A 72,089-nucleotide genomic window follows, 5' to 3' on the forward strand; every position below is an offset into this window, starting at 1 on the left:
AGCTTACAGCCAACTTGTGATCCCTGAAGACTCCCAGCTGCTTCTCCAGAGAGCTGCTCTCCAGTAGGTCAGCCCCCAGCCTGTGCTGGTACTTGGGGTTATTCCTCCCCAGGTACAGGGCCCTACATTTGCCTTTACTGAACCTTTACTGAACAGTTTCATCCACTCAACTCTGCAGCCTACCAAGCCTGCTGAATAGCAGCACAGCCTTCAGCCATGACTAGGTCAGTCAACAAACAAACGCAGCACCTTTAGTAGTACCTGTTGTGAACAGACATGAAATTAAAAAGGAAAAAAAAAAAAGTGGTGCTCATGAAAGTTGCCTGTGTTGTGTGTGTTCCCAAGAAGCCACCTCTTAACTTTGTTATTTAGCAGAGAAAAACTATACCATTTCGGAGAGGTGTAGATGATTTTTCGCAACTCTAAAATAAGCAGCTGTTTTGACAGCTTAAAGTGTAATAGAGGCAGAAACAGAAGGTGTAATACCAAGTGCATTTAGAAGGTCATGCTGGTGGTACATGCTTTGACTTCACGAAAATTTGCTAACTCCGAACTTCAAACCATTTGGAAGCACTGCAAAATGTCAACAAACTGCCACTGTATTAGGTGGTCGTATCTTAAAACTCACCTTGTTAGTCTAGAGTCACAGGCACTACTTGAAACAACCTCATACTTACTGATCTTTCAGAGTAGCTACCATGATAAATCCATGACCATAGAGGGTTTGATCTTCATAAATAGATTCAAGTATGACAACATGCCTCAAAAATGGGCAGAAAACAAATTTACCTGATGTCTGTGGTTTATGCTATCAGCTTTTTGAAATTTCTTTTGAAAACTAACTTGTTTCCTTCTAGATTAATAGCACTGGGGAGGAGAACATTACAAGCTCCTTTTCCCTCCATTTCTCTTTATTTTACTGAAAGGTAAATTTAATATTTTGCTCTAAGCAAAGAACTGTGACCTTGAAGGCTGCAATACAAAGTAGACATCATTTGACTTAAACCAAGACAACTTAAGCAAACTACCACTATTTTACTTTGCTAAAACAAAAGCAAAGTAACAAACCAAAATTTTTTAAAAATTACCTGAAATCAAAGCCAGATGTTCCTTAAGCATCTGTTTCTGCAAAACACTGTTACTAGGTCGGTGTTCTCAACTGCTGACAATGGCGCAGGACAGTCGCAGCACAGCTCTGTGGTAGTAGCGACAAGAGCAGTGTTTCCAGCCCCCATGTGCTCTCCACCGTGCCCTTTGAGTGAAAGGTTTGTACAAAATCCCATTCCCCCACAAAGCATAATATCTTTATCTCTGATCAAGATAATAATCCCAAAGAAATAATAGCCATATATTAAGTCGTATCACTCTAGTAAGTGTGGGCATACTAGGCAAAAAGTACCATGTTACCACTGCTGTTTCTGGTTAAGAATCCAGTCCTGAGGCGTTGCGTTCTCCTCCCAATAAAAAACAGAGGGATAACTCTTAGGACACCACTTGTGCCATAATGCATTTATGCTGAGAAGTCAGTAGAAGAATTTCAAAGGAGTACTTTTTGTGGCTGTTTGCAACCTAATAAGCAGTAATTTTGAAAAGCTACTTTTCTCTTTAATATCATGTAACTTATTAACAAAGGAAAGTTTTAGACATTAATTTGGTTTCAAATTCAATAGAAAATAATGGAACTTTTGACTGTGCATCAGCCAAGAGGAACAAGGAAGATTACATGGTGAGCTGATTTCAAATACATCAATATGTTTTGGAATGTTAAATACTTAATTTACACAATATATCATCATTAGTTGGCAGATCTTTAAAGTTACATCTGAAGAAAAGAAAGGATTTCTCCCCCTGGCTGGCTGGTCAAGGATTGTCTTTCTGTCTAATACACTGAGGATCAAAAATTTAAGAAACATTAGTTCACAGAATGCTATCAAAATGTGTTCGAAACCACCCAGGTCTTTGAAAGCTAACTGCATACAATGCTTCCCACAAAAAACAAAGCAAGGTGAATATACTTCAAATGTAGCTTGACTTGAACAGGCAAAACGTATATTAAAATTATGTTAGTAATCCTAAAGCAAAACTGTAAAATGGTTGAAGTCTACTGGTAACAGTGACATAGACTCTTCAAATTCATCTGTTGAGCAGACTCTCAAAAGTACCCTAGGAAGCACTGCTCTTCAGTGCTGGGTGTTGTTGCAGGTATCAATATCTTGGGTCATATTCTAAAATTACCTTGATCCAGAATGTGAAATTAATCAATAATATACTCCTTCCAGCTGTAACTGTTCCCTGTCATCAGATTCTGTCTAACCTTCCATGATTAACAGAAACTAGGAATCATCAATCTGCCCCTTGGCTGGCCACTTTTATGTTTCTTTTTTTCCAAAATAACCACTGTGCAATTCTCATACAGGGAGGGGGAATTCAGCATTTGTCATGTTAGAATGATTCACAAGAGAGAAAAAGGAACAACTAGAGGCAAATCCGAAAGATCACTTTTCACTAATTCTCATGATTCAAGGACTTTCTGAATGGCTAGTTTCCAGAATAGAGGGCAAAGAAACCCACAAAAATTCTAATCTATGTGATAAATAAAATACACATCAAAACAAGAGACCAGATCAAAAAATGACAGGCCTTAATCAGATCACAATCTGTTCATCAATTTTTCAACTGCTACAAAACTCCTTTTAAGTCAACTCAGAAAATTTAATCACAGATACACAGTTTATCTCTAGTCTTTTCTTGCCCTTCCATTTCTATTGCTTATTTCTTTAACTTTAGTTTGCATGTGAATATCCTGCTAGGAAGGTCTGCCTAGGCTGTTTTGTGTACTCTTCTTTCTTAATGACAGAAAAAAGGTTTTGATTATTTTATACCCCTTTCCTTTGTTAATAATTTCCTCATTGATCTGGAGTGGGGGATGGGAAGGGAAGAATGACTTCACCAGTAAAGTCTAAGAAAGATTACTAGCAAGTCACTACCATTGCAATTACTACCATTGATTCAACTATGGAAGACAATTTTTTTTTATAAAAGGAAGAATTGTCTTAGCAGGTAACAAGTAACATTCTGAACAACCTGAAAATTCAGCTTGTAACTTGTTAAAATATTGCCCTTTTTTCTCATGCTTATAATGGACTCATATTTTGCCACAAATTAATATTATTACATAGCCTGTTCTACTCTAAATTGGAAGGAGAGAAAAAATATAACCCCAAAGGCTTTTTTTTTCCTATCTGTTTTTCTTTAAGACAATAATTTCTCTGTACACATCATTTTAGTGGATGTTGGCTGTTCACTGAAATGTACAGGATCTACCAGCCAGCAACTCATCTCCACAATTTGAAAGAAACTGACATATTCGGGGCATGAACTCCACAGATACTGAAACAAACTCCCATATGAGGCTTTCAGAGGGAAATAACTCACGAGAGGTAGAAGAAAGAATAATTGATAGGGAAGCAGAATATTCCATTTTAAAAGGGACGTAAAGAAAGAATTACAGGCTTAATGTACACTGAACATTAGTTTAAGAAAGAAATAACATTTTCAATTTGAGCCATTTTATGTTGTATATGTTTAGAAAGGAACATAGACATGATAAATAGAAGAATTTGTTGCAAATATTTGCATCCTATTTTAACCTAAAAGGTAAATTAGAATTCAGTAGCACCTTCTCCTTCATACAGTATTCCAAATGCAGTTCCTCATTTTGCAAACATTTACTTAGTGCTCATGCTAGTAATTCTTCAGTGGTGCACTGGCTTTTAGTTTTAATGAAATATACACTTAAATTTAGTATAATATCTACTACTGAGGTCCACAGAGGAAAGCATTTAGTAATACCTCCATTCACTTAGGCTGAGAAACTGCTAATATAGATGCTATTTGCACGAAGAGAGACAGTAACCAAACCTCCAATCTTCACAATGCAGGGGAATATTAGGAAAATAAATTTCCAGATGACAGGGTACTCTGAGTCGAAAGAGACCCACAAAGATGATCAAGTCCAACTCTTAAATGAATCACCCATGTGAAACTTGAACCCAGAGCCTTGGCATTATCAGCCAACTGAGTCTGTTTCAGGATCATTAACAGCTTCTTGAAAGAACCTGAGTTTTATGCTAGCCAAATGCGACAGCTGATATGGATCTTCTGTTCAAGCTAACCTTGTGATGAAAAGAAAACCCTAAGGTCTTTTGTATTAGCAGCCAAACCTGTGTGACAGTGAACTCCAGAAATGCCATTATACTTTTGCTCCCCAAAAGGCTCCTGATTTTAAGAAAAAACTTGAACAACTCATTCTTGTTTTCAGTTGACTGGTATAGATAGCCACACTAATCCTTGCTAGCAGACTTTCTCATTCTCTTGTCACAAAGAAAAGAGAACTGATCCATCATTCAAATGAATTCTAACCCTGATAGAAGCAAAAAGAGATCAAGAGCTAAGAAAGCTGGATGAACCATTTACAGAAAAAAGACTGTGAAAGGATATGTTCACCCATTTTGACCTCTGCTTATCCAAACTGAGTCTTTTAGTTCTGGAAATATCATCTTCGGTGTGAGCAGTATATATCTGAAGTCTAATACTGAGCTGTTGGTCCCTGTTCATTAGCAGCAAGCAAGCCAACATTATGTACATTCTAACACTTAACAGAGTGTTACGGTTAGATCATAACATTCTTCATCATAAACCTCCTGCATACCTGAGCTCCTCAAAAGGCAGTTTTAAGATCAATTACTGAATAAACATTGATGCATAAGGTATTACTAGCTTATGGTTTTAGCATTTAACCATTTAAAAATAAGCTTGATTTATACTTGATAAATTTTGGTGGTTTTTTTTCTGTTCTACTTTCCTTGAAAACTCCTGGAAATACTGGATCAAAAGAGGTATGTAGAGAAACAATAGCAAACACTAATCTGTAAAGTTTACACTAACTTTGTTGTGAAAATAGAGTATGACCTTCCAGTTGAATGTTAAATGGAGGTTTTTATTTTGTTCAGAAATGGTATTATGTACTTTTCTATATCTGACCCCAAACAATATAAATTCATGGCTTTATCCTGCAGCCTCACGATTAGCTGAAAGCAACAGCTTCTCTTGGTTTTTTATGTGATTAATATTTGCCTAAAATTTGTTAATATTAGTACCTTCCATTAATACTAATACATCAACAAGCTCAGGATGTCTTAAAATGACAGGACAGCACATCTTACATTAATATTGTGTATTTCAGAAAAATGTTTACCTGCTCTGATTTCTTGCAAAAGGTATAACCAGTCCCTTCAAATGTATTTTCTATTCAAGAAAATCCAAACAAAATGCTGGCTCTTACAACTAACAGGCACTCAGCTGAATTACCCACTTCTCTTCCTCAACCATTACTGGAATTACTGCAAGTTTTTTTTTTTTGGTTTTGTATCCTGAGACCACTGAATACAATTGATGCAACATATCAGTCCAGTAGGATGCCAATATTTGACCATGCAGGTGATTTTAACTCTGCAGAAGCTTTGTAAACACTTGAAGGAGATTTCAGTTTAGGTCTGTCTGTTGCTTAAGCATCAGTCTTTTGACCCTATGAGTACTAACACAGTAGACTTTGCCAAGGCAGTGATAACTTCAAGTGAAAAGAGCACCTGTAATGAAGAGATTCAGAATTAAAAAACAGAACAGTTTACAAAAGATAATTGTTTTGGATCTTTAGTACCTTCTCCAGCACTCTTTGCTAAATATTCGGTTTGCCCTGGATCCATCTTAGTTTTTTACAACAGTACTCCTAAGAACACCAGTAAGTATCTACAGACACAAGCACAGAGTGTTTAATGTTTCACAAGGTACATCCCTTTATTATTGTAATCACAAAAACATGATTTTGTACAGGAATGTTTAAGTGAACATTAATCAATGCAATTAAATTTGTTTCATAAAGATCAGGTAAACATACTACAGAACAATGTGTTGTAGAGAACAAAAATATCAGCTTTCTGGCCTTGCAGTGCACATTTTAGTGCAAGTATTAAGACACAATAGTGTTCAATTCAGCAATGTCTTGCAGAACATCATGCCACAGTCCACTTCAAAGAGGGTCAGGACATGCAGCTTGTTACTAAAATGCTGTGGTATATAAAAAAAGCCACATGTTAATTCATAAAATATATAGTGGTTTATTTGGATGATTTAAAGTGATTTCACTGTGGAATTTAGTTTTATCCAGGACAAACATCCAGAGTGTCTTGTCATTTGGAATATTCTTCTTTTAGGCAATGGCTTTGGCTTCAGGTAGGAATGCCTCCCAGTATTTTATTAGCTTGAAGAGAAGAGAAAATCATTCATTAAGTACTGAATGTTGGAAAACACAATGCATACCTACCTCCTCTTGCAATAAACTTTCTTCCACAAGGCAAATAAGAACATAGGTACTTATTTCATTAGTAGCTTTATATAGTGCAAGAAAAAACACAAGAAATAAATATACAAACCTGCTCACAGCTATAGATATGTTGCCACATGTTGAATACAGTGTTATAGAATACAATTATACAGATTGTTTTTAAAGATCAGTCACTTATTCTTACTGCTAAAGATACTGGGGTTTTTTTTGTTGTTTTGTTTTGGTTGTTTTTTTTTTTTTTTTTTTTTTTTTTTTTTTTTTTTTTTTAATAATTAAACAAAGCTGGAGTGTTATATTCCTGCCATAGACAGAAGAAAGAGCCCAGACTTTTTCTAGTAACAAGGCCTACTTCTCAGATACTGAAAACTGCTTTAATACTTTCCAATATTTAATAATATATTTGTACATAATAATATATATTGTATATAATATGTATATAATAATAATATTTGTACTTTTTAAAAAGAGAAATAAACATTTAAGAATTCAAGCCTCTTCAGTAAGTGTAAGTACACATTGATTACAATTTACTCTGATCTCCAACTGAAAGTACTAATTCAGTTGGAGAAGATGACAAGACCCTCTGCTTGCCCATATCCCTAAGGGAGCTTCTGCATTGCTTCCCTGAATTACAGTTCTGCAAGGGCTGGGAAACTGCAATCATGTCATTTGCCAATACAGTACAGACTAGTAGCTCTTAATGTTTTAGAAACTGCTGTGCTTAAAGCCCATCTTTTTCTAACTAACCTAATATGGAATGTATTATTTATTAACTTGTACAAAGCTTAAAATTTATCTTACCTGCTGTTGTGTTTGCACTAACGATTCTAAGTACTCGATAATAACAGTTTTAAAGTCTTTCACTCGTTCCTTCTGTTAATAAATAAATTATGGCATATTAACTTCTTAAAAACTTTACTTGTAATGTTAATATTATCTACAGTAGAACTGTAATTTACTTGGACAAAGTTATACATGCCTCAAATCTTCCCACTTCCTTGCGAATGGTTTTGGAGATCTGTTCAAAATCTTTTTCCCCTTGCTGAACTTTTGTCTCCCACTGGCAAAGGAAAGACACACAGAAGTAAGATTTTGTGCTGTCCATTCAGTCTACACATATCTGAACTTTTTTAGCACAGTGAAAGTCACTTAAGAGCTAAAAGGACCTATTTGATTGTTTTGGCCTATTTAAAAGAAAATCTTACAATAACCATTTCAATTTTATGTTATAGGATGTCATCAGATCAATTACAACAAAGGTATCTTTAAGGCAATGGTGTCTGTAGATAAAATGCAAAAATATCTTAAGAAAATTTAACACCATGTAAAATACACTCTTCAGAAAACAAAGTGGATCTCAAAGGCTTTATTTATTATTCCCTTTACAAACTTCAAACAAAGGAAGCCAAACATGTCCAACCAAGCTTGGAAGAGCCTCAAGTTAGTTCCCCATATTTTCCTAATTCCGGAAGAGATGATTAAATCTTCATCTCTGCCTCTGGTCAAGTATTTGATTATTGCTATCATATTTCTGTTGCAAATGACTAGCTACTGAGGATGTGTTTATCTGCTTTCCAAATCACAAGCCTTCTTTTTCAGTGGCAACTGTTTTCATAGAAAGTTGGAGTAGAAACATTACTGCAGGTAAGAAGACCACTAGAGGAAAATTCAGAGGGAGAGATGTTTCTTATGGGATTTTGCCATATTGGGAGCATTGCATGCAGGTAACAATATATGACACTAGGATGTTTCTCCTTAGTTTCTGTGAAAAGATATCCAGCTAGACAAGAAGGGATGATCACCACCTACATTGCCCTGTAAACTGCTTTTACAACCCTGTTACATTGTTAAATTTAAGCTAGTTGTGTAGATAAACTGAGAGACCCAAAGAGGGCTAGCAGTTCTTCAAAATGCAACTGTATCTGTTCATCAAACATATTAACTGAGAACAAATACATTCAGTTACATTTATCTTCATCAGAAAAAAACAGCAGGGATGCAACATGCTTCAATGTAGCATCTTTCTGTTAGCAATCCAGTGGCACTACTTATTCTCAGAAGAATATTGTAATACAGTGTCAAGTTTCTACTGTGTTATGAGACAAACCATCTATGTTCCAATAAACATCTCCATATTTATATTTTTAGTATATATTTATTCACAGTCCCCTGACTGCCCTTTTAGATATACATTATGAAGCTATTTAGTAAGTCTTAATACTATCTTCTTCGTGGAAGATCAGCCTCTTTGAAGAGTTAGCTAATAACTGAAATAGTATAAAACATGGCTAAGGAAAAGTAGATTAAGATAGCCTATTACTTCCTGCCACATCGAGAGGTGCCTGAGAATTCTGTGAAAACTTCTACAGGCCTAATGAATTCAACATTTCAGTTTCATCATGCCCAAATCCCAGGTTCTATGTGAATTATCATTGGGCAACAGTTTGCCACTTCATAGTATCTGACAAGGAGAAATTTCTCATTCAATAATGTATCTCTAAGACTGTCCTCTATCTCTTTATCCACAAAAAACAATCAAGTCATGGATGATGCCCAAGCTGCTTAGGCTTCCACTTGGCAATTGCCAGAGAGTTCACCACTACAGAATTCAGCAACTCTGAACACATTTCAGTGGCAGTGAGAACTTTTGACTGGCACATTTAAACTGTGGGTTTACTAAAAACATTCTCCAATTATCCAGTAACACAGGAAAAATAATTTCTTCAGAAAAAAGCAATTACTTTTATATTTGGACTGGGAAAGGATCACTATTTCCCCACTACTACCAGTAATCAGGAAATTCATTGTGCATGGATGGGTGACATCAGAAGAGACAATCAACAGGAATGTGGTCACACACGAGTAACTGTAGGTTTTCTCAGAAAACAAAGGACATTTTTAAGGAAAAGAAAATCAAGTTAATGAGTTATTTCAATACTGTATGTGAAATATACCAAAGGGCAAAAAGAACAAAGGAGCATGTGGTTAGTGACCAATGAGGAAGCCAAACAAAGCAACTGTGTGAAAGAGCTTGAAATCTGCAATAACGTTCTTCCATTATTTAATGGGAGAGCACTAGGGCATACTTAGAATGCATTAGTGTTAAATAATTAAGTTGTCCTACCTCTTCAATTTCCTTAGTGAAGCATGATAGAAAAAGTGTATAAATTATGACACTTCAACATGTTAGATTTTTACTGAAATTACGCCATATATACATGCACATATATATGGGTAGAAAAGCTGCATATTTAAGCAAAACATGGGAATAGCTCTCTATTAGATGCCTTTGCTGGATTTACCCGAGTAATCTTAGCTTTAGAAACCAAGAGATGCCTATCCAAGTGAGCTGTTAACAGTTAAAAGCATTAACTTGTCCATGTTCCCTCCCTCCAATCTCCCAGACTCTGTAGAGACAGTGTTAACTGTCTTACAGATCTTACAATGAGTAAAATTTGCAGTTAGTGTTTTAAGTAAATTCCTTTTTAAAATTTCATTAAATATGTGAAACAGCAAGTAAGTGATTCGTAAACAAAAATGGTATAAAGCAGCATTAATGCAGAATGAATGAACCAATGCAGAAAGGCTGACCTCCAAAATAATGTCTGATAACATTACCTCTTTTATCTCATCTTTAGCTTGCTGTAATTTATCAGGTTTGTTGGCAAGTTGGAGTTTTGCTTCAGCTTCACGTTTTTTTTGTAAAGTGACCTGAGCATCTTGCCATTTCTGCCAGCATTTCATTCGATGATCAAACACACCCTGTGAGAATAGACAAACTTATTAAACAACTGGAATTTTCAGAGCTATCTAAATTCCCAGTAGGAGAAAATAATTCCAAGATAAAGCTGGAACAAGTAGTATTCTCAAAGAAACCTTAGTGTGTCTACCACGTATTGCATTTCACTTGACATCATGCTTGCACAGTTCAATACAAATAACAGGATATTCAAGAACCCTTTCCAGAGCAGACACTTCAACGGCTCAAATCATTTTATGCCCCTCATTTTATCAAAGCACCAGAAAAATAACCACTATGAAGTGCTCTATTACGCAGACAATTCTCTAAATGCAGATACTAGCAAACTGTTCATGCATATAGATTACATGCATTTTCAGGAACATGTTTATGCTAGTAGTGGACTAAGGCAGCAAAATTAAAGTATGCATATCCAAAAAAGGGGGGAAAAGAAGAGGGAAAAAGAAAAAAATGGAAAAAAAATGGAAAAAAGGAAAAAAACCCCATATATATATACTTCCAGCAACCTGGCAAGTTCCAAGGTGTTTCTGGACAGAATTCAAAGATACCTGTTCTCATGTCTAAACCTAATCATGCTGTGCAGCATAGCTGACACTTAAATTTAACATTTTCTTTAATGAGATGTAGATCCACAAATTTCATCTATTACTGGCTATCTACCAGATACGGAATACCAAATTACATTCTTCCACACTTACGTATGCTTACTGTAACAGTAAGTAATCTGAAATAAACAGGTGCAATATGCTTAGACTCAGTAGAGTACAGTATCCCCAAATACTGTACACAATCAGTATTGCTCAAAGTAGATTTGCATTTTCTCTGGATCTTACTGCTCCATTCACATTTTCAATGATAGCCATCTTTATCATTGGAATAACTTAGGAATGCTTTCACTTTACTCTGCTGGAACATCAGCAAAAACTTAATTGTGTTACATGAGCAAATGCTCACACTCATTTACCCTAAACCTATAAGCTGAGGAATGGGACTTTAAACACTAAATCAGTATTTTTCCTAGTAGTACTCACTTTTACTGCAGCAATCAGACGAATGTAATCACCAAGCAGTTCTGAGAACACATAGAAATCAGCAAAAGCTTGCTCTTGATGCAACTGATCTATCTTCTCCTCCACCTCTGCAAGCTGAGACAAAGCTCTAGATAGAGCAGTGTGGTCCTCTGAGTTACCTAACATGGCAGCACTTTTAGCAAAGGCAGCGGTGTTGGCTGAAAGCTCTGAAACACAGGAGTATTGTTCAGCATGATTTACTTAATTTTTCATATTACTCTGCACTATGAATCAGTGGAGCAGAGGTTTAACTTCACCAACTGAAAAGAAGCTGAAGATCATGGTAAGATACATGAGGACATCACAATGAAACCACATTTACGAGAAAGACTCCCGTGCAAAACAACTCTCACTCAGTAAATGCTTTGCCAAATCTATTAATGCCATGCTTACTCTACCCTAGAAAAAGACGAAGAAAAAAGTCCCTTCAGTATTATCCAATTGCCTACTTCAGAGAAAACGCAAACCCACAAAAAAAAAAAAAAAAAAAAAGCCAAGTAATCTACAGAGCAAATTTTCAGAACAATTTTAACAGGTTTACAGGACACTTTTTCCATTTAGTTCAGCACAGGAAAAAACCCAACCCCTTCACAAAATCACCACTCCCATGAGGGGAATTTATTTCTGTTGGCTTGTTTTATTGCCTTTATGTAACTTTTGTGTGCACATACTGTAATGTATCATCCCATTCTCATAGGTCTTAAAATAAAAAAAAAAAAAGCCCAAACCTCACATACCAGCATCTATGAAAGTGAAGTTTTGAGCTAATTTATTAACAAATACTGGTGCAATTGGCCCAAATCCCATGTAAGTAATCCTGCACAAAGTTTAGTTCCATGATCTTTGAACAAATGTTTGGGCCAAATTACTTCAGATTAGTTTGCAATTTTGCTGCTCCTGCAGAACCATCAGAACACCAGAAGTGATTGCAGAAGGAAGCTGTCTTCAAGTATTTAAACCTTTACAATTTAAACGTAACTCTTAGAAAAAAAAACAATGAACCAACAGCTCTTAAAATCTATAAGGTGTCAAATCAACCATAAATAAAGATTTCCATTTTCCATTACTTCTTAAATACTCCTTAGCCTTGAGGATAAGCGGCTAAAATATTTTTATTGCAGAGAGTAATTCTTGATTAGAATTATGAGAAAGCAACTTACGACATTTTCAAGTACTTTTGAAAATGCTCAAAGGTGACACCATATTTTAGCATAATACAATATTGTCAAAAGGCCCACATGGTCTTCTTGAGCTACAAATTCAAAATTGTGATTTGTTTGGAGTTTGGTTTGGGTTTTATTATGTTTGGGTGTTTTAATAATCTCATGGAAATCCATCTCAGACAAAGAGCAGCACAGGTTATTACAATATAAACTTACAGGCTTTGGTTATATCTAAAATAAGCAAACAAAAAGCTGATATTCTGTGACTATTTATCTTCCCAGAGAAGTTTACCTTAACAACAGCTTGTGGGTATATCATTATGCAGACTAAATTAAGAATAAGAAATTCCTGTGCAAGCACTTAACTCAGTTAATAGTGCAATACTGAACCAAAAGATGTTTAAATGGATTTATGCAGCCACTTTCGGTTCAGAAAGAAATTACTCTTGCCATGAGACCTAAAGATAAATTTATGGATGTCTACTGTAGTAGAATCACTTGCTAGGTGTGATAATGAAACTGCAGGGGGGAAAAAAAAATATGCTAGATCATTATAGTGACTCTAGGAATGACAGATAGTCTGGTTTAATTTAAAATTAAAGACAGGTATACAAAAATACTAGAGCAATTTAAAATAGAAGATCCAATTAGAAATTACAACTAAAATACATTGTGTAACTATTTTAGTCAAGAGTTCTGATATGCTGAGCTCTTGTTTCATCACCATTTCCTAAGGTTCATGTAAAAGTGAAGTTACCTTTTCTGTGGCAGACTAATGCTTCAACACTGGCATGAAGCTTCCTAAGTTGCTGATCCAGATTCTCAAATTGCTGCTGTTTTTCTTCAAACCACTGACAAAAGATGAAGGAGTCAAACATTAGAAATTAGATTACCAACAACATTTCTGGTTCTGAAGAAGCAAATTATCCAGGTACTTCCAGGGTGGTCAACTGATACAGCTAAGAATTCAAGCCAATAAGGAAATTAATAACCCATTTTCTACTTCTACAGCTTTAAAATGCAATTGTTGAGGCTCATTAATTCATCTCATTATTCAAGCCAAAAAATCAGCTCTTACTGCATCCGATTCATTCATCTTGATTGTCATTTTGTTGACAGCGTCGGCAGCCTTGTTCACCATCCTCAATATTCCTGCTCCACTCAGAGCCTGGGTGTTAACTGCTCTCGGCAGCTGGAATTGAATGACAAATAAGGGCAAAGGGACTGGTTAAAAGGATGGAGGTTTAACTGGGCACAAGGGGGAAAGAAAAGGATATAGTGTTTTCTTTACTCCTACGTGTTTCAATATAGTGGAATCTAATTTCTCAAATTTACTACTTCTACATTCTCAAGAGGAAAACTTAAAAATACAGACTATTTACTTTTCTTCTACATCTTTACATTTAAATGGAACAAACAAACCACTTGTCCAAAGCTGTTATGAACTAGCCAAATGTCCTAAATGGCCACCTATATGCTACAATGAAAAAAATTGCCACTACAGGAAGAGAAAAGCTTAGATTTACAACAAATTAGACAAAGGAAATTCTGTTACATGTTTAATTTTAACGCAAGACATGCACTGCATGCTGATAATAAAAGGCTGATGTTTTGATTTTCAATATAAGGCTATAAATGTATCTCAAGTATCAAGAGAACATGTTATCTGCTTAGGTACTGAGAAAGCCCCAGAATTAAATTAATAAATTTTAAATTTAATTGATATTATTATTCAGGCTAGATTGAATATACTATACAAGGTGGCCCCTATGTCAGACCATTTACCCTTCATGTGATGTTTTGTCTGTCAGCAGCATTGACAAACCCACCATAAGTTATCTATTGATGCTTTTGTCAGTAGGGAGGCCTTTGTGACTTATTAGTATAACTAAGATACTGACATTAGCCAAGACACATTCCAGTATGAGAGTGAAACCACTATGCACATTCATAAAATACATTATGTTTTTACAAGGTATTTAATATTGTGAAAGGTATCACATTATAGTGCAGGTGACTGAAATCCTTACTCACAAAATACCTAGCCTGGCGAGCAGCACTGCCAGCATTTTCACATTATCCTACCAATACACCTCAAGCTGAACTCCTAGAGGCAAGAGTGCTGCTTCCAAGACAGTTTAATTTTAGATCTTAGCAATCTGTACCATCAGAACTGAAAAGACCAACTTACTTCAGAAGTCACTATACAGCAAATAGCTTTTTGTCACTACCACTGTGAGTTTCACCAGAGCCTGAGGCACACCTTTACCTAAGTAGCCTCTGCCATTCTATCCCATGAAGGGTACATTCCAATTGGATTTCATACTAATTTAGGGGATTAGGTCTCAATACAAAGTGAATATATCGTCTGGTAGGTTACTGTATCTAGAAATAAGTAAGAGAAGTTAAAACATAAATACCTCAGAACTTTCCAAGAATTGTCTCAAATCTGGATCCTGTAGCAAGGTTGGGTGCTTTACTGTTCGTTGTAGATACCTATGATTTAAAAATTTAAAATATCAGCTAACAGAATAGGTTTAATGTGCCTAACATACTGCAGTGCCATGCACTCCATACCACAACATAACATACTGAAGGTTGGGTAGTGTTTCACAACATAGTTTATTTACACCAGAAACTCCCTAAAGTGGGGGCTGTCAAATCTGTATGTTGTGGTAAAATAATATACTTCTTATATTATTAGTGAAGACCTACTCCTTTATTAACCAGCCAGAAAAAAATGAGTTTAAACATTTTTGTACAGTGCAGTGGATAGACTTTTTGTTACTGGTGGCTGATTTATTTTAGAATTACAGGAAATCTTGGACAAGTAAGTTGATGATGGTCTAGATATAAACCATTTATATGCTGGATAGACTAGTCTTTAATCCATTTAGTTCTAAAAAAATCATACACACACAAGTAAAACTCAACGCAACTCCTTCCTTTTTTTTTTCCCTGGACTTCTACTTAGACCTCAAGTGTAATTTTTTTACCCACTCTCCATTAGGTATAACCACCAGATCTTCATTTGTTTTTTACTGAAGAAGGTAAGGATTACAATAAAACTGTTTTAAACATTAGATTGCTCAATCTTTTTCTCCTTGTTCCATACTCTGCATGATGTACAAGTTAAGGCTAATGTAGGAGTACACCAGGGATAGCATCCTTCTGTGAAAAAGACACTTCAACAGTATTAGCTGCATATCAGTGCTGGGTGACAGAGATCCAATATCTCTTTATGCCAAAATTCAGCAAGTCACATCAATGCCATCAATGCACATCATCATTAAGTCCATTTTACTTTCAAGTGATTGAAGATCTCTTCACCCACCTTCCTTACACCCAACAGCTGATCTGCTATGGAACAAACACGTTGTTGTAAGTGTCTTAATTTCTTCAACCCGAAATGTCTGCAGAAGCTAGTAATGGTAGTTTTACTTCTGAACCTCTGCAATCTTTGTTTTAAGTCCAGAACAAGTTAGTCATAATTATTTTTATGAATAGGGCTGCTCGTCCTGTTATTAATAAGAATTATTCAACTTCTACACAAAAATTTGAGTTGTATAGTCTCCTGAATTCATTTAAGTACAGATCACCAGCGTTGACACTACAGAACCAATATAGAGTACTACAAGTAATTCTTACATAAATAAATTTTAGTTAATAAATACATTACCTTTCTAGAGCTGCTCTTCTTTTCTCTACAAACTCAGTAGATGAAGAATCTTCTTTGCCTACTTTAACCTTGGTCATGCCTTGAAGGAAACAGCATCATATTGATTTTATTTTATCACAGATAAATCATTAACATAACTGATGTGATTAGAATATAAAGCTCACCTAACTTTACATATTTAAATCAAATTACAACGAAAAACACTACACAGGAGCATAAAAAAATCAACACTGCATGCTGCATGGTTTTGTGGAAGTAGCTCTGTGAAATATTCAATTTCTTGTAACATATTAATTGCGACTAATAGGTAAGTAAACTAGGTTAATTTGCATTTATGAAAACAATCTAAATGCTGATCAGTCTCTTACTGGCAACTCATGTCCACAAAAAGAAAACAGCCATATAAAGCAGAATACAAAAATGTCCTCAGGTTATAAGACTATTCACTGGTAAGGTTATTACCATTATTTTACTTCTTTGTTTTTTTTAAAGCTCTAAAACTAACAGTTTTTTAATTAACTTACTCGAACTAACAAGTTCTAAAAATTCTGAACTGAACTGCATGGAGAGTAAAATCAGCAGAATAAAATGGATGCAGCTTTACAGTGCTTCCTCTGACCAAGACAAGAGTGGCAACGAGTTATTGATGTGTCATGGCACGGGAAATAGATTCAACACCAGCAACAGAAGAACTCTAAAACAGTCAGACTGAAATCACTATTTTTCATGCTAAAGATCTAAACTCAGAGTTTAGCAACCTGAGTCCCATCAAACTGGAAACACTGGACATAAATAATTATTCTTATTTCCTAAAAAACAGGAAAGGTATTTTATTATACAGCCCAGATGTCTGATATCTAGCTGTAGTATATTTCTTAGCTGTTACTTTTGCATCTCTTCAGCTAAAAGTTTTGAGATTCTGACCATGTACTCACTAATCTGTCAGGTCACCAGTTCCCTAAATTCCTCACCCAATCTCCCTTCTGGACTTAGAAGTTTCACACAGTAATCCCATGAGGAGACAAGCAGCAAAGCCTTACAGGAACAAGAAGGAACCCTTAGCCTCTCACTGAGGCCTCAGTTTTTCCCTCCTCTGCAACATGATGAAAATAAATCTGATAAACATTTTTTTCCGAAAGTATTCTACACAGCATAAGGTAACTAAATCCATAAATTTGTCAGTAAAATTAAGTATGTCTTCAAATAGAAGGATTAAAGTATTCAAGGGAAGTTGAGGTAATTCACATGCCTCATCTCTTTACATTACAGTATTACTACACTATAATATTTTACTGCAGAAAGAGGGAAATCCTGTGGCTTAATACAAAAGAGCCTTCATAGCTGAACTTTGAACACAAGTTCATAGGGAAAACTTGAATACACAAACCCAATAAAAATGACCCACATGAGAAATTCCTACTCTGTAATAATGACAGTTATTTCTAAATATCTTGCCAGATTTCTTTCTCTGCCAATATAAGCTTATTTAAATGCAAGTGCAAAGACTGTTTCTGTAGACTGAGCACTCTTCTAACCCTTCACAGGAAAAGATTCATGACATAACAGATTATTTTCTTTAAAAATTAAAATACGATTCTCACACACACTTATGTAAGTAGTGAGGTACCTTAATGCATGTCCAACTCCAGTTCACAATTAACTCACTTTTATCCTTTTGTTGCTTTTGTCAGTAATTGATGGACTTGATTTTGTAGCTAAGATCTAAAATTTCAGCCCCTAGTACTTACTCATCAACACAATAAAACAAGCTTAAAACTCCAGGTGTTATCAACAGTGTAACAGAATGAACAGATCAGGGACTTTTTTACTACACACACTGTGTAACACTGAATGTATGACATTATGTATTAAGACTTCAAACATAAACATGCACAATTGTAAAGACTATGTCATCTTACTTTCAGCTGTTTTGTCAGCTCTCTGCTTTAAGATGCATTATTTCAAAACAGACTAGAATCAATTCCTTCTTTTCTCAGAAATGGAAATGTACTGAATATATGCTCTTGAATAGAACTAAGTAACACCTGTGAATTTAACTTTAAAGACAGAGTTTCATGCTCTTTTGAAAATATTCTAGAGACTCTGAGTTTTCCCAAACTACCTGTAGCTTAAAGTCTCTACACAAGGCTTTGAAGTGCCAGCCAGTGCTTGCTTGCACTACAGCAAGTCCCATTATTTTACTGTCTTCCAGGTGTATCAATTTTTATGCTGGTTTTGTTCAAGTGATAGCTGAAAACCAGTCTAAGCTGTATTTGACCGTGATGCAAGCATTACATTTTTATGTAAATGCACACTGTCATAAATGCCTTGAATGTTGTATCATCCAAAGGACATGACAGAAGCTTCATTCCATTTCCATAAGCCCTCATACCATTTGGAGTTAAACTTATTTTTGTTATAGGAAAAACTGATTATTACAGAATTACCCATAACTTTCAAGAATTACCACAAATTCAGGTCAAATTTTCAGTCTCACAGGCTTAAAAACACAGTGCTTTTCCACAGAAGTAAAATCATGAATTTTCCAAGCCTCCTGCTGCCTACACCTACTAAGTCTGCCTACTCCTACTCACATGAAAAACTGCTGCTCTGATTATGTTTATAGACTACACTACTGAAAAGAATTCCTGCCATTGCCTACATATCAAACAACATTCTAGATTCAAATCACTTATTTATATGAGTAACACAAAAGTCTTTTACAGGTTTTACTGCTTTAAATATTTACCTATTTTGAAAGAACCTCTCCTATTTAGAGATCTGAAGTTGTTTTAATGCACCAGGCATGCTTCTTAGCTCACAGAGAATGGATCTGATCCTTTAAGGCATTTAAGTCAAAAGTCGTTTTCTGCATTAAAACCTTGCACAATTTATGAGAGGTTTTGCATTCACCATGATCAAAAGAAACAAACAGAAGTATCAGAGATCTGGACTTTGTACGAAGCTCTATATATTGCAGGCAATTGATAACAGCTCAACTTAAAAATAAACGTTCTTTTAACATCCTTGTTTTCGTAGACTAATCAGCTCTTGAAGGGCAACAGCAAAGAAAGAATCATAGATAAGAAACACAAGGCCATGCATTAAGAGATATCCTCCTCACTATCAACACCAGTGTGAGCGAGGAAGAGGCCATTACGTATCCTTCCAACTCAACATGAACTATTTGAAAATACAGAACACAAAGAATATTTGGACCGCCTGAGAAGAAGCAAGAAGTATTTATGCAGAAGAGTAATTTGTATTCAATATTAAAGTGTCACCTTACTGGAACTGCACTTACCTACAATACTTTTTTCTGGAGCTGGAGGCACAATATAACCAATATGCATGTATTTTGTTGCTAATTTGCTGTGCAGGCCAAGAAAATCACTGAATCTTCTTTTAACAGAGAATTCATTTTTGTGGAATATTGAAAGTGATGTCTTAAAAAAAAAAGAAAATTGTTGTGAATTACTGATCCATCTCAGCTACAATAGAAAGTATTCACAAATTTTTGCTGTACTACCTACCTTTGTTGTTACTCTGTATGCCATATAAGCATTCATGCCATCCCCTGTAAGAAAATTAAAATACTTATCCCAAGGCAAGGTAGGGTAATCCTGCCACATACTTTTTAGTCCAAAATAAACAATAAATAGATTTCCATTTAAATAATAAAAATTGCCAAAGGAATACTAAAGAGGAAATCATGCCAAAATCTAAGAATAGTCTTCAAGGAATAAGATAGTCTACCATCTGAATTTCTAGGCTCAAGGAACTTACCAACTTTCTCCGGGTCTGATACATTGATTTCGACATCAAACAAATCCCCATTTGCTTCCTCTTCAATCTAGGAAAAAGATATACCATATTTAACACGGTAATGGACATCCATATGATATGTGGGTACAAGGATATAGATATAGAAGAAGGAGGGAAAAAAGTCAGTATGTTTGTGTAATTATGAAACATTTCTAGTCTCCAATGTTAATATACCTTCTAACACTGACTAAAACCAAAGATGTTGTAGTGAACTTGGTAGTGCTAAGTTTACAATTGGACTCAATGATTCTAAAGGTTTTTTCCAAACTAAATGGTCCTGTCATTTCAGTTTTGAGTCCTACTGCAAAAGCTTTCCGTACAGCAGACTTAGGGGTCAGTTCATTGTATCACCTATAATGCCAGCAGACATTGTGATTCACAACCATTATCATTTGCAATGCTCCTATGTGCCTCTAATCAAAGCACAGACATTCCTTTTCACTAACAGTATCCACAGCAGAAGAGCTTGGGAAGGGAAAAGCAACAGATAAAAAAATTTCTGATACTTGTCTGAGTTCTGTTGTTCCAGAGTTTCATAATCTTTCATGTACTATACCTAAGTTTGATAAAAAGACAGATCTTAAGAAATGCCATGGCAGAAGGGATAGTGCCAGAGCTGAAGGGGGCAAAATCAGAATCAAATGCCATTACATGGTATCTGGGGAAGTAGGCATCATTGAGTCACAGGTAGGTCTTGTTTGCAAAGTCTAGTAAGGGAACTCTCTAAATGAATCAATTCAGAAATGTCCATGCTTTGACAGGAACACCAAATGTAAATAGCAACATTAAGACTACAATTACACTCAGCTGTTTACTAGCATGCAGCAAATGTTAGTAAATAATAATGCTAAAAACCTGCTTGTTCAATTTCCCTGTTAGGAATAGCATCAGAAATACAAGCTGAAACTGTAACATACTAGTTAAAATTATTTTGTATTAATAACATTTCTCCTGTATCAAGTTCACAACTTACTCCTACACACACTTTTAAAATATCTACTCTGAAGGAGTAGAACTTCTTACTACTAATACTATGTATCTCAAATATAATCACCTGAGTAGCCAAGTCACAGTATTTTCATGAGTCAAATTCACACTAAACTTCTTTTGCAAAACAAACAGCAAGGTATAATGCCATGCATCAACATTTAGGAATCGGGATTTTATAACAAGATAAAACTGAAAAATCCAAATGAAACATTTACATAGTTTAGAAGTTTACAGCATACCTCTTCCCTGGATCTATCAAAAATCACCGGGGCTGTTACGCTTTTCGATTCCATTCTAGGTGCTATTAATGCAGTAGGTGTTACAGGAGTGACTGCAGGAGTAGGTTCCGGTGAAAGTATCGGATCCCTCTCCGGACTGTCCAATGAAACTTCTTCTGTTGCTTCTAGATAAACACTTTGAGTTAGCAACAAATCTCCTGTGCAACACAGATGGATATGCATCAAAAAGACAACAAACATGCACGATAAAGAATGATGATAAAATAAATAGCACCCATTTGTGCAGGATAACTTTTTTCAATACATAGCTAAAACTAAGTATGACACTTGGGCTTGTAGTGCAGAATGGGTAAAATTAAGATCAATATTGCCTTTTTTAAAAATACTGTTCAGTAAAGAGTCTTTTAAAGTAGTAACAAGCCTCAAATAATTTATTTCTGTAAGACATATTGTGAACACTAATTAATTTTTTTTTACCACAGAAGCAGCCCTTTTTCATCACCTGTTTCACACTCTGAGTAACAGCTGATTTAGTCAGATAGCCTGGTAACTAAGCAGACTAGGCCATATAACAAATGAAATTACACAACCATTAATATACCCACACCTCTGCCAAATACTCTAAACACTCTCATCTGCTGCAATATTAGCAGGTGAGACATTAAGATCATCTTTAGTCTCTATCTGCACTCTCTTTGGGGCTTAAAGCAGCTCACTAGAAACTGATTACTTCTTTTACACTATGGACAGTTCACCTACCTTTAAAAACAACACAAACCCCTGCTCCACAAACTTCACTAACTGGTTTTGACTACTGGCAAACTACACATTTCCTGGATATACACAAGTCCTTGTTCTAGCTCAAATAAATGGACAATGCTGCATTCTCATGAGACATGCATTTTCAAGAATTCCAGTTTCTTAAAAGATCACATGGACCACAGAACGGTCATTCAATACCAAAATTGACTTTCTAATAGACCTCAAGTCCCTTCACAAACTAGACTTTTGTGGGTAGTACTTACCAAACAGGTAAAAAGGCATTAAACTAAAGAAGACATTCATTCTGGCTTAAGGCTAACAAAGTTTATTGTCGTAATTTCCCTTTGGAGCATATCACAGAACTGCTGAATTTGGAAAAGAATTTCGAAACCATCTAATCCAACCTCTCTATTCAAGCAGAGCTCTAGCTAGGATCAGGCTAAACTAGACTGCATTGAGATTAATTTCCAAGGAGCATTTCCAAGGAGGAGAATCTATCTCTTCCTTGGATAACCTGTGCCAGTGCTTGACCACCCTCACCAACAAGAAAAAAAGCCCAAAAGCCAACTTCACCCCCTCATCTCCACCAAAGACAAACAAACAAAAATGTAAGATTTGTCCTATGTATTATCTGGTTTCAGCCTGCAGCCATTGCCTCCTGTTCTGTCAATGGGCACTACTGAGAAGTCAGGCTCCCTTTTCTCCATTCTCTACCATATACTATTTATACAAATGATAGTATCCTCCCACCCCAAGCCCCTACTCCAGGATGAACAGCACTAGTTTTCCCAATCTCATCTCTTATGCCACATACTTTATGGCCTCAATCATTTTCATGGCCCTGCCTTGGAGTCACTCCCATCTGTCCATGTCTCCCTCATGTTAGCTCAGACCTGGACTGAGCACTCCAGGTGTGGCTCCAGCAGGGCTGAGCTAAGGGGAATGATCAAATCCTCCAGCCTGCTGGCATTGCTTCCCTAATTTCAAATTACAGACTGTCTTAATATTTTTAAACTAAAGTTTAAACCAAGCACCTCATTATAGCCACCATTTTGAATATGAATGAAGAATCTACATCCTTTCTTTGCAAATAACAATTTTCATAGCAACGCTTTATTCTTACTGCTAAATCTTAAAGAACATAAGCATCTGCTAGTGCTCCCTTTCCTTAAATGCCACAGGAAGGACACTGCATCATAAATCAATACGGAATTTTAATTCAAAACCTAAGATGAGGTGGGAACTCATGCTGAGGTTGCAAAAGAGTTTTTAGACTGGCAGAACAGCAGCACTTCAAAAAGAGGCAGTTCTCTCCTTTGGTGGCTAACAGCATTTAACATATATGTTATACAAATGAATATTTCACAGAAACACTTCTCAGAAAAATATGCACATACATATTTAATACAGTATACTAAATACATGATGAAATGTAAAATAGAAAAGATTTATAAAATGACGCAATTGCACTTCAGTTCTTCCTTTTTTCTATCACTAGCTGTATTCCAGCATATTCAGGAAACAAACCAATAAACACCACTATATCCTTCTCCATATCTTCAAATTTTAGACAGGCTTATAAAACACATCGCTAAACAATTCAAAGCACATGGATTTCTCACTTTCATTACCTAAGAACATAATCCTCTTATTGTAAACTATAACTTCATGAAAAAACTGTGAATTTAATGTAAGAAAGCAGGACTGCATCAGATGAAACAGAAGCACACTTCTTCTCCAGGACTCCTCTTTTTCAGACTTGTATCCACATACCCATTAGCATCATGAAGTGATCTAGGCTGATCAAATGAATTCCAAGCAGGATTAGCAAATTTTTAAAGCTGCTGCCTGGTGTTTCTTTTTTATTTTCCTGAAGGAACTTACCCAGAGAAAATAATATTTGTTTGCACCCCAGGTTTGGCATGCTTCCAGATGTTATGCAAATCTAGTAGTGTGACATGGGAAAGATATGGAAGGGGATGATGGGACTGAGTCAGACAGAAAAAAAGTTATTGTGCTTTTTGCTTAAAACAAAAAAATTCAAGGATTCTGAAAGGAAAAATAAGCATTAGCTTTATATAAAACAGAAGGCTTTTACTTCTAGCTATTTCTCCCCCCTTAGAACAGCAGTCTTCAAGTAATATGTGAGTTGAAGACATTTCTCGCAAAATAGGTTTATTCTGATGAACTCTGGCATTTATGCTTTTCACATATATCCTCTCACTTTGAGTAATCAGATGACATGGTCTGATTAAAAGATTTTATTGATAATTCTTCTGCTTGTTTTGCAGGTGTGGGGCTTTTTTTCCCATGGAAACATTAACTTGGTAGGCTTCACAGTAGAAACTATGGCACTTTCAGAAACATTTGCTTAATCTATTAATTTTAGATTCTTTTCAGATCTTCACCTGAAAATTTGGTGTAGTTTATTCTTGATTTGGGGTTTGAGAAGTTTTGTTTGGTTTTTAAAATATTCAGTATCATTACTAGAATGAAAAATGAAATCTAGATGTCTTTTTTTCCCAGGATAGGTCTCAAGAGCTTTAGTTCTCAAAGAGGCAAGCAACTGCTCCATCCAGCTTTTGGGAGGAAAACAGTAAGATCCAACACTTAATATCAGCTATGGGAGTTACCAGAACATACTAAGAACTCCCACCAATCTAATAGTGTAGACTGCTACACATAAATACATACTTTACAATCCATAACCAGTCTTTGTTAGGGATCACTGTAAAGTTGCTTAGCTCCAAAAGAACATGAAGACACGTAATTCTGCTGTAGGAGACAACTACATATGCTTGATTAACATTCTCCAGCCAACCACAATAAGTTTCTATCAACACTTAAGCACAGGACTTAATTTCAGCATTACACAGAGCTTGTTTCTTTATTTTTCACCAGCAGATTTTGTGAAATATCATCTTAGAAAATGCAAGTTTGCAATTTCTCACCAGCAGTGCTCTTCAGCCACAAGTTATTTTTACTAGTCACACTTCCAAATGTCAGACCTTTAACATTCTGACTTAGCTTGAATGATTGAATTGGCTTATTATCTTTGAAAGTTTGCCCATGTGAACATAAATCTGGCAGTAAACTTAAGCAGAAGCTGTTATACAGAACAGAGGACAAGCTATTAAAAAAGGCTTCTCTGGGCACAGCAATATTTCAGAGACTTAACTGAACTGACCATAAGAACTACTACACCAAAGTCATAGCCCATGGTCCCTACTGTTCTACTGTTGTATCAGAAGTACTAAGCATAACCTTAATGGGAACAGAAATAGTTTTAACATAACAGACACTAGTATGACCACTCTTCGACTTCAAAAGTGTAAGTTCATATGCTTTTGTGCATTTATTTCTTACAAAATAACTGGACAAGCAGATTCTAAAAAGCAGAAGGCATTTGCACAATATCTTCATCTCAGGACAACAGCCTGACAGACATCATCAGCTATAAGTTTTTCTGTTCAGATGAGCCTGAAGAACATATTTTGTCTGGAACAGAGAATTATCACTCCTTTTCTGTCTCAAATCCTGAGAAAAAACGTAAAGGGACACCCCCCCCCTCCCCTCCCCAAAACCAAACAGCACAAAACCCCACCAAACAAAAAAACAACCCAGTGAAAACAAACATCCCCCCAGCCTCCAACAGTGACTTCTCCTCAGGACACAATAGCTTGACACTTCCATAACATTCCCAAACACATTTCAGAGCTGAAAAACCAAAACAACAGTAATCTTTTACCTGACAGAGAAGAAGGAAAGATTATAGTTTTCCACTTTTTTGAAAAAGGTGACAGAACACTGATAATACTTCACAGATGAGTTCACCCTCTAGTGCTCTTCTATGAGCGTCAGAGGCAGAAGGCACAGACAGCTATGCCCCTCGTGGACAGTCCATGGCATATTTGTGCAGTTATACACTGAACTTGGAGTCAACATCTGATTCTGAAAGACTAGTTTGACATCTAGCTGTACTAGTTTGATATCTAGCTGTACAATAACAAAGCTTTAAGATATAACTCCTAGTTCCTCAAGATACACCTAATACTGTCTCATTTGGAGCACTGACCATTATGGGCTCTCCATCTAAGAGCTCTACAAGGTAGGATAAAGTGATTCTTCTGGCCAAATAAGCAACATAGTGACTTTTATTCTACAGATGAAAGTTTTTAAGCAGGTTTAGCAAGACAGTTTGCTTTGTTACAGAACCAAGAACCACAACAAGGCAAATTTACTCTTCTCCCATGACAGCAGGAAAAATAATTTCTTCTGTTTTTAAAACCCTGTTTTAATAGTTCAGTTATGAGTTGCCAGAGAAAAGATAATTAATATCTATATTGCACATATTACTCTGTAGCTGCCACAGAAACATAATAGTGAAGATGTTTTAAACACAATCAAAAAAAGCCTAAACCTTCCCAGGTTCTGTCCTGCATTAAAGCAGTAGAGAAAATTTGTACTGTTTCACCTCCTTTTCCATTAGGTTGCAATATGAGGTGGAACAATGGGAAAGTTTTATTAAGTCTAAAATAGCTAGAGAGGCATACCATCACATTTTCTACAAGTCTGAAAAACTATAATTATTTCTGATCCTTAAGAATGGTAGTCTCTTCTTTCAGGAGCTACAAACAGGATTTCCTTTACCCAGTTTTTAAAGTGTTTAGTAATTGAATATGAAGGAACAACAGAAGTTAAAAAGCTGTGGAGCTTCATTTTTTTCCTTTCCACTTAAGTGTTCCTATAAGCTGTACCAAGAATTTGGAATTTCAACATGTCAAAGAAAAACTCTGCCACACTCACTTTTAAATTAAATTCTGCTTTCCTAGAAAGCCAGACTTATGCAATCATGCTGGAAGCAAGAAATTAGTTATCTCATCTTGCCTTTCTCAAGCTGTTTCTATACTGTCTAGCAAAACAGTCTTAAGAAAAAAAAAATAGTTATACTTGCGAGTGTACAGCACTGGGACACAAATTCAACACAGTTTTTCAGAATGACAGTGACACAACCACAGAAGTTCATGACTTGAGTTCAACAGCATTATATAAACTTCTTGCTTAGAACAGGAAATTAGTGAAAAACATACTTTTATCTCATGCTCCATAAATCACATGTGTTTTTTCCTCTATGTGAGAGTATTAGACTCACTCTCTACTATAAATTTGAACTTAAAAAGTCCCAGCTGAGATAGACATGCAGTGTTAGATGCCCTCAGTTCAGCGCTGTAAGCATTTAAGAGAATGTCCTACATGGCAAAACCCAAACTCATTAAGTCAATTACGTGTGTTATTCTCACAGCATTCATTTCAGTTGAAACAATCTGACTGTAAACATTTGTTCCTTCTGTCTGACTCCCCTCAATATTTACTCCAGTCTTTTTTTCTTTTCTTAGTATTATCCAAAGGAGAATTGGCTTTCTTAAAATATCCACTCCAGATGGCTCTATGGTTATAAAAAGCTGGCTTTATACACTGAAGCTAAGTAACCAAAGTTACCGACTAGTACTAGAAAACTTCATTGCTAAAGCACTTATGGTCTTTGTAAGTTATAACGAAAAACAAATGCAGAAAAAAGTAAGATTACCCCTCTATCCTTAATTCCTTTTTTCTCTTAAAACACTTTCAGAGAAGTACTAAACTAGTCCATACATTCCAATAGTGTCATGAATAAACAAGTTCAGAACAAATGTAACAGGCATGTTTATATATGCATTTATACAAAATAATCCAGAACTAAAGGTTATAAAGTTCCTTTTGGAGTTATTACATCAGCTAATCAATGAAGATGAGATGACTGTATTCAAAGCAAACTGTGAGCTAACTCAATATGAACTCATAGGGAATATTATAGTATTGAGAAGTAACATCTAGAACCACCTTACGCACATAATATATTCCAAATATTACATCTCCTTTCTTGAGCAGGTAATGTTCCTACAACTGTAATTGACAGCAAAAACCCTTGTTAGGATAGTTAAAAACTGACACTGAAGCAGCAGCTGATTTATGAAGCTTTAGAAACGTTCTATCTATTAACTGATCACTTATCAGAACTTTCACATCTTTTTCTGAAGCATGCAATACTGTCAACTCTCAGAGACACAACCACACACTAGTGAAATGATAGGACTGGTCCCATATGCCAGTTTGTTACTTGTCCATTAGAACAAGAGTATTAAGAAGGAAATACTTGCAATACAATCTGAATTATCTCTCTTTATAACTGGAAAAAAGACTGGAACAGCTTATGAATTATTAGTAAGCAGAGAACAAGAAAGTAACTTAAGTAATGCATTTCCACACAAACAGATTTGAACATTTTGAATCACAAAATGATAAAGACTATTCTTACTCTCAGCAGAATATGTTAGTTGATCAGCTCAACATTCCCACAATACACACCACTGAGAAACTTAACAACATTTTTCACAAGAAAAAGCCTGTACAACACTGTCAAATTACTTATAAGGTTTCAATCCTCCTTCTCAGAAAAGCATATTCTTTCACTCCAAGGGTGAAAGGGTTTCTGCAGGCATGCTAGAAGAAAATGGTCATTACCAGCAAAGAGGTCTTCTCTGTCACCATCCAGCATGATTTCTGCTGGCTTTGGACCATTGGAGTTTGTGCTGAGGTCTTCTGCAGGAAGACTAGCTGGCTCTGGAGATGAAGGACTTGACTGTTTAAAACAAACAAAAAAAAGTGAAATAATTAGAAGAGAATGAGTTGCCATGCATCAGTATATAAGAATTATTGCAACATCCTTTCATTGCAAGGAAGCGAAAGAAGATATATAAAAAGGAAACCCTGTCAGCTATTTCCATTTCCCATTCCTAGCACAGCAACAATGGATAAAAGATATGAGCTAGTTAACTGCTCTTTTAATTTCTTTGTTTGTGAGAAAAAACAGTCAACAGTTTATTCAGGTTTAATTAATGTGAAACAAAAGCTGCTACAGAATTATTTAGAATAAGTTTACTAGCAATGCCAAATGTAATTTGATTATTAGGTTCCTTTTCAAAAGGTTTGGATTTAAATCTGGATTTGTACACAGCCAAAAATCAAGAAAGAAATCTCCAAGTGCTGCATGATTGAAATTAACGCTATCCAAATAATTCAAGGCTGCTTGAAGCTGTAAGAAATTTTGATAGCTGTGCAACAGGATTGCTGCCACAGAGGATCAAAGGATCATACTGTACTGTACATGGAAACTGGGCTTGCCATAGATGACATTTTTAAATTCACTGAAGACTAGAACTTGCCCTGTTGAAGACACTCAGGAAAACTAAAGCTATATTGAAATCGGGCCACCAACTGAATAGCTTGCTTACAAAATAAATACACGCATAACTGAAGATCAGTGCTGCAGTTAGAAAACTCTTTCTCAAAATATCAACTGTGTTTACTCTTGCAGTAACAGAAAATTTCCAAAGCTCACTTCTCACAACTTCATCAACTAGGATAGCTAGGTAAGGACTTTTCAACAACAATATATTTATTCATGGATGCAAGACTGTATTAAAAAGATAGTAGATGTTTAAGGTTATGCTTCAAAGAACACTGTAAACTAGAGAAGATTTTTTAAAAATACTGAAAAGCTACTGAAAAAGTCTGTCCAGATTGCATTTTCACATTCATAAATGTAGCAGAGGCAAGAATCCTAACAGACAGGCCTCCTTATAACTGTCTTTCTTCCTTTCCCCCCACTTTATGGTACTGAGCATGATCTCACGTGGTCTGGACTATCCCTTTGGCCAGTCGGGGTCACCTGTCCCAGCTCTGTCTCCTCCCAGCCTCTCAGGCACTCCCAACTTCCTCACCAGCATGGCAGCACAAACAGCAGGAAAGGCCATGGTTCTGTGTAAGCCCAGCTCAGCAATAACAAAACATCTCTGTGTTATCAACCCCGTGTTCAGCACAAATTCAAAACACAGTCTCATGCTAGCCACTAAAAAGAAAATTAACTCTACCCCAGCCAAACTCAGTAGAACCAAAATCTTTTTGGTTGCAACACTGAACTGATCCATTCAAATGACAGAAGAGATTGTATCTCCTTCCTTTTGCCAGAAGCAGCCACTCTCCGAAAAGCCCACATACAACATGGGGAAACAAACCAAAATTATGAATAGCAAATGGAGCAGTGTCTCAGACTCTTGGCTGGATATTGCCCTAGAGCCTGCAAAGAACATCAAAGACTAAACATTTAGAAACCATATGTAGGTAGTAGAGTTTATAACCTTGTAAGGAACCAATCCACTAGTCACATGAACACTTCTCAACTCTCATGAAATGGATGTCAAAATGACTCCACAGGAAAAAGAGTGCTCTGTGGTCATAAAGGTGTATTTGTCCACTCTGTGAAGACTCTGTGAAGTACTATTAAGGAGATAAAACTCCTTTAAATTGTATTACAAGACTTGCAATAATTTAGATTAAACAACTAGGAAATGCAAGAAAACCACAGCACTTGACATGCTTCAGTATTTCACAACTGATAGTATCTATGTGTTACACATAATAGCCAAAGGTTTTAAGTAATTTCACAACTCAGAAGTAGCATATTTCAGAAGAAATGGTCTGTCTCTCCAGCCAGTGTTGTGTAGACATGAAAGTTCAAAACCTTGTATTTCAACTAGAACAGAAGAGCAAGGAAATGCTTGATTTCTCAATGCTTGAGGTTCAAGAAGTTTAAAGTTTTATTAGCAAAAGCAGTTCTTCACTGAAACATCATAGATACTCGTTCCAAACCAGTTCTGCTGCTATTCAGCTTTGAACAACAATCCATTTACATTTTGATAGACTGGAGTTTTAGGACACAGTGGGAGTCCCACAGGCCACAGATGCAGAATGCATGTAGGTTTGTGCTTGTCAAATCATTGCCATGAAAAACAGCTCTAGTACAGACAGTCGCAGGGAAGAAAAGCCCTCCTGAACCTCCTCATCAGCAGAGAGCCTTCTGCTTTATCACTTAATTATGCTCTTGCTTAATGAATGGTGGAAAAGAGCCTTGGAGAATGCTTACACCTTCAAGTTACTCCCTCAGTCTATCTTATCAGTTTTATCAGAAGTAGCTGCTTTGGTTAATGTTTGGTTTTTTTTTTACTACACTTGGCTTCTAATCACAAAACTATCAGACAAAATTCACTTCAAACACTTAAATCTGATCAACCCATGGCAAATATCTGCATGCCTAAAGTTACAAGTTAACCAAATGTCAACATGGAGCTATTCCCACTTTAAAGAAAGATACAGATTCCTCTAAGAATGGCTATAAATACATGCCATCAAGTCTCCTTCTGTCACTGAGCTGGGAAAGATCCTGTTCAATGGAACAGTTAAAGAAAGCCAATATTTCTGCACTGGATACCAGGCTTCACAGCTGTAGTTAGTAGAGCAGTTGCAGGCAGCTTTCTCCAAATCCCATAAGAAAATATGTGCACAAGGCAAGGATTCAAACAGACCTTATGGGCACCTCAGAAAGCTGAAGAGCAAAGCTGACCAGAGGGATATCCCATACCTTGTAAAACCACACTCAGCAAAGCTACGGTGAAGAAGGAGGATGGAGAAGATATCTGAAGTTACAACATTTCTCTAAGTCACCATTACACTTCTCTCCTCCTGGAGACGGCTAAGCATAGGCCTGCCCACAAAAGAGGTGAATAAATTCATTATACTGCTTGCATGTGCAACTTCTACTCTACCCATTAAATTCTCTTCATCTCTGTCCACTGGTCTTCTCATTTTTACCCTTCAATTCTTCTCTCACATGCCAGGGGGAGTTATGAATGCCAGATGAAAATAAATTTCAACAAGTTGACAAATGAATAAGGTCTCTACTGGTCTAATAATCTTTCTGTGGCTCTTTGGTCCTTTTAAACAGCTGTCTTCCCAGACATGATTAATTAAGAATGGGATTAAATATATTAACTAAGAGCTGTGACTTTATAAGAAAAAGACAATGTGTGAAAGTATTCATGGTTTGAACATTGCAGCTTGTTTAAGAGTTTTGCAATGAAGTATAGTTTCTTCTCTTCAAAATGGACATAGTCCTCAGGGAGCTACAAACACCCAGCAAGACACAGCTCTTAAGTATCAAAAATGAGCCAATAATTTCTAATAATCTGATTATTTTGCACAACCAGAAAGTGAGCACAGTGAGTCAGAAAGTGTTACCCAGCCTCTCAAAAACAAAAAAATCACCCATACATTCAAACGATATATTAAGCTGCTTCAGTTACAGTCTTCTATGGATGAGAGCTAAAAAACAGGACCCCAACTTTGCTTTTTTTATCTCTACAAAATACAGCTAAAATGGCTCATGAAAATGGCTGTCAAAGGAGTTAATAGTTACTGCCGAGAAAATCTCTGTATCAGACAAGAAATGGAGATGAGACTAACAAAAACCTCACGGCTCAGACAAATAGCATAGCTGCTTAGAAACTTTAAACTTATTGATGCCAAGGATTCACAAAATGTCACAAACGCATCCATTTCCTGAAACATACACAGCAGTGAAATTTTTGAACAAGTCCTGAGCTGAAGGTTTGGTGAAGCCTCCAATAACCAAATACTCAATGGCCAGGACATTCAGGTTTGCAGGACAGTCAGGATCCTGCCTTGTTTTTCTTGAAAATAAGTTACTGGTAAGATGCCCATGGGCCCATTCCAATTTACAATGCCAATAACAAGCTCAGATTTCTGTTCTTTTATTGTTCATTACATCTGGAGGCAATAACCAAGTATTTTACAACTCTGACTTAATGAAGAAATAAGAACAAGATCTTGCATTTTCTGCTGCATTTTCATAAGTTACCACATCTACTGCTTACTGATTATTTTCAAGTTCCTCCATGTATTTTTCCATTTTAAAAAAAAACCCACCAACAAACACAAGTATGGGAATATAAATACTGTTTGGATGAGTAAGTGGAAACATAGGTTCCTGCGTTCACACGGCGCCTTCACAAAAGACAGACTGGCAAACAGAGATAACCGAGAAGTTTAGGGGAAACAAAATAAGAAATGGTGCAACATATAAACAAGGAAGGTTACAGAGACACAGACGGGTGCATGGAGGAGGAAGAATGTAGAAATGGTGAAAAGGGAGTAACAAACAGTGAATAAACCATTTTTTCAGAAAATCTAACATAAATCTTACACATATGTCACCAAATTTGACTTTCCTGTAGTTGTTTGTGGACCCTTCTAGCAGTTGCAGTGGACACAAGACAGCAAATTAGCAGTTTGCTGATGACACAACAACAACAGGGAGTGATTCTTCTCATAAGGCACAGCTAACTTCCAGAACTTCTTGTGCGAATCATGGACACTCTAAAAAACCCAAAACCCAACAACAAAACAACCCACCAAAACCCATGCACTTGAAATTTCAGCAAGTAGATAAGTCTACCTAGGCCTCAGTAAGACATTGAGCTACAAAAACCTGATAGCTAAGAGAGCACCGCAGATGCCAACCAGCACATATATATAATAACCAGCAATATCTTTCACATGGAACTCATCACTGATTATCACTGTAAATGCAATTTTGGCTTAAACCATTTACATGATTCATCCTGGCTGTTCTCACTAATGAAAGCTACTCTGGCACCTAAAGGGAAACATCTCAGTAACATTGAATGTAAGGGAGGCAGCTGTCCAGACTCACAATACAGTTGGCACAATGAAAACAAAATAATAATTCTCATTCCACTACTCATAGGTGCTGTGGATACCTGACAATAAAATGAGCATCCCATCAGCTCAGACAAGTTGCTGCTCAACCTGGTTCCCAGCTCACTGGTGTCCTAAGATCACAGGAAGGAGGAGTTTTCATTCTCTGCCACACAGAAAATTTTGAAGTCCTAAAATGTGTTTCCACTGCACCCCAGAAATCCCAATGGTGTTACATCTCAGTGAGATCTTTCTAATGTTTTATTTTTTTATTTTTTTGAGAGAACTCAATTCAAGACATTAACTTTTTTACAATATTCACAGAGAAAGTTAAAACTCCACCTGCTTTTTTCTTCACATTAGAGAATTCAACTTGAAATAAACAATATTCTCCATTTGAAGACACTGAAGTAACTCAGCCTCCCTTTATTTAAATGCTACATATCTACCATTCAAAATATACACTGAATGTATATTTTGTCAAAAGCAACTTAGCTTGTGTTTTCCAAATGGAGACTATTTCAGTATGGAAGCTTTTGAAAGATGCGTAAGAAACCATCCAGCTTTTCCACTGCACAATCAAATTATGGGCAAGAAAGGCACAGCACACATTTTGTGAACTGCAAAGAGAATGAAAGCAAGATAAAACGGGAAGGGACCAAAATTAATCATGATTGAAGCAAATGGACAGTTCCAAAATAAACCAGCTGGGAATCCTTTGAAAGTACCAAAGCCCTCATGGAAATTGCGTTTGGATGTCAGTGTCTCTTGCCACTCTCACTTCTGGTATCAGCAAACAAATACATGATTAACTACAAAAAGCATGACACCATTCTGTTGTTACTATACAACTCCTACTGCCATCAATAATCAGTTCATCCATGAATATTTACTAAAGAAACACTCAAGACAAAAGTTTAACTAGGCCTACATCACGAGACAATCATTCTTCTCTGGACTATGGTACTCCATACACTGAATCCATCAATTTATGTTTAAGCTAGTAAGAAGTCCAAAGTCAATTTTCATGACCTCTTCCTTCCAAGTTTGCAAGAAAATCACCAGTTTAAGTCACTGCCTTAAATGCTGATATCAGAAAAAGCTTACTGACACAACTTTTAAAAGCTTCTCTTTAAGCAAAGAGGCTTCCCCCTTCTACTTAGAGACTCTACCCAGACAGACTGTGCACATAAACAAAGCAGCACAGTAGAACTGTCAGCCAAAGCAACTGATACAAAGCCCACTTCTTTGCCAGTATTTGCAGCTAGAGGAGTTTTAGTAACTTTTTAATCTCCTGCTAACTGTGAATTGGACACTAAATCTACCTTATCTCCTGCAGCTTTAATTCCAGACCACATCAATAAAAACACTGTTTGTGCTACACTGCAGTCTTTCTCAGTGCCCTGAAAAAGACTCCAGTAATGTACACTGTGTCACACAGAGATGCACAGAACTCTACTCATGCAATTCTCGCCAACTGTAGATTCACATCATTTCTTATTCCTTCAGTGTATTTTTCCACAGATCATTTCCTATCAATGCAAAGACTATGCATCTATAAAAAGAAAGAAAAAAAGAAAGCAGCTTGAGAAAAGGCAAGTGACTTTAAAATACATTTAAAAGCCTCTTTGTATACTGCAGGGTCTTTTTGTTAAGGAGAGACAACAGCCAGAGAAAAATCAAAGAAACACATACCAATTCTATTTCTGTAAAGGTCAGGGACAGAAAACGCTTCAGGAAAAGAGGAACAGAACAATTTTCTTTTTAAATGGGCATCTGTGCACAGGAAGAATAAAGTTCTTCCAGAAGATACTGGCAAGACATGTAGGTGGAACGTGACCACAACAACGTGCCAAAAAGGCTTCCACTACAAGAAATGAACATATAAGCATTTCTCATGTCTCCTCATGCTTCTTCCGCAGCCGGTCCCAGCAGCAGTCCAGCACTGCGTCGGCTCCCTTGGAAGAAACCTCAGAGACAAATAAGTTTCCGCAGGATTTGCAAACTGACATGGAGTGAAGCCTCGGAAAGAGGCCAAACAAAGAAAATGGGTCATTATTAATCTACTCAAAGGCTAAGGCGGAGACACACACTCCGCACACTCACACCCACACACACCCCCCAGCAAAACCGGAAAGAGGTTAGGTGAGAATATTCCCCCGCGGCAGCAGAAGAAGACAGTAAGAGAAGGGGAAACGGCGGTATTTGGAAAAGAGAGTTTTGAGCTTCTCCTGGCAGCAGAGGCCCCCTGCCCGCCCCGAGGGGAGCACGGACGGGCCGGGGCAGGGCGGGCGGTGGGGCCGGGCCGGGGCCAACTGTGGGCAGCCTGACGGTGAGGGCAGGGTACGGGAGGGCAGGGCCCGCCGGGCGCCGTGGCGGCCCCGGGGGGCAGGGCGAGCTCTGCTCACCTCCAGGGTGGACACGGTGCTGGTGAAGAGGTCCTCCCCGTCCTCCAGCTCCTCGAGGTCGGCGGGCCGCGTCTCTCCCAGCGGTGGCGGCTCCCGCTCCGCCGCCATCTTCCCTCCGGCCCGGCCGCGCGCTCACGTGACCGCCCCGCCGCCCGCCGGCACGTGACCGCCGCGGGGCGGGGCCGGGGGGGGGGGCGGTCCTTGGCGGGCCCGAGGCCCTTCCCAACCCCTGTAACAGCTCCTGCCACAGCCACAGCCCCTGCCACAGCCCCTGCCACAGCCACAGCCCCTGCCACAGCCACAACCCCGCCACAGCTCCTGCCACAGCCACAACCCCGCCACAGCCACAGCCACAACCCCTGCCACAGCCCCTGCCACAGCCACAGCCCCTGCCCCAGCCCCTGCCACAGCCACAACCCCGCCACAGCTCCTGCCACAGCCACAGCCCCAGCCCCTGCCACAGCCACAACCCCGCCACAGCTCCTGCCACAGCCACAACCCCGCCACAGCCACAGCCACAGCCACAACCCCTGCCACAGCCCCTGCCACAGCCACAGCCCCTGCCCCAGCCCCTGCCACAGCCACAGCCCCGCCACAGCTCCTGCCACAGCCACAGCCCCAGCCCCTGCCACAGCCACAACCCCGCCACAGCCACAGCTCCTGCCACAGCCACAGCCCCTGCCACAGCCACAGCCACAGCCACAACCCCTGCCACAGCCCCAGCCCCTGCCACAGCCCCAGCCCCTGCCACAGCCACAACCCCGCCACAGCCACAGCTCCTGCCACAGCCACAGCCCCTGCCACAGCCACAGCCCCGCCACAGCCACAGCTCCTGCCACAGCTCCTGCCACAGCCCCAACCCGTGCCCCTGCCACAACTCCTGCCACAGCCACAGCCCCTGCCACAGCCACAACCCGTGCCACAGCCCCAACCCGTGCCACAGCCACAACCCCTGCCACAGCTCCTGCCATAGCCACAGCCCCTGCCACAGCCACAGCCACAGCCCCTGCCACAGCCCCTGCCACAGCCACAGCCCCTGCCACAGCCACAACTCCTGCCACAGCTCCTGCCACAGCCCCAACCCGTGCCACAGCCACAACTCCTGCCACAGCCACAGCCCCTGCCACAGCCACAACCCCTGCCACAGCTCCTGCCACAGTCCCAACCCGTGCCACAGCCACAACTCCTGCCACAGCCACAGCCCCTGCCACAGCCCCTTCCCCAGCCCCTTTCCCAACCGCTGCCACAGCCCCTGCCACAGCCCCGCCACAGCCCCAGTGAAGCACTGATTTAGAAGAATTAAAATAAATATCGCTGAGATAAGGGAGCTAAGACTTCCCTTTTTGTTAACAGAAGCCAGACTGAAGGAACTGGTAAATCATGGAAGGAACTGATAAATCAGGGAAGCTGTCAAACTAGGCTTTTGCTTCCTGAATGATCAATAGACCCCATGAATACAATACAATCATAAATCAAACAGTCCTGGAAAACAGGATTCAGCTGTCAAAGGTTAAAGAGTCAAAGAGAGGAAGACCCATCTTACTTCATCATTTTAGGACCCTACCCCATAAAAAGGCCACCGACCCGTTTTAAAGAACAAACTACGCATGCTTAATGGCTTTTTGGCTAATTACCATAGGAAGCGGGGAATGGGATGTTACCAGAGTTATGAATATGCATTTGTGTTTTGGGTATTCAATACTCCTGTACATAAAAGACCCTGTGATCACCTGTGGATTGTGTGTGTGTATTTGGGAGTGATCCCACATGCTGCCCGGCGTCGTAATAAACATACACTTTCTAACTTTAAACTGTTAGAGAGTCTTTGTCCGTCACAGTTGGATATTGGTAGTAGATCAATGTCCATAGTTGGTTTTTTTTTTAATAATTCACCAGCCCCTTCCCCAACCCCTGTCACGGCCCCACCACAGCCCCAGCCCCATCCTCAACCTCTTACCCTTCTCAAGAAGAGAAGCTTGGTTGGTTTTGGTCTGTGAGAAGTCTAGCTTCTTTGATTCAAAGTAGTGTTGTAATTATAGTCAGGCCAAAGAGATCTATGGCTGCAGAAATCTATTTTAGGGTTTTTTGGTGTTTTTTGGGTTTTTTTTGTGTCAGAGGGGTCAAGAAATAACACAAATATATAGGACCTGATTTTTAACTAATTGAGGTTCAAGGTTGAAAACCTGGATTAGTAAATTTGTTTGGAAAGAGAACCCAAATTAGAGAAAAACAATCAAGGAAATAAATTGCAAAAGCTACATATGAGACTGTGATGTGTTACTGCGAAAAGCAAACCCCCAATTTAATACCAATCTCTGTTGGGGTGGGTATTAATACGTATGTCATTGACAAATACATAAGAGCAGTTCTACCTCACGCTACTGAGTGAAAATCTGAGAGAAGAGGAAGCTACCCATGTATCCTAATGGAAAATGCAGCCACCCCTTGCTTTGCAGCCAATAAATCCACCTTTGTAATGCTGGGTGAAATTATGAATTAGGTTGCAAAGCTGCTGAACTGTAGAAGTAGAAATACTAAAGCTAAGTTTACATGTGGAACTTGTGTATATACCATGTTCCTGCTTTAATTACGTGGTTATGTGAGAAGATTCTACAGGAGCCGTCTTCCCAAGGAGCATTTGCTACACAGTTACAGTTTTTCCTTGTTTCCTAACGGCCCTGTACTTCATTTATTATATGCAATCTCAAGTCTACACTGAAGACAAAAGGATTTGTCTTCTCACATCCATTTCTCTGAGGTCTGTCACTGCCTGTCTCCCCGGCACTGATGAACTGTGTCTTCAGAGTGTGGTGCCCATTATACAGGAACTGAGCAGAGATGGAAACATTTAAACCTGAACTGTTTACTTATTTGGATGCCCTAACTGAGATCACTAGGATTTGGGGGGGTTTCTTTGATAGAATACCTAACAGTATTTATTATAAATAAATAATTTTTAAATTTAGTATAAATTTCAACAGTTTTGTCACCTAGGCAGGAAGCCCCAGTATTACAATACTAGCCTTATCCTCACCCATCTTTAGGAGTAGGCTTTTGTTTCTTTCCATCTCTATTGTGTCATTTCTTTCCCTTTATTGCCCCTTGTCAGGCCCAAACTTTCTTGATTAGCCTTGGGAGCCATTGAGAACTCTCCAAAAATGGTAATTTCTGGTTTTGGCCCACCAGCCAGTAGTTCCTCCAGATCAGTACATCTGTTGCATGAAACTGTCGCTGTACCACCCCTGCTTCTGCCCCCAGCACCTCTGGGCTCTGCAAGCCTTTGTAGTCCAGCACTTAAGAGAACATACGGGAATCAAAAATATATTCTGCATAAACACTCTTGGGAGCTCTTACACAATAAAAAGCTTTCCTTTTTTCCCTGCAGAATCAGGTTTCACTGATTTTAAATTGCTTTCAAAATGAACAGTACAACAATATTTCAGCTCCGTGTCATTTCCCTGTTTCAGGTCACAGAGATGCTGAAGCCTTGAAATAGTCACAAGAAGTTATCTGGGTTTAGGCACTATACTGTTTACTACCTTCTGCTGATCTAGTCAAATAACTTCTGCCCAATAGTCAAAAGACTAGTAAGTTAGATACAAAATAAAGATGGATTTGCTCTAAGCAATGTGAATCAAGGTATTTACAATCAAATACATCAGATTTTCAGAGTCTTACTTCATTGACTCTATTTTAGGATTGTACTAGTGCAATAGGCACTGTAATACTGTGTTATTTTAGTAACTGAATTATCAATGAAGCTGAAAGAAAATCATGACTCATGACTTAAAAGTAGCTGTTTTGGAAGAGAGGGTGATAGTGAATTATACCAGTTCAAGGCTGGCCTACATGGTTTTGATCTGGGGAGAGGCACAGAAGATTACCTAGTCTGTTTGCTGGAAAATGCTCAACAACTCCAGTGATGAAAACCTCAGAATTTCTGCAGACAAACTACTTTAATGCTTTGCTCTCTAGGATCAGAAAAGGAATTAATTGGTATCCTACCAGTCAAACATCCTCATATGAAGTATGGTTTTGCAGCAGCATGACACTGGCCTTGTTCAGTTTGTGACCATATTCAGTACAGATATTGACCTCATTTTGTATCTAGGAAGTGATTATTCAGACTGGATAAAGTCCCGCCCTATTGAATTTTGTCTTTCTTTTTACCAGCATTTACTCCAGTTTGTTTTGATGATTTTGAATTCTTCAGCTAAGCTACAGCTGTTTGGTCACCTATAAATACAACATGCATTCTCTGCTTTCTATTACTGGTAAGAATATTACATTGTATCAAGCCTACAGTAGAACATTCATCTTTCATTCAATTCATCCTTCCATAAAAATTGTAATCACTGAAAAATAGCTTTTGACTTTGTTTTCTACACAGGTTTTGTACCTGCTCTATAATAAATTAACATATATTGTTTCATTAGCTTTCTTGTGAAACAGCCATAAAAGATAAATGTTCAAGGAATACCAAAGGAATGTGTCTTCACTGAGAGATATTTCAAGAAAATGGCTAAATATGGTGGGGGAGCAACAACCACCAGAGTGCTTAGAATTACAGGATATACATTTTTGAGGTTTTATTTTTCCCATTTATAAAATATGTAAAAAGGAATGTTGTTCTCTTGTATAGTGCCTGCATTTGCTCACAGCAGTAAAAACTTTCAGTGAGTCAGCCTTCCTAAGAAAAATTATAAAGCACAAATATTTACCAAATCTATCCATTTGGTTCTTGTGCCCACTCTTCCTTTCAGACAAATAAACTTTACCCTTCAGATCATGATGACTCTTCTTTTGTTCTGTCTTTCCATCTGAGTATTCAATTGCATATTTTATAAAAAACCCTATTTTTCTGTCACCTTTTGCCAGTGAGTGGTCAATGTTCTCATATATTACAGAAAGATATTTGTAATGATTATGAAAGAAACCAGTTCTTTTATCAGTTATATTTTCCATTTGCCTTTGGAGTAGTGGCAGGTCCTACCCTCTAACAAATAATGGAGTGGGAATTTCTGTTATTTCTGTTCCCTAGTTTATCTAATGTTCCATTACACTCAAATATAGAGCTCTACTAGCTTTAGTTGGGTATGTTTACCCTGTTAAAATAGTAAACTGATATAGAAATACCTTCTTTTGAAGATTCATAAGTACTAACAGCAGGTGAGAACTAAGCAAGAAACTTTGGTTACTGTGATATACGCTGACCTGCTATTTAGATTTTCCTCCACTGTTTATGATTTACAAGAGAGAGAATGTCTTCCAGCAAAGCTTTGCTTTTATTTTGCACTGCTAATGTTAGATAATCCAGACCATTGCAACTTGATAAAAGAAACTGAGATCCTGATTTGCTTTGGGCTTCAGATACTTGCTCCCTGACAACCGTCTGTCAAATCTCATGGGTTGTGTTCTGATACTGGAATCATGCTGGAAACAAATATCAGGATGTTGTTAGCAGGTGGCAAACCTGAGACATCCCTTGCTGAAGTAGAAGATGTGTTTAAAAAGACCTAGAATGGATGGAGGCGGGACAATACTTGGAAGAAGCATCATATGCACATGCCTGAAGTTAACACTTCTTCAGTCATCTGCTTTTGTCCACAGAGAGAATAGTCTTAATCACATTAAAGGGAACTAAGTGTTCCTAAGTGTCAAGTGATTCTGGTGTATTCTGAGTTGGAAGAGACCTATGAGGATCATCAAGTGGAATGGGTTATTGAACCCACAACTTGTTAGCATCATGCTCTGACCAACTGTTAATCTCATCTCCCTTACCTAGTTTGTTCAGTTACAGCCCGGTCAAATTTTTGTGCTCTGTAATTTCAAACCTATGGTGCATGACTAAGTCAATGCCATACATTTCTATAACTATAAACTCTCCATAACTGTCTTGACCTGCTTTCAGAGAACATAGAAAAGTCATGTAAGGTGTGCAGCTTGTCCTACATAATACATGGCCATTTGCAGTGTTTTATTAATCAGTTTTAATTCATTTTATCAGGGATAAATTGTTGCAAGGTTTTGTGTCAAATCACTGAAGTCAACGTATGTTTTTTACCATTCTCTGACTTGCTAGGACTTTCAGTTAGATATAAGAACACTGGAAGCTATCAATCTCTTCAAAAATTCATATGCAGTCTTAGCTGATGTCTAAATGATTTTTTATCAATTAACTCCAGTGGATATTCTTTGACATCCTTTTTTTAGAGCTATCTATTCATATTTATGTTGTGAGTTGTCTTAATTATTTCATCCAAAACTGGATGACACAAAAAAAAGAGAACTGTGAGGAAAGGAGGCTGGACCTTACATACAGTGTCAGAGAAAACTCAGTGCACAGTATCAGTTGGTGCTATCCCTGGGTGGCACATCAAAATTCCTCCAGAGAAGAGGTTTCATGTAAGGGAGAACTTGATCTGAGCAATTTTTCTTATCTTTGGAATTTTTCTTTAATGGATTCCATGTTTCTTAAACTGTGGAACATTTTCTTTTCCTCAGGTGGGAGACAGGGTCAGAGGTGATCCTCTTTTTTGGAGCTAGTTTCTGGTTCTACATTAGGAAATGCTCAATGCCTCCTAACTCTTACCATCACTGCTTCACCAGTGATGAATGTAACATTGCCATTCAACATCATATAATTTGTCTAGGACAAAATTAATCTAGTGAGAACTTTGAGGTCAGAACCATAATAAAAACAGTTCCAAGGGAAAAAAAAAAACAAATCAAACCAAAACCATCAACAACAAACAAATCAAAAATTAATTTCCAAGTGTCTATTTGTAGAAGATTTTTTTTTTAAATCACCTGCTGAAAGCATGCACTTTGTAAAAAAATTCCTGTAGCCAGATCTACATCTCATCTCTATCAGCCAGCTGTACTATCTCCATCTAGTGTAGGACTTACTAAGATAAGAGTTTAAAATGGTTTTGTATTATCACTTGATAGATGAAGAAAGTCTATATTGTCTTTCTCTTCCAAAGTGTTACAGTTCCTGAGCTGATCTTAGTTTAGAAGATTTGAGGAGGGAGTAGGGCAGAATGTGAATGAAGTGGAAGCTTTTTGTGAAGCAAGGGAAACCCTTAAATATAACGAGAAGCTGGACGGGAACAAATGCAGATCCAGCCAATATAGTTAATCATGCGTTCTCCCTTTATTCCATCTAAAATGGCAGGTTATATACACTTCTATATAGTTTACAATTAAAATTACACTCTCATTGGCATACAGCACAGGGAAAAATGCAAACAGACATTGTTTAACTTATGCTTAAGGTGGCTAAAGTGTTCTCACTACTAACTATACCTATTAACATCTAGAAAAACCACTGTCCCTAGTTAACACCTTAACATAATTTCTAACTGTGCCATGAGCTTCATAGACCTGGATCTGAGGCCAAGGCTGGGGTAGCTCAAACCTCACTCCAAATACAGATCGTGTGCTTGTTCTCTGAGAAATTCTGCTACATTTTTGCATATTTTTTCTTCATTGGACAATCGTGGAAGAAGTCTAAGGGTAGGGAAAGTGGCAGCATGGAAGAAAATGAAAGTGATATGCAGCAAAAACCAGTGTAATAACCATTCCAGCTCACCGCTATAAACCTTGGGAGAACTGTATTGTTCCTTCAAGTCTGCAAACTGTGGGAAGGAAGCTTATTTCCCTGCTTGCTTGTCACAAAGGCTGTGGTAATTATGTACACCAGCTTACTCCTGTGCTATGGGATAGCAGTAACAGGGGCCTTGATCCATCACAGGGTAACTGAGAATTTTCAGATGTTACCATCAGAATATTTGCAAGTTTACTGAAAGATCTGCATTCTCAAAATGTTAAATTATGGTGCTGGTTAACTGCTTCATTCATAAATGTGTGTAGAAGGCAAGGATGACATTGTAACTACATCTTTGGGATATATTAGGAGCAATATTTGTTATTTACACTCCAGACACAGGACACAATGTATTCTGTAGGCTCTCATTAGTTTGAAGTCATTGCTAGGGAGTTGCTGAGAGGGTCTACAAAGAGATTTTGGAAGGTCAATTTTTTGGCTTCCCTTGCTGCTTCCAAGCTGTTCCTTTTCTGCAATTACCTGTGTACAAAATGAGGGTGTTGTTGCATCTGGTCTTATATAGGTGTTTATTGCTTCTAAATAGTCTGTCCCCCTCAGCTTGCTGAGTGTAGTTGATTTGAGGTAATTCACCTAGATTTTAAAGCAGAAAGTAAGAAAATGAAAATCTGCTCTCTGAAACTACGGTTAGAATTTTAAGAGCATGTGCATCCAACACTTCCTTCCAAAATTCTGCAGTTCCATTCTCCCTTAGGTTTTTCACATGCATTTTGGGTACAGTTCCCATCAAATAACTTCAGCTGGCTAAAAGGCAGCAATCTAATGAAAGCTATTCTGTTCAGTTTTGGCTGTGGCAGGAGATATTAAAAATAGACGATTTCTCAGGCATCCTATCCATCTTTAACCCTTACACTGGGAGCAATTTAATGATGAGTGCCCATTTCCATTGCCAGGAGAGGAAGTTTATACTTAGGTAGATGCTTGACTTTAGACCAACTGTGATTAGGTGAGAAAATATCATTCTGCAAAACACATGCACATACTCTAAATTATAAAGTCTCTAAGTTAATGAGCCTTAATCTTAAATGTAGCTTTCTGACTGAGTATAATATTTATCATAATAAAAATTATAAAGTGACTGCAGAATTAACCTGAGACAAAATACTATTAATAATACTCAGTCCAAAATTAGCCTGAGAAAAATTTCTTCACTCCCTCCGGATACACTGGTACATGTCTGCTGCTGCTTTAAAAGAACCAGAGCCCTAAAATAAAACAAAGAACACACTCCAACTTACAAATATCTCTGAAAATGTTTGCATTTGCATGGATTATGGGAGCTATGCACCAGGAAGGTTTGTTTCAAATATCTCCAATCATTTTTTTCAGACTATAGCCTCCAATCCACAGAGATTTTTTTTTTCCATTTTGTGGGCATATAAAATAAAGGCATGTGAAAGCAAATTTTCATTGAAAATTGCACACTAGATATGCATAAACCAGAGTTTGCTTTTTTTCAAGTTTCACAGTCCAAATGCAGCTGTAATTTGCATCATTTACAATTTTGCTGTAAACTGACTTGGGGCATCTGTCTACATTATAGCCAAAGTAGGCAAAAGATAAGTAGGAAAAATGGAAAACTTCTAACATAATTGATTTCCACCAAATAGCACTGTCTCTGGCTGTTATAACAATTAGTTTATCAATTTAATGTTGATTATGGCTTTCCCATGGAGGAATAGGAAATCTTGCAAAGCAGCAATGCAAAAGAATCTGGCACTGTTACCACTAGAGCTGATATAGTATCTAATACATATATTTACTTTTCTTTAAGGTATTTTCAGACGTGTTAAGCCAAAAATCTGGCTTTGTAACATAATTCTCCTTTAACAAATTTTATTTCACTATGCTCTGGCTAATTTTATCCTCTGGAGGCATAAATTTGGGCTTTGAAAAATCTATTTCCTTCAAGTTTGTAATTCAAGTGATAACAGATGCTAAAGACAGACTAAGAAAAAAAAAGATTAACCTCTCAAGAGTGTTGAGAAAGCGATCAACATAGTTTCTATATAAGTTAATAAACACATTTTCAAATTTCTTCATAAGAAAGTGGCTTCAAGAGCTCAGTGAAGTCATTAGATAGGAGGAATCCAGTGATGAAGAAATGGGAACTTAAGTAACAAACCATTGAAATTAAATTCATATCTTAGAAGAGATTTCTTAAATGCTTGACCTGCCTAAACTACAAATTTAGCCACAGAGAGGGCATGTGGCTTTCTAATAATTTTTTTATCTATTTTTCATTGCATTGTATAAAACACTTTATTTGCCTTGATTAATTTAATGTTGCATATATCAAAAAACAGGGCATCAAGTATCTCATTTCAATAATAGAGGTTACAAATATGATTTCCCAGTAAGATAATTAATGAAATCGTTGAATCTACTTAGGAATAATTTTTGTGTAAACTGAAAGCGATACTAACAAAATTCAGCATGAGTATTCCAGAGTAGCTCATAGTGGGGTTGTTTTAACTTCAACATTTAAAAAGCCCAGGACCACCAAATGTAAGCTATCTTGGGTTTATTTTCCCATTCAGATAAAGAAAGACAGTAAAGAGTTTCTGCTTACCTATTTTTAAACCTTATGTTGAATTTCCTTTAATATAAGTATCCTCATTTATATGTTCCCTATTTAGTTCAGATATGCACACCTTCAAAGAAGAATTCCAATTTACTCGAGATCACCCCCCCAATCTCTTGTACCTCTTTTAAAAGACTGTACAGGAATCTCATATAGAGTCCTACCTTACCTTTGGTCCTTTCCTTGGGTAACTGAGGTAGATGTCTGTTTTGACACAAGCTACATTTTAGATTTTTTAGCTTTGATCTTAGATCTTTTACAAAAAGATGCATAACCACATGGAAAAAGCCACTATAAATCAATACATAGAGAGCAAAGGAGTGTGGAGGTAAATATGTATCTCTGCGTATAGATAAAGTACTTATATATACTTAATTATATATTGTGTACAGTCTATATTTGTGGTGTATAGAGGCTATATATTCTCATTTGGGTATTATGTATGTACACACTCTCTAAATATACTCTATATATATATACTCTTTTGGTATACAAAATATAATTATGTCTGTCCACATTTATCTATCACTGTGTGTTTTATATATATATATATGTGTGTGTGTGTGTGTGTGTGTGTGTGTGTCAAAAGAGAAACAAACATAAATGTGAGAAAAATAGCAATATTTAATCAAAACAACAAAAAACCTTGTCCTGGAGATCACTAAGTTCTCTTCCTGTCATTGCTAGTGCACTGGCACAATAATATAAAGATAGTGGACTGATGTCTCAGTTCCTCATTTTTTTGCAGCTCTAAGATTAAAATGGAAGAAGGAAGAGCAGCCTCCCACTTCCTGCCTGATTCTAGGAATATAGATCAGAAACAGCTGACATGCTGATTTCTTCAGAACAACAAACACAACCAGTCCATGGAAATAATTATTTTAATACATTTGAAATCCTTGAAGATTTTGAATACTTTCTTCCAAAAAACAGATGCACCTTCCTCTTTAAAGACCAATGGAGTTTCTACAAAATACATGCTGTTTTGAAGCCTTTCTTTTCAGGAGATGTTGAGTTCTGTGGTGTCACAAAAATGTTTCTCCAGCTGCTCACCTGGGAGCTATCTCTGACCGTTCCCTCTGTGCTGCTGGAAGTGATTGCTGTTGGAAACCACCAGATGAATGAATGATCAAACAAATAAGATCCACGTGCTGGGAATCACTTGGTGGTGACCAGCAGTTCAAGGCATGGCTTGGAAGCAGTACCTTCTCTGGGCAAATGTGTCGCCTGGCTCAGCTTAAGTTTGGCCCAGTTTTTTTCTGTGTTAGCAGAAGATGTGTTTGTGCTGTTTTTCATTGCCCTCTCCTATGGGAGGTTGTTGCTGGCTGAACCAGAGAGCTGTGAGGCACATTTAGAAATTATTTTGGCAGCCCAGGCAGGATCCAGCTGGATTTGTACTCCAAAAAGCCTGGCTGATTTTGTCTCAGATGGTCTGAAAACAACTCTCACTTGCACTTGGTGACAGAGACACAGGACTAGATGTATCATACTGTTCTTGCATAGCACATAACTTATGAATACCACGTGTGAATAGAGGTGAAGAAAACATTATGGTTTTTGAACAATTGTTAAGAATCAAGATTCAAGTTTAGAGAATATTTATTATGTCATACCTAATGATTGAACTATTTTTCAGTGGCAGTACCTTTAGATCTTTAAAACTTAAATAGATATGGCTCAGCACTAAAATCTGGATCTACGTATGTTAATTGAAATTTTCAGAAAGGCTTAGATGTTCATGTGGTGTAGTGTCACCCCCAGAAAAATCAACTTAAATATTTATAAGGATAATCAGTCTTCACTCTTAAAATATAAATGATCCTGTTGTTGAAATTTGGCAAATATACCCTATATTTATTTTGGAGAGCGATTTTTTAGGGGTCAGGACCAGACCATGACTTTGTTGTGGCTGTTGCTCTGGTCCAATGTTTGGCTAAGTTTTATCAGTAGCATATTTAGAAAGGCAATGTATACAACTCTGATTTGCACAGACATGCAGTGACACCAGTTTCATGCTTTTTTATCTAAAAATTTGCTTCACATACCCAAGATTCTCCAGGTACCTCTTTTCTAGTGACATCAAAAGAATGAGGTGTGCACATCTGTGTGGATTGAGCTTTAGTTTCTTTGACTTTTACCTAAACAGTCCAGAGACTTCACAAAAGTGCATACTGCCATGCTGGCAGCAGGCACCTGCTGGAAAGGAGCCTCTCTCCATCAGGGTTAAGTTCCACTTGGGGCTCTCAGTGTAGCAGGAGCCACAACCAAAGTAACCAGAGTAAGCAGAGCCTTCTCTATGTGGTCTGGAGAAGAGATACTCCATCTCCTGCCCAGAAGACAGGGCTGGTTATATGGAGCAGAAGAGGATGAAGCACAGTCCATACAGCCATACAACCATACTCCCCACTCAGGAGAGGGTGCTGGTTCCTGCAGGTTGGTCATCCAGGAAGAGACTAAGGGACAGTTGGTGTGGTCCTCACCATCACTACTGTCCCTGACAGCACATTAACAGGAGTATTTATCTGGTAGGTACTATTTCTTCATTTTGTGCTACTGCTATGTGCCCCAGCATTTGCTGTTATCCATCCAGTCCATGTGCTGGGGTGACTTCTGTGTGCCTATTCATCAAGGAAGAGCTGAAAAAGCAATGCTGGCACATACTTCTCTTGCAGCAGGCTGCTGCTGTATTAGGGCTTGTCCAGGGGCAACACTGTCTCTAGAAATGTTGACTGGGGGACTGGAAGAAAAGCAAGTGCACTTCTGACATGAGTGCTTTTGCACAGGTGTTCAGGCAGCAGGAACTTGTGACGACAGATGTTTGCTGTGCTCAACCTGATACAGGTTGTCAGGTCCAGGAGCTGACTCTTCATGGAGAAAAGATGAGGAAGGCTGAGCATCTCACAAAGAACTGGATCCTACCCCTGCTCAGCACTTGCTCCTGTCCAGGCTCCAAGAAATGTTGTAGCAGGGCCCCTTCCACCCTCTCACGAGGTGCAGATGAGTGGATGGGAATTGAGGAGGAATTCTGTATCTTGAGGTGCTGTGAATCCTTGAGCCTGGCATACTGAGGACACAGCTGGAGCATTCAGCAGGAGCCTTGAAAATTGCCAGTGAGAACATAGGGAGGTGGATAAAGATATGATTACTTGCTTAGTTTTTGCATACACAATGTGGGATTCAGGGTATAATTTAAAATTCTTAACATGTCTTTCTATAGGATCTAAACAACCTAGGTTGAGTTATGGTCACTATCAGTGTAACCTGTTTGAATATTACATGGGATAAATTCCTTCAATTTTTTTTAGATGCTTACACATTTTACTTAAGCCTTTTAAAACCGGAAATTATAGTCATCTCTGATGTTCTGATAGGTAGAATATTTAAATGCTGACATTGTGCTACTCATTAGATCCAAGTATCTGAATATTTAAATAAAAGCGAATGAAAAATGTTAGTGGATTTGTAATTATGACTTCAGAATGATGAGAATGCATTACGGATTTTCTGGTTTGAGAGTAAATGTTGTTTCAAAGTCACTTCTCCTAAGAGATCCTGAACATCAACTATCAGCATTAGAAAATTCCCATATTATGTTTTAACCAGAGTATAAAGAAATAAAGAAAATGCTATTTTGGACTAGTGACCATTTATTCTCTTATAACAGCTCTAAGCTATTGCCCACAATATATTTCTTTTAGCTAAGTCTGTATTTTGACATGGAACCTATTATTTTAGATGAGAATGTTTCTTCTGGAAAAATTCATTGGTCTCAGTCAAAGGATTTTATATTATTCCTTCTCAAAGAAAAACAACGTGTTGGCTTTCATTTTATCAGACATTTATGTCAAAGCTGGTATAAGCAGCAAGTTACTTCATTAATTCAGTAATTTAACATACATCAATTTGCTTTTCTAACAGAGGTGTTTACACTACCCTTGGTTACACAGTTTATAATCAGAACATACTTCAAAGTTGCCACTTGTTATTATGTTTTGTATTCTCAGGCTTTCTTGTGAAACCTATGGTCTAAAATTGTGAAATCAGAGCACATTTTGTCCTACATGTGGCACTAGGTAGACTCCCTCTGGTGGTAAATTCCAACCTCAGCTGTACAAGGATTACCATTTCTCTATATTGATCAAGAAGCTGCACTGGCAGAGAAAAATGTGCACTAAAACTTACTGTGAAAGTAATGTGACCAGAGCCTGTCTTTGTCCTTCCTTACAAAGTGGGTAACAAAAGTCACAAAGAGGTACTGCAGAAAAACTATAAAATCTGGGCACCCCCTAGACAGGTAAAAAATACTTCTCACATTGCCTATCCAAGAAGATGAGGAACATACAAATAAAAAAAAGGAGTAAAAATAACTTGCAATATTGAAAAATACAAATCTACTGAATCAAAGTCATTGCATGTTACTGAACCAAAATGCTAAGTAATTTTTGTCTTTAGAAAAATCTTTTTGCTTGATATCTTTGAGTAATTACCACAATATGTATTTTGAAAGACACAAGTGCTTCACAGAAAAGCTATCTGAAACTGGTGGGAAGCTGCTGTCCCATCCATCTGCCATTACAGAGAGTCAACAAGCCTTATCGAAAAGGAATAGTTGATGCTTCACAGCCAAAATACCAAGATGATATAAAGCTGATAGCACAGGTCTTGGCCAGTCCTTCAAATGTAATTTAGTTAATGAAAGAAGTTCAGGCTTAATTCTGCACTTACTCTACAGATAAGTGAAAAACTGAAAAAGATTAAATTATTTAATTAAAGAACTTGAAATTTTCCTCCTAGAGTTTTAAAAAACTATCAGAAAGAAAATGTGAAACACACAAGTGCAAAACAAAAACTAACCCATAAAAAGCCAAAATATTATCTGCACTTTCATTATGGGTTTATTAACAGCAGCATTTTACATAAACCGTGAAAAACTGATTTTTTTTTTTTTGATTTTTTTTTTTTTTTTTTTTTTTTTTTTTTTTTTTTTTTTTTTTTTTTTGCATAATGTTTAGGCCTCACACCAAAAATATGGTGTGTCTGCAGAGGACAGCAAAAAAGATATACACTAACTAAGAGTACTTTGAGGAACAGCAACAAAGAGGATAAAAAATTAAATTACGTAATCTCTGAGGAAAAACTCAAACATTGCAAGAAGTAGAGTCTTATTTGTGTGTGGGAAAGTTGGGGCAGATAATAAGAAAACCTAATACATGCAGTGTTGATGAAATGTGAACCAACGCTTTCAAGAGACACTGTACAGTATATTGGAAATGTTTTTCATGAGTCATTTATGTATATGTGGCCTTAGAATAGGGAGCAGATTGGGTGACTTTCTTCATTCTAGGTTGTGAGGGACTGTCTCAATGCTAGACCTACTGCAGGGTATGCTCAGTTTTAGTCTGTAGCTCTAAATGCAAGAGCAAGCACTGATTTCTCTCATGATGCTGTAGATTTTATGGATTGTTGAAAAGTGCTTATCAAGAGACACAGAATTAAACTGTCATTTTTTTCTTGCCTAAGAGTTTTCATGAGAAAGGTGACTATTTGGTAATGCTTGTTGTAAAACTTGTTATGTTTGGCGTCTGCTGCCACTGAATGGTACCGGGGAGTCTGGATCTGTTGTTTTTCCTCCTTCATCCACACTCCACATATTTTTCTCAATTTTATTTATATCTGAAAAAGAAGCCACAGGGGATTTTTTAAAAGGGAAGCATCCAACAGAAACAAGTGTTCCAGTTCACGTGAAGCAAATAGTAATCCTGAAACATAAACCAAAATCACTTAGATCATTCTGTCACAATATAAATCCTGTACAGTATTTTCTTAAGAATTCTTTTAAAAATGATCTTGTCTCTCACATTTTTTCAACATGATCAGTTACTTTTGTCAGTTAGGTATCTGTCTCTGATATCATTCTGCCTTATCATAGGATTGTAGGAAAATGAAGTTGGAATGGACCTCAAGAGACTTTGGTTCATCACACTGCCTTATGTTCATCTCTCTCCTATCTAACAATATGCATAGATCAATTCTTGAAACTTATAATTTTTTGGTTTTCATTCTGATTATTAAAGAAGACTGATATGAAAATTTAAAGGTAGGGGGAAAAGTCCTTAACAGCACCTGGGACAATAAGGATCCTCCATGATCCTCCCTGCCTGCCTTCCAACATTTTGCTCTGTTGAATGTATATTTTTTTTTCTTTTTACTTCTTATGCTGTTTTACAGATTATTATTCTAGAATTGTTGTTTTCTAGCTTCTGTCTTTCCTTTGCCCTTATTTTCTGTTATTTTCACAGATGATGGTACAAAGAAAACTCAGTGAAATTACTTGCTATAGAATAGCTGTCAGAAGTACAGTATCTTTTCACTGAAGAAAATAGAAATGCAATAAGCAGAGAAATGATGCTGGTAATTGTTGATAATCATCTTGACATTCCCAGTCCATTTTTCCCTACTCTGATTAAATTTATGTTGTGGTCTGGACATGCTATGTAAGGACACAATGATTATCCAGTGTTGTGTCCAAGCACCTCATTTCCTCTCTCATTTCTTTGGCGGCTGCTCATGGTCTCCTCTGGACATCAGATTCCCTTCTCTACTCTTTTGGGATGAATCTGATGCCAGCAGCATGACGGAAAGCCAGGCCAAATGTGACAGCTGACCTCCCACCCATGTACTTACAGGAATCTAATATGGTGGAAAAAAATTCTAGGGAAAAATCCAGCTTGTTTCTTGGAAGGTTCTTATACACAATGTAAACCAGAAGGTAGGAAATACCTCTGCAAAACAGAATAGTTTGTGAAATCATTGAAAAATGCCTGGAGAACAGAATTGTTCTATTCTACACTCCATGAAGATGCAGTACAGGCCAGTGATGATTTATCAGGACTGTTTAGCTATGCTAAATTTGGATTTCAATAATATAAATTTTTTGCAGAGTTTCTTGCAATCAATTCTCGACCTCCTTTGTGATTCTTCTTCCCTCTTTCTTCCTTTCTTTCAGTAACTGTTGTTATATCTGCATCATTCTGCAGCCAGTGCCATTGTCAGGTTTGGGATCAACTAGAAAAGCTAGTCACATCCTTTGCTACAGCTGGACTGCTGTCCATTCAAGTGCTGCTCTGGAAGGGATGTTCAAGTCTAGCAGTTAGATTGTGAAACTCCAGTTTATAAATTATGGTCAAAATGAAAAAGAACAAAGAGAATTGTACACAAAGAGAGAATATTAAGCACTGTGGTTTTTTTATAATATAACTCAATAGGCTTGGTCCTTTTTGTTTAATCTTACATCCTACTTGCAAGAAAAAGAATTTTAAAAGTTGAAAAGTCTATTGAATTTCTGAATGCCTGATAGCAAAGACTCCTTTGCCTTGAAAACAGGGAAGAAAAAAGATCTTAATGTGCTTCTTGTAATATTACATTTTCTGGTATAAATGGAAAAACGATGTTCATTTACAGTTGTCGCAGTTGACTGAGCAGTTTTTTGGGTGGGGACTGTCCATTTCAGTGTGAAATCTGGGAAACACCCACAAAATATTGGGAAACTCCAATAATACCAGCAAGGAAGCACATAGATACTTGAAGATTACAAAACAAAACAAAACAAAACAAAACAAAACAAACAAACAAACAAACAAACAAAACACTCAAAAAATTCCATGATTAAAAAATTCACAGGAATTCCATTATATGCAGGCCTTCCATTTGTTTTGGAGCAGTTAGCCAGCTTTGATGCTGGAATGTATTCTTACCAGATTTATATGTCTTCACAGCATACATTCCAGAAGCTCTACTATGTATGAGTTGAAACAGAGATTAAGAGAAGTACTTGAGTCTAAGGCTGCACTGATGAAAACTGATAAGCTGGTTCACCAGAAAGCAGCTAGAAATTGAATTTTTAGTGAGTTTTTTCTCTAAGAAACACTCTAAGGGTTGATATGGGCTGTACTTCAGGACATTTACAAAAGCAGTACCTGTGAATTTAGTTCATTGATAATAAAGCTCAGTTTGGAGCTCAGCTCCATCATTTTCTCATTTGCCACCACAGGAAGATATATAAACTTGATAATTTTTTTGCTGTGCAAATAGTAAAAATCTGAAAGACTTCCTTACTGGTGGTCTAAAAGCTATAAAGAAAACTCTTATAATTCCCAGAATAACAGGAAGTCCAAAAACTTATGTCAGATTTGGGTTCCATGAGCTGATTTTCCCCAGCCAAATTACATCAATCTGATTTTTTCCCCAGCTCCTTGAGCATGATATCTATTTGCATGACTTTAAGTGTTGTGAAATACAGAAGGGACTCAGGAGAAACCTATAGGCTGACTTCTGCCACATCCACCCTGTGGTGCCCTTTCTTAAAGTGGCTGGATCCCAGCTCAGTGGGGAATTCAGAAGGGCTTGGATGGCTCTACTAGTACCGAAGATTGTCTCCTTTTGCTCTTGTAAAATCATCATAAGGTGTTATTATTTAACAGCATCCCAAGTGCCTGAGAGTAAATCTTGCAAAAACTGGGGTTATACACAACATTTTTCTTGCCTTGTATGCCTTTGCCTTCTGTGGCTGTATCCAGGACTTTCAGTACTCTCTATAGTATTTTTTCTTTCTTTCATCAGAGAGAATCCTAAATCCTTCTCCTACCCTTTGATTTATGAAAGTTCTACAGAGGTGAATATTTTGCTGTAATTTCATTTATGAGGAAAAATTCTTAGTCTGCATTTTGCAATATGAAATTTTTCAACCTCAAAGCAGAGATCAGGCAAGAACATGTAAAACATATTGATGCTCTATAAAACACAAAGAGAAAAGAATATCAATTGGAAAAGATCTGATTAGCCAAAATGAAATAGTTTTCCTAGGAAAAAAATAGTGAGCACCATCTGTATATTAATAAGGAGAAATAAAGCAAAAAATATATATTACAGTGTAGCTGGAACAAAGGCATATTTGCCACAAGAGTACTTAGAATCTACTGTATGAATACACATTCTGATCCTCAGCAGCTATGTGCATTAAGACTTAGTGACTTTTTGCAAGTAAACCCATTAACAAAATAATGTCCCTGTTTACTACCTACAGCGTATCTATTTTATAAGAACAGATCTCTTAACTGTCCCAGCTATGCAATGTGTGCTTTGGATTAAAAAAAGGCAGTGCATACATGCTGGTTTAAGGCATATGGCTTGAAAACAGCACATTTGTCATGTCACTAGATGGTCACCTGCCAAAATTTGCCCATATCCTCTTATCTGCTTATGTGTCAACAATATACTTATCCTGGTTGTCTAGAGTTCACTGAAATCAGTCAAGTTTCCAGGGAGTATGGCACAGTTTGTATGCTATGAGACAATTGAAAGGGAATTTGGGTGCAGTGAAAGGAGGTAAATGTATACTCTTAAACTTTCTAAGATATTTAAGCCTTCAAGCCTTTTAATGTCAACAAAATACCCTAATTACTTAAACAAAAGGACCTGCAGATAAAAGAAGAACTCGTATGTTGGGTAACATCTAAAACATGGAGCGGCATAACAAGGTTAATATTTTTTATATGTGCTCCATCTTACTCTGTATAAATATCTTATCTATAGTGAAGTTGTTTGTCACAAAACTAATGAACCTGTTAAAACTCAGGAAAACCATGTGATACATGGAACTGCACTGACATATTTAATAAAGCTTGCACATTCCAATAATGAGAAACTCAGACTGATGCACTAAGATGTTTCTGAAATGCTATCTGAAAAAAGCCTCAACACTATTTTTCTGCTAGACGAAGCTGATAAATGCCATGATGCATCATGCAAGAACAAGCAATATTTGGAGCAGCTTTGAGAGATGTCATGGTGGTCTCCCCTTCTACTCTGGACAAGCACAGGCAAGGTCAGCAAGGGCCCTATAGTGTCTGGAGACCACCGACATGCTGGATAGTGCTCTGGACAGATTTAGCAGGGAGCAGTTGAGTTGGGTCACTGTAAACACCTGCACTCTATCTGACCTGCTAACTTCTGAAGAGGAATTTCTCCTAATTGGTCTCTATAAGGAAAAATAATGCTAGGCAGGGGGGAGAAAAAGCACATATTGGTCAGATAGTGGGTAAGAACCTCAGTCTGACCCAGCTGTGTCTTGTCTGTGACAAAGAAAAGTGAAATGAATTGCAAGGTCATTTCACCCTGCTTGTATCAGACTGTATTTCATACTCAATAAATGATGTGTGATTACAGTAAGCAGCTACCTTTGAGGGAGTATATTTTGGCAAAGCCTCTCCCCTCTCTCTTCAGCACTGGTACTATGGCTTTGTGCCATGGTATCCTCCTACCTGTCAAAATACTTCAGTCTGAATGCACTGACTGCAACCAAGTGAGGAGTAAGCCTGGTGTAAGGCAGCCACAGCTAGAATGCTCACAGTGGTGAAGCTGCTGGGCAGAGAGGTTGCTACACCATATTCACAGAGGTCATTCTGATATCTTTAGGACATCCTTCTCAAACCTAGGGAGTGGTGGTTTAGGAACTGGCAGGTTATTTTGTCTAAGACTCTGGTTCACGGAGAACACAGAAAAGTAGTTGTGTCCTTTGTTTATATTTCCATTTTTCCCACTCTAAAATGACTTAGTCAAGGTATTGAGGATTTTTTGTTTGTTTGTTATAGTTCTTTTTTTTTTTTCTTTTTTTTGGGGTTTGCCTTTTTTTTTTTTTTTCCATTAGGAGATGATTTTTTGTTATGTTTTAGTTAGGTTTTTTGTACCTAATTTTGTACCTGATTTTCCTCATTGCTTTCCCTCAAAAGTTCAACACTTGAATTTGTTTCTTTTATGGGTAGCATAAACTGAAGACAGATTTTGTTTGCTTCCCTTTACTAAACTCCTCTTGTTAAAAATGACTGATGATTGTTTATTCTTTCTTTTCTGCTTTGAACAGATATCAAATCCCATGCTTTGAGAAAGGAATATAGGAGGGGATCATGGATTTATCATCATTCATCATGCACTTCATTGTGCATGTGTGTGCCTGCACTGCAAACTGAGACTGCAGATAAATTCATTTGTCTCTTTGCAGTGAGCTGTAATTAGAATTCTGACTGGCTGCAAAGTGACTATTCATTACACTGCAAAACTACAGAGCTAGATTAACTTTTTCTAGAGGCTTTTCAAAAATACCACTTGCACTTTCTGGCATGCGCTGAGTTATAATGACATAGCACAATGTCTTTTTAATATTTTGTAACACAATAGCAAATATGAGCTCATGTAATCCACTGGGAGCCCACTGGGTTAGGTCGTGTATAAACAACATTTGTTTTGGGTCCATCTAAAAGATCCTATGATCAAATGAACAAGACTAAGCCTGGGAGAACCTATGTGCTATACAGTCTTTATTGCTTTCCCCCAGTGCAGACAGCTTTCTAAAGGCACAGGTGGCGTGCCCCAGTAGAAGCAACCTCAGCACAGAACCAATGGAGTAACTGTGGGGGTGGCCTCCCTTTGGCTGATGGCACACAAGGATGGCCACTATTTGTGCCCAAAATCTTTGGCTATTTTCTTCGTCCCTTAGATATGCTAAAAACTGAGTCAGCCTCAAAAGGTATCAGAAGAGTAGTTAAGTAGCCGATCCAAAATGCCAAAACGTAGGGGTGACTTTAATGAGACTACCAGTTTTTTGAAACACAAAGGTGTTCTTCAGACACAGCCAAGGATTTAGAATTCACTATCTAGTCCTTGAAATAATAGAAGTAACCTTCTAAGCCTGTTCTGTATATAGCAGATGCAAATTTCTATTCCCTTGCCTGTGAACATCTTGAAGCCAGAATTCTTCTAAGTCAAATGAATTACTTAGCAGCCTTTAGTTTAAGGTGTATTTTTGCCTGTAACAATATCAAATATTGAAAAAATATGAAAAAAATGAAATATGCTGTTCTTTTAGGAGTAATTTTCTTTAAAACTTTAACAAAATAAAGGTATGTTTTTAAAGGAGAATAAAATGCATGTCTGCTGCTAAAGGAAAAAGAACAATGGAGTGTTCTTTCTGAAACCTAAAACTGTAGAAAATGTACATCTGGATTAGCAATATCTTCCAAATTCCAGTAATAACTTTTAATGCTCAGATAAGATTCTGTTTTGATCAATAGGGTTATCACATTAAACAACCTTGTGTGAAACACAGCTGCTGGGGACTATTATTTAATTCTGTTTTCCTAGTGGTGTCTGTTTTATTGATACATTGAATGAGTTTTGAGTCATACTAAAAATCAATACGGGGAAGTTGGGAAGTTTTAGTTCTCAGTGTGTAAGAACTTGTGTCTATGTGTGAACGACTGAAGGGATGTAAAGTATAAATCAGGATATTTAGCAGAACGGAAGAGGGAGAGTGGTGCTATAATACCTTGAAGAAAGATGCAGGTTTAATAAAGTCTGATCTTTCTCCCTTTACTTTTCTCCCCTCATCATTTTTTTGGCCAGGAATTCTGTATACTGAAGCACTACCCCCTTGACACCTTCCAGAGGTTCTTTGATGTCACGAACTCCTTTAAAAAAAGAGATTTTAATGTTTCTATTTATGTTTTAATGCTTCACGTGTAGCAGGCCTACTGTACTGTTTTGTTGGCCTCTTCCATTTGTTTATCTTGCCTATTTTTTCTTGTCCTGCACTATAGATGTCTAAAGGCAGTGGATATCCTTCTGTGCTGTACTCATCAAGGGCCAAAAGAGCCATTGGTTGTTCCTTGTAACTGTGAACCCAAAGTACTAAAAGATAGATATGTGGAATATTTTCTGTGACCCATATGGAAGATACCTGGTTGTTACAGAAGCTGCTATCAGCTGCTATCACTGTGGGAATGACTCATTCTGTCCTGAAAATTCTTAAAAGGATAATCCAAGATAATCTGCCATCAACTTTAAAACTTGAAAAAAAGGAGCTTGAAACCCTGCAAGAAAATTCACACAGATGCTATGATTTCTGCTGGAGGAAAAGAATTTATCATGCTGTATTTGCACTCCAGTTGAGTGTTAAAACAGTTTAATAATTGAAGTAAAATACAATATAATACCAGTATAATGATAGTAGTAGTAGTAGTAGTAGTAGTAGTAGTAGTAGTAGTAGTAGTAGTAGTAGTAGTAACGGAGAGAGAAAAAGGAATAGAACTTAAGAGAAAAAATGATGCACAATACAATGCTCACCACCTGCTGACCAATATACCCAGACTGTTCCCAAGCCATAGAATCACAAAATCAACTAGGTTGGAAAAGATCTTTGAGACAGACCATCAAGTCTATGACCTAAAACCTAAAACCCCCTTGTCAACTAAACCATTGCACTGAGTGATACACCCATCCTTTTTTTAAAAAACCTCCAGGAATGGTGACTCTACCACCTCCCTAGGCAGCCCATTCCAGTGTTTAACCATACTTTCTGTAGAGAATTCTTATCTAATGTCTAGCCTAGATTTCTCCTGGTACAGCTTAAGGCTGCTGAACTTAAGATCAGCAATTCCTGGCCAACTCCCCCCAGTTTAAATACTGGACAAAACATTCTATGGTATGGAATGTCCTTTGGGCTAGCTCAGATCAGGAGTCCTGGTTATGCTCCCTCCCAGGTTCTTATTTTCAGTGCCAAAGCAGAGGACACTAAAAAGTCCTTAATTTAGGGTAAGCACTACTTACCAATGACTAAAACGTTATTGACACTATTCTCATACTAAATCCAAAACACAGCATTTTATCAGCCACTAGGAAGAAAATTAACTCAATCCCAACCAAAACAAGAACACACTTCTCGGTGTTGCAATGCACTTGCATGCCTCTACGAAGACTGAGTGACCTTAAAAACCTGACCTGTTTCAGGGAGTTCTCACCAAATCTGTTTATGATTAAAAAATTACAAAACTCACTTAAGTAGAAAATTCAGTGCTAAAGATGCCACAAATGGAGCAAGGGATTCCTCAGGTGCTTCTGATGTAAGGAATCTCTATGTCACTGATTAATCCTTGTCATAGAAGAATAGCAATTAGGCCTAAATTTTATTCACAGATGACAAAGATAGCAGGAATTAAAACACCTTTAATTCCTTTGTTATAGTAGGAAAACCAGCAAAATTTAGACGTTCAAAGTTCAGTAGCTTCATCAGTTTTCCACAGAGCCTAATCATAATGAGTTCCTCATTCTTAACTTTGCTGGGTTTAGTGACTTGTTCTGTAGTTGGACTTCACATATGGCACATATATGTTCACATAACATCATATAATGTTACTTTGTGCTGACACTGCAGCAGAGGTAGCATTCATTCCTGTCCCTCAAGGACAACACCAACTGTGCAGCTTTAACACAGCTTGAGACATGATAAGCTGATAAATCACTGTTATTTGGCAGTGGTTTAGACTAATACCCTTGCATTGAAGCAGGGTCCTAACACTAAAGTAGTAAGGCACTGTTAGGGAGAGCTCAGGGAGCCCTTTTTGCCACTGCTGAACTGCCAGATAACTGGTCAAAGGCTTTCAACCTGCTGGAGTTGCAGTCACAACCTCTTTGCTCTCAGAGCTGTAGGCTTGATTTCATAAAAGACTCTAATCTTAGTCTCTTTTTGGACAGTTTTATTACAGCTTACCTACAGCTTGCACACATGCAGTATATATTAAATAACAGACCACAGTGACTGATCAGCTGTAGCCTTAGCAGATCAAGTAACCAACATTACTTTAAATAAACTTCCTATGTCATGAAGTTGGTTCTGCTGTTTAAATCTTTCAGTGAATATCCCCTTCATATTACTATTTCAATTCAGTAGTCCTAGAAAAATCCTTGTACATTCAGGGAGAAATATTAAATAGACTTTACCAAATAGAAAATTTAATCAGTTCACTCCATAGTTGATTAAATATTTTTCATTTTTTCAGTGTGTTTTATTGTGTAGCAAATTATCCTCATCTTATGAATGTAAGTACAAATTCTGGAGAAGGCACATATAACATGAAGTGCTTTGGGGGAGCACACAAAATATGACATGAATGTGTAAAAACGTTTGTCATCTGTATATTTTTCCACAAGTGATTTCATTTTTTTTACTCTCATGAGACTTTGAAAAGAGTTGTAGGAAGTTCCTTAAACATTGAATATAGTTTACATAAATAGCCACAAATAAGCATGAAAAAGCAGTTCTGAGCCACAAGAACTGGCTTTGGATTCAAAATGCAGCCTGAACACACTGAGAGCTTAAATTTTTATGTGGCTTCTAGACAGGCTTATGCTGAAAGATAAGATTTAGCTTGCTTTAGATCTAAACATGTGACACTTTGCTAGGCATTCCAAATTTGATTTTGGAAGATTTAATATGTTTAGTTCTTTGAAATACCAACTGATCCAAAAGAGAAGATAAGATTTTAAGGCCAGATGTTAAAATTTTGATGTACTAAGCATGAATAAATTCATATCTGTACACTGAATTTAGGCATTTAAATTATTTCAGTTGCAAATTAATTCAAGAATTCTTACCCTACCTTTCATAACTCAAATTTTAAAACTCCTAAAGTTCTTCCTACCTCTGACTGTCGCAGCCCAAAATGTTTTACTAACCAAATTTAAATAGTAATCTATTTCTCAAAGACCCTGTTCTGTTCAGGTACAACTACACAATCAAATGAAGATATGGCTGTAATATGTGGTAGTTTTTCCGCACCAACCTCATAGAACAAGCACTGACAACAATAACAGTCAGGGCAGTCTTAGTATGTGCTATCAGAAAAGAAGCTCTCCAGAGACCCTTAGTTAAATTAAAAGCAGTATACTAGGATATGGTACAGCTGCACTTTAATAGGAAGCCATATCTTTCCTTTCTCATCAAAACCACCAAGAAGGTTAGGAACACAAATCTTTATTGACCACCAGTAAAATTTGTTATACTAACTCATTGAGGCACTTCATAAGTCTTCCTCCACCTTATCTTCACAGGTACTACATACCATAAATGTTGTTCTTCTGTCCATCAATCAATCAATCAGCAAATGAGGTTCTTTGAGCTACTGGTGAACTAATGATTCTCTTTGGAAGAATACTGCATGCTTCAGCTTCGTAAAAATTATTGTTCTTCTCTTGCTCTGAATTTGATAAGTAGGTAAAACATACTACATGATATCATGTTCTAAGAAAACACCATTAACTAATTCTGTATTGATGAGTGTGGCTGCTAACAAGAATCATCTGCAATCATCTTTCTTGTTGCATTTTATTCTGCTGCTGTAAGAGCCAGTAAATGAGTGTGGGGCATTAACAGCAGTCCAGCAGTTAGTGTGGATCTCTGCCATTAAACATTAAACTACACAGCCATTATTTTTTATTCTAAGAGAATCTTGGATTTGTATGTATGCATGTATACTGTGTTAATTTCACAATAACTTCTCTAAACCAGCCCGGCATGCCTTCTTTTACTTACATATTCTTTATGGCCCTGAGTTCTATTTTGTGCTGGTTTAAGATACAATAATAGTATGTTAATTTCTCTTCCTTCTGAAGACTTGCAACAGCTTTCAAAGGCTGACATAAAATCATTTATTTTAAAAATGCTCAGATACTGCTGATCTAAGGTCCAAAGAGGTAGAATGACATACCTGTAGGAATCCTTTGTTGCAAAGGAATAGTAATGTAGAAAATCATGACAAAAGCAGTATTTTGGTTCTTAAAAAATATCTCTAGGAATAAGACATAGGCTGCAGACATGCAGAATAATTCTTAGAGGAACTAGCAAGTAGCATTTCACACTATACACCTAAATGAAATAAGATTTCACATTCCATTTAAGACTTGATGTTTTTGTCTAGAACATGCAGAAAAATCAATCTGAATTAACTTTTAAAATAGATTGGCTAAACCACTTTAAGTTTCTACATAGCGAACTCTCATTTAGACTGTATTAATTTACTTTGGAAGTAAATTTAGTTAGATTGAATTAGGGCCACTTTAATTTTGAATGAGAATGTGCACATAATGCAGTTAAAGTAATCACAACTTTAAATTCACACCTTTAGATAATTTGTATTAGTTTTCTTGAGTGTTCCCAGACATAAAAACTCTAAATCTCAGTGAAGTCAATGAACATTTCTTCAGATGTGCATTGTTACGTACCCAGATAGAACAGAGCAAATAAGACAGCCTAAAGGAACATATCCTGACAGTCAATAGTCCTCCAGACACAAGGCGAAGGTAGACTTTCTTATCTAGTAAAAACTATGGTGAAAGTAACTGTGTCTTGTGAGCACTATGATCCAGTACCTGAATGCTAAAAACACTTAAAATCACCTACTGCCAAAATTTCATTATAGCTGTGATAGCCAGATTTTTGATACGGAAATAATGTTATCAAAATTGACTGTGGTGAGTTGCTCCTCCCTGTCAGGCAGCAGGGACACCTGTTGTCACCTACGACAACTAAGAGACATTTAATGAACTGTGGTTGTTGGTTGCACATGCCAAATTTCTCTCTTTCCCTTCCAAACTGCAGGTCTTAATGACCTGGTTTGCAGTAGTCCTGGTGGCTATCCACTGCAGGTCTGTCTGCTCTATGTACAGCTTGCTTCTTTCAAGAGCTGCAAATGGAAAAGTCTGAAAGAGCATTCATGTGAGCTACTGAAGAAGCAGTGGGAGATGTGAAGGAAGAAGACAGGGGCAATGCAGTCTCTAATAGGTCCCATCTTTACTCTTACAGTGTGATTAACACTTACATGACAATTCACATGCCAAGTGAACAACAGAATTTCTGCCCAGAATCTCTGTTCAGAGGTAACAAAATGCAATTGCTGCATGACTGAGAAATGCCAAGGTATGAACATGAAGCAAATCACTTGGCAGTAGCTGCATATGGATAACAGACTTCTGAGAAGTGAGAGAAACCAGATGTCTGGCCATCAAGGCTCGATTGATTGAAATCTGCTTTTAAATTAAACAAACAAACAAACAAACACAAACAAACAAACAAACAAACAAACAGGTAACTGTGTGAATTGCAAAATTTAAAAATTAAAACTGGATGACTTGCAGTAAATTTAACTGTTTGCTATTTCAAAAAGAGGAAATGTTACCAAAATAATGTTAAGAAAATTACTGAGTTGCAAACACTGATATCACAGATCTTTTTGAAAGTTGTTGTTGAAGGTATAAGCAATTCTGATTAAAATATTTTTGGAGAGCTAATCTGCTTCATTTTGGCTTCATTTTACTTTTAAAGGTTGTCACTTAAAAAGTGGCATGGAAATAGTCAAACTAAGTTCTTCTTTCCAACAGATGCATCAGATTTGTTATGAGGAGAGATTTTCTTTTAAACTGTATTAGCTTCTGTCTTAATCTTGCATAATATGAAACACATAACTAACTTTTGTATTTTTAACACATGCAAACCACCTGACAATTTCAACTTAACATGAACTGTGCACCTACATTTAAATGAAAATTTATAGCAGGTTACTTTATTAATAAAACATAGCATTCTAAATCCATACTTAGACATTTAAATATAAAACAGTCTTCTTATAGAAGAGCAACATTATTATATTTGTAAATAAAAAATGAAAATGTTTTGTATCCATGGGCCTATGTATAATTTGCTTTACAAGTACATCAGTCTTGCTCATACACATAAGTTATTAGTGTGAAAAAAGAAAGAAAATATAACTGATAGAAAGAAGAGTGTATATACAGAATGCAATGCATGATGGATTACTTTATTTGTTCTTATTGTCAATTTTTTCCATTTCCACAAAGGTGTCACTTTAATTATGCTTGAATACTAACTGAATTCAAGCCAATAACAAATTTCTCTCAGCAGCAGGAAACAGATTAGGGACATGAATTGCAGGCAGCTTTTTCTTGTTGAGTGTTTCAAACCTGCGATTCTATTTTATAGCTCTATCCTGGTTAAAAGTGTCTAATAAGTCATCCAAAGTTTTGTGTGTATAGGGGTATGAGCTCCAGGGAGCACTGAGCCCATGTCATCCTTTCACAGGTGTTTCTCCCACTGTCTTGCATGAAAGCTGGCCAATAGGATTGATCCTTCTGGTTTTCAGTTCAGCAGTGGAAATGACATACTTTATTATAAAGATTTCCTCTGATTTGACTAAATGTTGTTTATAGCATCCTCTTCTTGTGAGCAGTTTATCAAAAGAAAATGTTCAGTGGTCTTTTAATTCAAAAGCTGCATCTCAAGGTTGAGAAAACTTCATGTACTCCAGGGCAAATCATAATGAAAATTCGAAGGTTAGAAACATCATTCTAATGGCAAAATACTTATTTTAGCCTTCCTTATTTCATTTAAGCCATGGGCTTTCTATTATGATTATTTATGGTTATCATTTTGGCTCCTCTGAGCAGCAGTGTCTTGGCTTGCTTGTCTTCTCTGCTCAGGATGAAAAATGAAGTTTGAAAGAATGTTCATTACCTTCACGGCATGTGTTGACTGCACTGATTCTTCATCTGCCAAACTGCATATGCTGGCTTCTGGCTCATCTGGAGACCTCTGGAACTAAAAGTAATTGATCAAATTAATTCTAATATAATCCCACACAGACCCTGCTACCACTGCAGCTTGTTAACCTTATATGTGAACTGTTTATTTGAACTATCTGGATGACATCATGAAAGCTACATTCAATACATTTTAAAAAGTATGAAATTAAAGCCCATTTTAACATTTTTTTCAAAGATACGACTGCTGTTATGCTAAATTTTCTCTAAAAAACAGAATTTGGAGCATCAGCACTTACAGAATCAATTTCATTTGAGTTGGCCCTACTTCCCAAACAATTGGATTTTCCCCCTACTCCATAACCACAACTTTCAAATAATCAAGTATATCACAGTAGCTTTGTACACAGTGTGAAGTAGCAGTTGAAGGATCTGAGCAGCAATTTTCTGAACTGTGCACTCCCTTTTATACCATATAATCACAGAATGGCCTGGGCTCAAAGGCACCTGGAAGATCATCTGGTTCCAACTGAGGTGCCATGAGCAGGATGGTGATTCTCATTCTTGGTTTTTGCAGACTTTTACGTCTAGATAAACTCCCTGATAGATCTATATCACACCTTACAAACCCCAGCCCACCTATTACCTCCCTACAGCAGCTACAATTTCTGGTTATGAAAAACATTAAAGTAGTTCTAATAAACATCTTTGCAATTGTTTCCACCACCCTGTGTATTTATGACTTTCATGCTGGCTGATGGAGGTAGGGTGCTGTTGACATCAGGAATAAATGGTACCCTGTGCAATGATCTGGCATGATGTGCGAAAGACAAAATGTGTCCGATCACTCTGTCACAGCACAACATGTAATTCGGTGTAAGTGTAACCATCAGAAATGCTAAGGGTACCTAAGACAGCAGAAAATGATTCTTATAACAAAACAGGAGTGAGGACGTAAGTGTGCACATGACTGGTAGTGATTTATAGGTACAGAATGTTCCCCACTGATTTGGGATCCCAGCTTCCACTAGACACAACATTGCAAATTAAAGGTAGCACAGCAGTCTCAACTTCAAAATTTCCTATAATTTATCGCTTTGGCCCAAACACTTTGCCATGATGAAGGCATATATATAAAAAAACCCCTACTTTGCATAATATAGAAAAAAAATCTGAAAAGCAAGTTTAAAATGTCATAAATGTATTAAAATGATCATTAAAATATAAGGTAGTATCTCTCAATCTTTGCCTTCATCACTAGTGCTTAGTGGAGTAGCAGCTAAGACCTGTTACATCTTACAGTACTACCTCAGGGTAAATATTTACTGCTTACTAAACATGGCTTCTGAATGGGCACAGTGAAGACTATTATGGAACAATTCTAGGAGGAAAATACATTATAACCCTGTCTGTGATTATTCTTCCACTTAAAAAGCAAAATTGTCTTTTGCAGGTAAGCCAGGCTCATTCTAAGTCTTTCATGACAGCTTTTTAAATTCTCTTGGCTCTAGGCTGTAGATAGTTTTCCCAAAACACCATGGTTGTAGCAGAAAGGATATAACACTCGTTAAAGTTCAATTCTTGTAGAATTGCTCATTGCTATATACCACAATCTGTATCTACTTAGGCCCAAATGACAACTTTTCAGTTTAAGATTTTTTGTGAAAGCAAATACTGAGATGCACGTTTTGCAAATTACATTTGCAAAAATTTAATTTCTTTTTCAGATTTAGGATAAATCTTACAGTCGAAATGAGAGAAATTTCTGAAACTATGTTTCTTGTCTGGGACATAGGAGTCTTCAATTCAAGTCCACACTGGATATTTCTCTTACAGTAAGTTAGGAGCACAGTTCCACCCTTTTAACATCAAAGAAAGGTAATGTAATGGTTGAAAAAATATATTATTAATTAAAAAAATAAAAACATGCTCATTTCTTGTTATTTATGCAAATAGCTTCAAAGACAATTAGACACCAGGCAATAATAATAATATGCACAACGCTCTATCCAGTTATTGAGGATATCAAGATGTGGGCAGTGAGGTATGGCAGTTGTTTTTAGCTTACACTAAGCAAATATCAACTTATGGAGAGATATGGCTCCATTTCACATACCAAAATTCCCAAATCTTGTTTGTGTGCTGGAGTTCTACCCTGGTTTGTTTTTTCTTTTTCCTCATTGGTTCAGCTTTTGTAATAAAAATTAATATGTTTTCCCACAGACCTTTCTCCAAGTGCAGACATTCACAGTAGTCCAGTGCTCCTTTAGACTGCTGCTCAAGGAAAAATTATCTAATACCTTGAAAACAAAACTTATTTATTAACAACCATACTAGGTTGCCTTCTCCAAGACCTTGGTAATCACTAAAAATCATCATTCAGTACCTAAAGAAGGAAATGTAATAGCCTCTCCTCATGAACAGTGCCAGTTAGTTAGAAGAATTTGAAAAATATATCCCTCAAGCACAAAACTGTGTGGAGAAACTGCGGCTTCCACCTTGACAGTCACTACAAGGGTCGCCATGACAGCAGGGGTAAACCAGGCTGATGTGGAAAGCATGGAGCCCACCACAACGTACTAGCCTGCAGGAGAAGCAAATCCAAGTGTTTTCAGTCTTACAAAGTCAACAGGTCACTCCATCTATTTTTCAGCTGAGCACATGCACAGGCTGGCAAAGTTCCCTACTCACACTGTCTTTCTTGATTTCTTTTCACACAGCCTGTAATTCTATATTTGTCTTGTATAAACAGTTTGTGATAGATACAGCCACTTTCTGTTTACAGCTAGTGATTCTTCAATGCTTTGTGCATATATGAATTCCTCTTTCTTTTTAAATTTTGAAAGGATAACTAATCCCGACAGAAATATTACTGCAATAAAAAACCTCAGAAGATTATATTTATAGGCACATCAGTTTCAAGTTCTTGATGGATTAATCAAGAAAAATTTTGCATGGATTGTAAGAAACAAGGGAAGAGGATTATATTTTAATTTTTCTTTAGAAAACAGAAGCAGTATAGACTACTTTTTTGGAAAGTGCCACTGGTTTATGCATCATTGCAGTTAATAACTTATTCTAGGTATTAAATCTGTCACATTCCTTTGACTTAGAATAGAATTGAAGAATTTACAGCCAGAGACCCAAATCTGACCTAGCAATTTGAAAGCATAACAGAGATATGAATTCAATTTTTCTCTGTCCAAACACTAACATACATACTTTGTATCACAGAAACATCTGAACAACTCATATTTAATATCAGACTGAAATTATTACAAAAATGAGAGCATGAGGATTATTAAACACTCATTTGCTGAAGAGACTTCACTCTCAAAAAGACATCATCAACAGGCTTTAGTTGATAATGTTAAAAATTTCTCCAAAGGACAATAAATTTGGCCTGCTCTTATTTCCCATATTCCATGCCCTTATATTTAAAAAAAAATGCTTTCTTTTTTCGCTTCATGTAAAAAACCCCCAATGCACTCATCTTTGCAGATATCTTTGTAACAGCAGCATTATCAATGCTATACTAGTAAGATCTAAAGGATCAGTCACCAGTTTGTGATGGTGTTTTTTAATGTAACAGCATTATGTGAGAAGAAAGGGTGAAAATACAAGTTTGAAAATCTCATTTTGCACTGCGTTTTTTGTTTTTGTTTAGTTGTTTTTTTCCCTCAAAAAGTACAGAGCCTCTTGTTTTCTACTGGGTTATATTGAATTTTACCTTTGCTGCAATGACTATAAAACACTGAAAGCCAATATCTTCTCTTGAAGATGTCAGAACATCAGTCCAAGGATGGAAGATTTTCATAGTACCAAGTAAATGTAAAATTAGATGTGTGTGAAGTGGCACTGAAGTAGAGAAATGTCCTGCCAAACACTTATGGTCATTGGGAACCTTGTGCTTGAGCAAGCAGGAAGATGAGGAACCAGAGGAGCGTGGTGAAGGTGTACATGTGAGAAGGCCAGGAGGGCCAGGAGGGTCTTTGATGGCATGAACTCACTTTCCAACTTTTTCCCAGGTAAGATTTTTTCTTCAAGAGAGTGGAAATGTTCTTGTAAAATCCCCCAAAAAACACGGGGTCAGGCCCTCATCTCTTCCCGAAGAGCAGCAGGAGATAGGGCTGTGGCAGTAGCGGGGAACATCTCCTCCCACGGCATACTTGCGGGGTCGGTTATCTCATCCCCCGGGCCATCCACGCCATCCATCAGCCCTTATCTCTCTGTGCCCCAGCACTGCCTCCCACCCCTGCCGATGCCGCCGGTGCCCCGGGTCAGCAGTGCCCTTTGAGGCAGAGGGAAGGAGGACTAGGGGCTGCTCCCTGTGCTTCCATCCCTGTGTCCTGAGCTGGCTGAAATGTCAGTGCACACGTGTGTTTGGGACAAGGTCCCCTGAAAAGGGACGGAAGATGAGGACTTCGACACGTTTCAATGACATTTAGTTTTCCATTTGATTGAGGCTCAGATGGACATATCTAATCTCTCAGCATGTCTGCACATTTTTCCTCAGCTGCCAAAAGCTTTTGGGCTAGTGCATCACCTCGTGTCAGAGGAGGGATGTTAAAAGCACTGAGGATGCCAGCCTTCTCATTGTCTTCATGGGCTGATATTATGGTATCTCTTTATAAGAGCTTCTTTGTGGCGCTGAGGATGGAGTAATTTGCTCTTCAGGCATTCACACTGCTCAACAGAGAAAAAAAATTTAAAAGTTCTTGATATTGCTCACACAGTGAGGAAAAAAGCAGGAAGGGACTGTGCCTGTCAGATTTCCTATTCAACTCTGCTACTGTCTGCTTAAGTCAGGAGCTACGAGTATTGTTTAAATTCTTAGAGGGGCAGCTCTTAGATTACATGAAAACAGGAAGATGGTTTGGTGACTAAATACCTTTGTTGATTTCCAGATAGGGAAAAGGGAAAGGGAAGGACAGCCGAAACAAAAGTCAGGGTTAATTACAAAACAGCATAAAGTGTAAAAGAAATGCTCTTGCTCATCATGGCTGGCAGCAAGATATTTCACCTGCCAGGTATGACTGCAAGGAGAGCTGAGTGTCAGATCTCAAGTGTGTGCACAGCACCAAAACCACTTGGTCTCCAACTGATTAGTCTTTATGTACACACAGTGAAAAAAAGTCAAGTAGCTCTTTATATTTTGAGAGTTCTGGTGAAATTTCAGAAGTGAAATTTGTACAGAGAAATGAGGGATTAGGCCCTTAAGAGTGTATACAATTTTTCATGACTGCCAAATTGTAGTATTTAATATGATATGATAAAATATGATATGATAATAAGTCATATAATATTAACATTATAATATTTTATAATTGACTTTCATTTTCAATATAGAAGCTCACTGTTTTTATAGATTCCCTTATGGGATTAGTCCTTTGGTCAATAGGGGAAACTTAAAGCACTTAAATCAGAGATCCCTGGAGCACTGGTCCTGAAAAAATATTTTTGAGGTCCAAAGATACTATATTTGGACATACTGAGGGAATTAAATAACAGTGATGAGACTTTCCCAAAGGCAAGTAATTTAGTATTTTCCATTGCTAGCTCATCATGTTCATTACCAGTTTGTTTCAATAGGAAATGCCAATGCTAAAAGAGGGGATTTGAGATGTCTCCGACTCCATGAGCAAGAACAGTGCATCTTCTGCATTTTACAAACTGATACCACTGGATGCTGCTGGCTTGCTCTGCAATCTGTTTATTTGCCATTCACAGGACATACAGGCTTGCCTCTACCTGCCCTAATCTCCTGGATGGATCATGGTTCCCTCTTCATTTCTGGGCTACTACACCAGCTGCCTGTCACTTTTGTGCCAAAGTGGTCCAGCCCATGCACTCCTCTCTGCAGCACAACTATTCACTATCTGATGTTGGAGAGTGTGTGGGAAATTGGCCAGTGCCAATACAGGGACCAGAGGCAAGATGTTTTGAGCTCTCCTCCCAAATATGAATTTTCTTGTTTATAAGGATTGGATGTTTATCCAGAATTATTCTCTCTCTGCTGCAAGTAATGCAAAGACCCTCTGATGTAAACCATTGCCTAAGTATTAAACACTAAAAAGGATAATAATAATAATGATAATAATAATAATATTTCATCTTGTCATCTAATTGAGTCCAATTATTGCTAAAAGTATCTCACATGTCATTAAAAAACTACTTTAAAAATCCCTGTTTTTTCCCAATAGGATTCATAGCCCTCAGTTGATTTTTAAAGTCCTGGTTTAGAATATTACCTTGAATATATGAATTTTTCTTTCTCTTTATTTAATTTTCTTTCTCTGTATTTAATGACCCACTTGTCCAGTAAAATAAGAAAACTTTAATTTTCAAATGAGGGCTTTGTGCTATAACTTCCTCCCATTTAAGAAATGGAATTAATTTCTGAGTGCTGCATATGAATTTAATTTTTAAAAAAATAAACAGGAAAAGCTCAGTAAAGGAAAAGTTT

The 72,089-nt window shown here is 37.3% G+C and overlaps 1 protein-coding gene across 3 annotated transcripts; it reads right to left on the minus strand.

Annotated features, from left to right (window-relative positions):
• Positions 1–5,830: 5,830 nt before the first annotated feature.
• SNX2 (sorting nexin 2) lies at positions 5,831–36,107 on the minus strand. Of its 3 annotated transcripts, none has more exons than XM_083884557.1 (15): positions 35,973–36,107; positions 28,453–28,570; positions 21,130–21,293; positions 19,862–19,928; positions 19,609–19,652; positions 19,380–19,521; positions 16,076–16,154; positions 14,817–14,892; positions 13,475–13,588; positions 13,154–13,247; positions 11,195–11,400; positions 10,022–10,165; positions 7,383–7,463; positions 7,205–7,276; positions 5,831–6,319 (listed from the first exon to the last, which is right to left on the minus strand). In XM_083884557.1, exons 1-15 carry the CDS (start codon positions 36,078–36,080, stop codon positions 6,269–6,271), a joined length of 1,560 nt encoding a protein of 519 aa, XP_083740683.1. In that variant the 5' UTR covers positions 36,081–36,107; the 3' UTR covers positions 5,831–6,268. The 3 variants fall into 3 exon arrangements, with proteins under 3 accessions (XP_083740683.1, XP_083740682.1, XP_083740684.1); XM_083884556.1 differs by having other exon boundaries at positions 21,130–21,326; XM_083884558.1 differs by lacking the exon at positions 7,205–7,276 and having other exon boundaries at positions 21,130–21,326.
• Positions 36,108–72,089: the final 35,982 nt, after the last annotated feature.

Source organism: Zosterops lateralis (assembly GCF_965231275.1).
Source record: "Zosterops lateralis genome assembly, chromosome: Z".
Classification (NCBI taxonomy): domain Eukaryota; kingdom Metazoa; phylum Chordata; class Aves; order Passeriformes; family Zosteropidae; genus Zosterops; species Zosterops lateralis.

Bases quoted from the DNA above. Each gene is read 5' to 3' on its own strand.
- SNX2 (XM_083884556.1), bottom strand. From the start codon at position 36,080: ATGGCGGCGGAGCGGGAGCCGCCACCGCTGGGAGAGACGCGGCCCGCC. The intron at 19,929-21,129 runs GTATGCTGTAAA...TCTTTTTCCTAG, and splicing joins TTGATAGATCCAGGGAAGAG to ATTGAAGAGGAAGCAAATGG. The intron at 16,155-19,379 runs GTAAGTGCAGTT...GTTTCCTTCAAG, and splicing joins TCCAGAAAAAAGTATTGTAG to GCATGACCAAGGTTAAAGTA.